Source organism: Anomaloglossus baeobatrachus, chromosome 3 (genome assembly GCF_048569485.1).
Source record: "Anomaloglossus baeobatrachus isolate aAnoBae1 chromosome 3, aAnoBae1.hap1, whole genome shotgun sequence".
In the NCBI taxonomy this organism is placed as follows: domain Eukaryota; kingdom Metazoa; phylum Chordata; class Amphibia; order Anura; family Aromobatidae; genus Anomaloglossus; species Anomaloglossus baeobatrachus.
In genome coordinates, this window is record NC_134355.1 from 31864859 (window position 1) to 31936947 (window position 72089).

Below are 72089 nucleotides of genomic sequence, written 5' to 3' on the forward strand. Positions count from 1 at the left end.
TCCATTGCCTTATATAGGGTTTGGTGTCCACGGTCAAGATCGGTCCCAAACAGAACATTTTTTTTAAATCCTATGTTGACCTACAGTATGTGTCTCCATAGTTATAGACCCCAAACAAACACTCTCAAGTCTGATCCTGCAGAGATAAACTCATTTACATTTGTCCCAGCACACTCGACAGCTTTCTAAGGACTATGACTGCAGGATCAGACTATGTAGGATAGACAAATAGTTTTGCATAGGAGCTGTATACACAAAACAGTAGGATTTTTTTTATCAAAGACATCTGCAAAGTTGCTTTAGACACATACTGTAGTTTAGTTGCAAAAGTCATCATACCCTCCCCTTAGGTAGACCGAATGTCCTACAACTATGTAGAATATCAAAGCGTTTGGCAAGATATTGTGAAATGAGATCTTGTAATTCACAGTGAATTCCCTCAGTGTCCCCAAAACAACAAGCACAGGATATGTTAAATTTTGTTTATAGGCAAATGTGATGGTTATTAGTTGACCGCAGCAGTACCCAATACGGCATCACCCTCCTCTCCTCTGCTCTAGGGAATGAGGAACAGATGTGCAGATGAGCCATCAATGCCGCTTGTGCCGGAGCAAACACTGAGCAAGAAGATGAGTAAGACTGAGAATAGATGGGAGCAACAAAAATTATATTTTTGGAAAATAAAAGAATAAATAAAGCCATGAATGTTTTTGGATCTCACTAGGTGTGAATTTTTTGGGTATAATTTGGAACAATGATGTTATTGGTATTGTGTGGCTTGTAGCACATGGCTGTGGAAGGGCACTTGGATAGATGGGGTCCGGCTCTGGTTGGCGCTTTCCACTATTTTTGTGGTAAAAACTCTCATCTCTTAAAAAATATGGCAAACAAGGGGCTAGAGAATTGGTCCAAGGGTCATGGAAAGGAGGGCAAAGGACGAGACGAGCAAACACTACTCTACCGTTCCATTATGTATCAAGAAATGGCAGGACCAACAGTTATCACACATTTTTGTCATCATATCATGTCGATACGTCATAAATGTGCCAGATGGGACAGCCCGTTTGAATCTGGTACCAATGGAGTTGGTTTTCTCCCTTCACCAACTTATATTCTTCGAATTGTTGCCATAGATATATTAACCAATATAGATGACATAAAGTAGAAATTTTTAGCAAAACCAGAGTATGACTACTTTAAAATTAAAAAACCCTGTTTTAACCTCTTATCAGGGTCCAGTTTTGACTATACAGATTCTTTAACTGAGTGAGACAGGCACTTGCATTAAGACAAGGTACTGTCTGCAGTATGTATGGTTGTGTTATCGCACATATATTTAGCAAACTGGCTTGGCCTTAACTGATAATGTATCTATCTACATAGGTGCACAAGCTATCCTGACTAGCCTCATGATTGACCAGCTGGGTAGACAGTGTATTATCTCCTTATACCCGCCTGAAGTGAACAATCTGTACCACTACTGGTTAGTATTGGTGTTCAGTCCCTACATAGGTTGCTGTATTTGATCATTGGACATTGTTACTAATATAGGTTCAATTTGTTGTGTTTGTCATAGAATTGTTCAAAAGTGGACACTTCGTTCAAGAATACGTTGGAAAGCCCCTGATGAGCCCCTGAACATTGACAAGGGCGAAACGCGTCGGGCATTTCTTGAACTTTCATATATCCAATATGAATCATGCCCTTATTGGGCATCCGTTGCACTAATCTGAACTGTGTCTATAATTGACAAAAGTATATTATGGTCATAATCTATGTGACTCTCATTTCTATCCTTTATACTGAGCACATGGACTCCTAATATATGACGATATCCCTAGACCCCACCCTCACTCACCCAAGTAGTGATACAGACAAATTAGCTACTGTGGACTGAGCACCTCTTCCTCACTGTGGTGTTACCAGTGTTGGGGTTGATTCCATCTATTAGGGGACACTTCTAACCCTTGAGGGAGGGACTAACTAGGGTTAAGCCGTCGAGGAACGGGGGCGTCTTCACTTTAGGACGCCGACCCCCGTCATTGAGGAAGGGTCAGGTTAGGGAAGTTTTTTCCTCCCTTTCTCAAAACACCCATTTTAATTATACGTGTTTGTAAGTGATTTTTGATAAATAAAACATTCTAATTTTAAAGTAGTCATACTCTGGTTTTGCCATAGATATATTAACAAGGTTATCCGACGCCATCCAGGGCTGTTCACACTTTCTCATCGTAAGTAAATGGTCCCGGTGAGGTTATGACCCTCACACCTTCCAAGATGGACATTGTGCATAAGTCCTATTCGAATGAACCTGGCATGTGCACAATACGCGTTGACCGAGCTCACTTCTCGGCAAGTGTGCGGGTCGTAACTTCATGGCACGGATCAGATGGGAGCAGTCGTGGACAGTGATGTATTAAGATTAGTGCTCAGTACTCATTAAGAGCAGTAGTAGGACGCTTTTATGGGCGTGTCTCGATTAACAAGTATAATGGAAGTCAATGAGGAACTAAAGCATTTTTCAGGGAAATCTTTTGGACAATGCTCAGGTTCCCCATTGACTTCCATTATAAATCGGTAAAAGAGTCATGCCCCTACAAGAATCCAACTGCTATTAAAGAGTACCGGGCACCCGACAGTGGTAGTGCTCTCTCATCATTAATTATGAGCACCAAGCCCCCAAGCATGGTAGTGCTCACTCATCACTAGTTATCCATACCGAGCATTGAGCATGGTAGTGCCCGCTCATCACTAGTTACCAGTACCGAACACCCAAGCATGGTAGTGCCCGCTCATCACTAGTTACAAGTACCAGAAACCCAAGCGTGGTAGTGCCCACTCATCAATAGTTATCCATACCGAGCATTGAGCATGGTAGTGCCCACTCATCACTAGTTACCAGTACTGAACACCCAAGCATGGTAGTGCTTGCTCATCTCTAGTTACAAGTACCGGAAACCCGAGTGTGGCAGTGCCCGCTCATCACTAGTTACAAGTACCAGACACCCGAGCATGGTAGTGCCCGCTCATCACTAGTTACAAGTACCAGACACCCGAGCATTGTAGTGCTCACTCATCACTAGTTACGAGAACCAAGCACCCGAACATGGTAGTGCTCGCTCATTACTAGTTATGAGTATTGAGCACATGAGCATGGTAGTGCCCACTCATCACTAGTTACTAGTAGCAAGCACCTGAGCATGGTAGTGCTCGCTCATCACTAGTTACGAGTACTGAGCGCCAGACTATGGTAGTGCCAGTTACTCACTAGTTACGAGTATAGAGCACCCGAGCATGGTAGTGCCCACTAATCACTAGTTATGAGTAGCAACCACCCGAGCATGGTAGTGCCCGCGCATCACTAGTTACGAGTACTGAGCACCTGAACATGATACTACTCGCTTATCACTAGTTACCAGTACCGATCACCCGAACATGGTAGTGCTTGCTTATCACTAGTTACGAGTACTCAGTACCCGAGCATGGTAGTGCCCGCTCATCACTAGTTACGAGTACTGAGCACCCGAGCATGGTAGTGCCCGCTCATTACTAGTTACGAGTACTGAACACCTGAGCATGGTAGTGCCCACTCATCACTAGTTACGAGTAACGAGCACCTGAGCATGGTAGTGCCCGCTCATCACTAGTTACCAGTACTGAGCACCCGAGCATGGTAGTGCCCACTCATCACTAGTTACGAGTACTGAGCACTTGAGCATGGTAGTGCCCACTCATCACTAGCTACGAGTACTGAGCACCCGAGCATGGTAGTGCCCACTCATCACTAGTTACGAGTACTGAGCACCTGAGCATGGTAGTGCCCACTCATCACTAGTTACGAGTACAGAGCACCTGAGCATGGTAGTGCCCGCTCATCACTAGTTACGAGTACTGAGCACCCGAGCATGGTAGTGCCCGCTCATCACTAGTTACGAGTACTGAGCACCCGAGCATGGTAGTGCCCGCTCATCACTAGTTACGAGTACTGAGCACCCGAGCATGGTAGTGCCTGCTCATCACTAGTTACTAGTACTGAGCACCCGAGCATTGTAGTGCCCGCTCATCACTAGTTACGAGTACAGAGCACCTGAGCATGGTAGTGCCCGCTCATCACTAGTTACCAGTACAGATCACCCGAGCATGGTAGTGCCCGCTCATCACTAGTTACTAGTACTGAGCACCCGAGCATGGTAATCACTAATTAAGACTTTGAATGAAAGAAAAGCAGTGATCTCTTCCATAAGAGAAAAAGGTCATGGCCAAGCGATGGTTTTTCTGGCTGAACATATGGCGGTGCACAGATTAAAATAAGTCATTTTTCATTTGCTACCGTAGATAACATTCTGGTGGGATTGCGAGTGGCAGGAATCCATCTTGAGTTGCTTTCCGTCTGCACGCAGGAGCTGTTAAATTGATTTGAGGGCAGCTGTCCAAAGATGAAGGTCAGATACTACTTAAGCATCTTGTTCAAGGATTTTTTAATGTTTTCCTTGGAGCGTGGACAACGACAAGGCAGACATGGGGGTGTCGAGAAATGTTCTAAACCTTTTTACAAGTGGACTCTATTTGGATTTTTTTAAAGACCTTCTCATGAAAGTTTTGAGTTTCATTCGCCCCCTTGACTTCTGCTGCTTGAGTCTTGCTAATACAACAAATTTTTGGTTTGGCAGAAACCCAAAGTATGGGATATTTTCATCTACAGTTTAAGCCTCTTGATATCTATTACGGCACCTCTCATTATTATTATTACTATTTGCTCATGACTTCAATCAAGTATGAAGTACATTGCGGCCATAAAGCGAAATGTAAAAAGGCTTTATAAATAGAGGGGCCGAATGTTTAGTGAGGGTCAAGCATAGCCCACAAATATAGTATCAGAAATAGAACTGTTATATACCTCCTTATTTTGGAGTGATTTAAATCATAATGAAATTGGACCTTGATTGTCTCAGATGGGAGATGGGACATGGACTATGTTTATGCCTCTGTAAGAGGATGATTGACGGTTTCCCCCTAAAGACTTTAATATAAACAATTTTTTATCTTGTGCAAAATATAAATTAATTGAATTTACCAATATTCCTTAATGATGAAATGGGCACAGACGTCCGGATTTCCGAACCCCTCTCGTGCTTCACTTCTGTGTCGGCAAGTGTCTTCAGACTCAGAGCATGGCCCCTTCTCTGTTTCTATATCAATGGAGAAGGAAACTGTCTTAGGCGGCTTTCACACTACGTCTTTTTAACATGCATCCTGAACGTTTTTTTAACGTAGAAACGGATCCAGTGCAAATGCGTTTTCATTTCAATGCATTTGCAATGGACTCGCGTTAACATGCGTTCACCTGCGTTTGCGTGCGTTATAGTGAGGATCCAGCGACTTGCAGTTTTTTAACATCGTTCAAAAACACTACTTGTAGCGTTTTTGAGCTGCGTCCAAATACTGCAAATTGCTGGATCCTGACTAAACAGCACGCAAACGCATGTGAACGCTGGCGTGCTGATAGGCAGGATCCTGCTTGCTCTACTGAGCATGCCCAGAAGCCTCCGTGATTAGTCTATCTCTCTCCCCCTCCCTCTCCCCCACCTGACAGCTGCGGACACTCGTAACCAAGGTAAATATCGGGTAACCACTTCTCTTAGTTACCCGATGTTTACGTTGGTAATGTGTGCAGGGAGCCTGGCTCCTAGCAGCTGCAGACGCTTGTAACCAAAGTAAATATCGGGTATCCAAGCAAGTATACCCGATGTTTACCTTGGTTACGAGCCTCGCAGCTGTCAGATGCCGGCTCCCAGTCTGGCACGTTTAGTTCCCCTCACTCCCGATCACATGACTCCAATGCCCGCCCCTAAACATCCAGTGACAGGATCCTGCAAAGTAACACATTTTTTGCTGTAAAAGCAGGATCCGCTTTTGCAGCAAAAAACCGTTCAGGACGCATGTTAAAAAGACGTAGTGTGAAAGCAGCCTTAGCTAATCACCAAATATAATAGTAAAATATATACTATATTTTTTTCTATTTCTAAAAGATCCAAATACATTTTACATCTCCAGACAACCCTTTTAAAGAAACGGTCAGAATCAAAAGTTTGCGAAGGCATAAGAACTCAACTTACCTATTTCCACACACAGTGACACAAGCTTGATGGTTACAGATGTTACGTAAGGATCGAGAGCTTGGTGGTTGCAGTTCACACCTCTTTTTTTCTTTTAATGGCCTTCAGCTCGATCTTGAGTCATGGAGGTTTGATGGATGAACGCTCTTAGGAAGATCAATCTTGTGCAAGCCTAGATAGGTCCACCAGGTTCTTCTCTGCCTAGAGAGGTCAACCAAGGTCTTCTCAACCTAGATAGGACGACCAGGGTCTTCTCCACCTAGATAGGACCACCAGGGTCTTCTCCACCTAGATAGGTCCACCAGGGTCTTCTCCACCTAGATAGGTCCACCAGGGTCTTCTCCACCTAGATAGGACCACCAGGATCTTCTCCGCCGTTATCTTGATAGTATGAAGCCATCCGATTGCTGGTCTTCCTTTTTGCCTTGTTCCGTCTATTCTTCCAACCATGATGTCCTTCTCCAGTGATTGCTCTCTTTGTATGATAAGTACAAAGTAGGCAAGTCGTAGCTTGGTAATCCTTACTCCAAGTGACATGTTTGGCTTTATTTGTTCTAAAATTTGTTTGTTCTTCTTGCCATCCATAGAATTGATAACATTCTTCACCAGCGCCACATTTCAAAGGTAATTATTCTTTTTCTGTCTTGTTTCTAGGTGACACTATTGCTTGAATGTTCCAGAACTAAAGAAAACAAGGCTTATAACACTGTCTTTCTCTTTAAAGAGGACAGTTTTGCTTCCCCCCGACCCATAGAAAGTCTTTGTCTACCACTGCTTTGTTTCTGTCAAGGGCTGCTGGCAGGGAATAACAGGGGACAGGGGCACTTACACTGGCCCTCAGGCTAGGGGTGGCCCTAGCTGTCCCTAATCCCAGAGATACGTTTGAAGGTGATGAAGTCTGGGCTGCTTTCCTACCCCTGTTCCTGACCAGTTTTGATCTAGTACCCCCTCTCTCCCTACACCAGGGAATGGCCGAGACAGGAGCGTTGTAAACACCAACAGTGATAGACAAACAGGGGAAACCAAAACTCTGTAACAGCACGCTCATACAGAGTAATCAGGCAAAAGGTGAAAAGGAGGAAAACTAAAGCAGGAAGGAAATAATCAGATGACAGCAGGAATTCCACTGTACACCAAACAACATGCAGTAAATCACCAGACTGGAAACCAACAGCACACAGACCGATGTAGCAGAAAGCTATAGTCGGCATAGGAAGACAAATTCCTCTATCTTAAAAAGGTGGGGAGTACCTGTGATAAGTCTCCCACAGCATATGATCAAAAAGCTAAGCAGCATGCTAGCAGAAATTAACTCCTGCTAGTATGATCACTAATGAGCACACAGCTGGTCGATGCACGAGCCTGCCTGTGCAATTCAGAAGCACCAGAGTATAATGAGGCGTGTCAGAGTCTGTTATCTGAACCACGTCTGATGCTGCCATGACAGTTTAGAGCAACACACCATGTGACCGTTTTTCAAACTTTAACACCAACTCTGAGTTCAACTTTACAATAGATCAGTTCATTTAGGCTGATGTTTCACACTCCCCAGGAATGCGTTTTGCCCCAACTACCCACTTTGGCTCACCCCCGGCTGACATCTCCCACTGGCCCAGAGTGGACCCCTTGCAAGTCTTACCAGGGCACACAGTTACAAAATATCAATGACAGTATGAGTGCTGCCATTTGCCCAGCCCATCCTACTCTTCTAAGTCAAGAATTATTCTCGTGGTCCGCCCACTGTAAGCTCTATGTGGCCTCAATTAACAATTGGCCCACGATATTACCAGAACATCTTCCAGTGTGCCAAGGTTCTGACCCAATGGATCCAAACAATGCACCAGAAGAAACCCTTATTTGTAGGGGACTTTGGATCCAACTATTTACCACTAGAGTATGTCTCACTTTTGGAACTGTCAGGAATAAATGACCGGTAGATGGTTTTTTAAAAAAAACTTAATGAAATTAGAATATAATTGTGAAATGAATCGCAGCTGACCTGAGTGTTTGTAGATCAGAACCTCCATCAGTGGAGACAATGGGGTCAGCAATAGTGATTTACCGTCCTGCCAGGATTTATACGAACATTCTCCGGCATTTATTAGTCAAGTAATGGTTTCCACTGCTGAATTTGCATCTTTCGAAGTCAAATGTAGCATAGATGATAAATATTTTAGGTAAGCCTCCTTTGCAGATTTTCCAGAAACCGTGCACAGATTTGGGCATTTATGGAGGAAGCTGTAGACCACAGCTGGCTGGGACGTGCTGTTCTGGGCACTCTCCGCACATCGACAGATATTCCATTTATTCTGTCCTGCACGTAGACGCTCTGCCTTTTTCATACGGTTTAGGCAATGGTCATCGGTTTTCATCTTCAAATGAGAAAGATTTTCTGGTAACCTGGATGGGAAAATTCCAAGTCTTGTCAGGTGCAAAGGTCTGGAGTAATACAAATTATATGCAAGAGGTGGTCCAGTCCCCATACTGGTATGCAATTTTCCTGACTGTAAAAAATATGCTGTAAACTATGTATATTGTTGATGAGTACTAAAGTGTAACTGTAGGCTCCAATGTAGCAGAGGCGGGACCATGTAGCAGCCGGCATTCTCTAGTGGTTAGGCAGGAGCAGCGGTAAGTTAGATAAGGTTGAGCTAAATGAGGGAGGAGTGAAAGATGGCCAGTGGGTTGGCTAGTGGTGTGGTCCTTTTGGAGTGCCACTTTTGGATAGTGTTCGAGTAAGAGTAGACATGGCTATGGTGTCAGGGTCAGTCATGGAATCCTGAGGTAACCTCGATAGGTCCGGAGCCTATGGCTCACCCCAGCGGGCTCAGGGAAGTCGTGCGACTACACAGCTGTTAGAGCCCAGAAGCGGATAATGGTGAAATGAAAAGGGGGAAAGGAGACACAGGCCTGGCAGCTTGAAGACGACATCCATGGTAGCGGGGATAAGTAGAGAAAGAGTACCCCACAATATCAGAAACAGAAGAACCGTGAGAAGTGAGGCCAAGTTTGATATAGCGGTATGAAGAATAAACTGCACAAGTTTGGTTTGCCAAAATAACTCTGGTGTTACATTTTACTACTTTGTCTATGATGGGCACCGGCAGCGGAATGATGGACACGAGCTTGAGCAAACCAGTAAGTGTCACACCCTTGCACTAAGTCATACACTCAAACAGGGGCTCCTTGGGGAAGGAGCAAGGAGCACATATGGCCCGGCTTCAATGCCTTCTTTCATATACACCATATCTCCCTACTACCACACTCTGGAAGGTGGTCAAACTGCACTCTCCATCTATGACCCAAATATTTCATTTTCACATTTGTTACCTTATTTTGTGTGTATATTCCAGAGCACAGTGCAGAGATTATCATCACTCATATCAGCGCCTATTCCAAATGGGGCATCAAATTTAATCTTATGTTGAACACTCCAAAAAACAAATAAATTAGATGTCAATAAGCCTATCAGGATGTTTTGATGAAACTCCAGCATGACTAAAGAATTCCATCAAGCAGAAAAGGTGTTTAATCTGATGCAAATTCGACCCCAAAGATCCTAATACTGGAAGCCAACAATGCCATACATCTACCAAACTGGATTGGGTCAAGAAGTCAAGAGTAGGACGTAGATTGATACAGCATGTCATGTATCTTATAATTCTCTTGCTCATTCGGACCATGTATTGACCAAACATAATCTAAATGGGAACTGCATAATGGGGAGATTCATCAACACCCATGCCAATGATGTACCGGTCTCTCCCCCCATGCAATACGCAACAGATGCAAAGAGAAAACGTGCCCTTGGGGGGTCATAGATGTGAAGGTTGAACCAAATGCCACCTTAGTAAATAGATGGGTCCACAATTAACAAGAATGGATTCATTTTGTCGAATTTCAAAGTTGAAGGCAGATTATTTTATTTCCAATATGCAAGTTTCTTTCATTGACAAATTTGTGATGACTTTTCAGCCTATCTAAAATGATGTCGCTCTTTGCCATGCCGGCATGGTCTGTGTTGAGTAGAGATGCAACTGATTTTTTTCTATTTTTGCGATTTTTCAAAAAATGTGTTTGAACCCTGTCCAGCACTCTTCATAAATGGTTCTTAATTCTTGCTAATGGATTAAACATACATGTCATGTGTGTGTATATGAGGACTAAAGGCCCCGTCACACGCTACGATATATCTAATGATATGTCATCGGGGTCACGGAATTTGTGACGCACATCCGGCATCGTTAGAGATGTCGTAGCGTGTGACACCTCCGAACGACTGTTAACGAGCAAAAATACTCACCTTATCGTTGCTCGTTGACATGTCGTTCATTTTCATAATATCGTTCCTCCTTCTGCGCGCTGGTTGTTCGTCGTTCCTGAGGCAGCACACATCGCTACGTGTGACACCCTGGGAACGACGAACACCACTTACCTGCATCCCACTGGCAATGAGGAAGGAAGTAGGTGGGCGGTATGTTACGGCCCACTCATCTCCGCCCCTCCGTTTCTATACGGCGGCCGCTGTGTGGCGTCGCTGTGATGCCGAATGTCCCTCCCCCTTCAGGAAAAGGATGTTTGCAGCTCCACAGCGAGGTCATTTGGGAGGTAAGTATGTGTGACGGGGTTAATGACTTTGTGCGCCACGGGCAACGAATTGCCCGTGACGCACAAACGATGGGGGGGGTTTCGATCGCTCATGCGATCGCACAATACATAGTACCGTGTGACGGGACCTTTACACTATTTCTGTTGGTTATATTATTTGCATCCTACATTTTTCACCAGTTTTCCTATCTACAGGTTTTAACTCTTATTGTTTTGTTCATTCAGTTGACTCTGAGCTAGTAGGTGGAGACCAGCTGCTATGATGTCTCTCATACACATCACACACACAGACATGAGGGATTTCTGCTCTCCGGGCTCTATGTATCACATGGTCAGAAGCAAGAGCAGCCGCATGGAGGACACTATACAGCAGCATGGAAGACATTATACAGCCGCATGGAGGACATTATACAGCAGCATGGGGGACAATAAACTGCAGCATGAAGGACATTATGAATAAAACGAATAAGGGCAGAATATAGGATCATTGCTTATAATTAAATGACTAAACCCAGATTGCAATCATAATGAAAAGGAGAAAAAGGCTGGGAATCATAGTCTGATTATATAATAATTCATCAAAACTAGTAACTTGCATCAATATAAAAAGTTTATTGTTACAAAAAGGTTTCCTTAGCAAGCATATAATTATACAATTTGTTGAATAATAAATAGTATATAAGTTAATACAGGAGGGGATCCTGACAGGTACACAAAGGTCCAATGACGAACATGGGAGGGTATCAAATGTCCAGTACAATGTACAATTAAATGCCTCACAGAGATTGTAGCTATTAATGGACATACAGTCCTCCATCAAATATATGAATACACTGTGGGCGCATGATGTTTAATCAAGGGTACAAACTCATGCTGCCGCTGAGACAGGAGATTTTCAACCAATCAAAAATAGAAGCATAATAATAGCAAGATTTTGCCCAAGTACAGCGTTCAGCAATGAGGTGGTTATATACAATTACCCATGTTAGGTGGATGCCAGAGTGAAAAAACGTGCCCCGACGCGTACGTTTCATTAGCTTCCTTGGGGCCCCTGTGTACTTGTCAGGATCCCCTCCTGTGTTAACTTATATACTATTTATTATTCAACAAATTATATAATTGTATGCTTGCTAAGGAAACCTTTTTGTAACAATAAACTTTTTATATTGATGCAAGTTACTAGTTTTGATGAATTATTATATAATCAGACTAGGATTCCCAGCTTTTTTCTCCTTTTCATTATGAAGGACATTATACAGCAGCATAAAGGACATTATACAGCAACATGGAGGACATTATACAGCAGCATGGAAGACATTATACAGCAGCATAGAGGACATTATACAGCAGCATGGAGGACACTATACAGTAGCATGGAGGACATTATACAGCAGCATAAAGCACATTATACAGCAACATGGAGGACATTATACAGCAGCATGGAGGACATTATACAGCAGCATAGAGAACATTATACAGCAGCTTGGAAAACATTATACAGCAGCATGGCAGACAATATACAGCAGTATGGAGGACATTATACAGCAGCATGGAGGACATTCTACATCAGCATGGAGGACATTATACAGCAGCATGGAGGACATTATACAGCAGCATGGATGACAATATACAGCAGCATGGAGAACATTATATACAGCAGCATGGATGACAATATACAGCAGCATGGAGGACATTATACAGCAGCATGGAGGACATAATACAGTAGATCTTTATGCAGTAAATGTTTAGTTGCAGCAGTATGGAGGACATTATACTGCAGTACTGAGCAGTGCAGCTGTGAATCCAGCAGCTCCTGTGTTTTCTCTCTCTCTCCCTTCTCTCTCTGGTCTACAGGTTGCAAGGGAAGAGTAGAAAGAGACTCATAAGTGGAGAAAGAAGCAGATTTCTCTCACATAGCACATCAGATTAGAAATTATTCTGGAGTAAAATGTGGGGGGAAAAAAGGCACAAATACCTTGTGAAACGTGGGCCATCTTTTTTTTTTCAATGTATTTCCAAAGCTGCAGTCATTAATGAATGTGCCTCAATCTCTGCATATATATATATATTCATTTAAATAGCGCTGTTAATTCCACAGCACTTTACATACATTGGCAACAATGGGGCTAACAATCTAGGTTCCCTAAGAGTATGGTTTTGGAGTGTGGGAGAACACAGAAGAAACCCACGCAAACACAGTTAGAACATACACACTCCTTGTAGATGGTGTCCTTGGTGGGATTTGAACTCAAGACCCCAGCAGTCTTGCAACACTAACCAGTGAGCCACAGTGCCGCCTAATATATATATATATATATATATATATATATAATTGCCTTATTCTGTCTGTCTGTCTGTCTGTCTGTCTGTCATGCTCCGAAATTGTGTCCTTACGGTGACACAAAGCTGATTGGCCGCTGGGCTCGCCATGGCCCCGCCCCCCCACACGGATTGGCCTCTCGCCCCGGCTCTCTGCAGGCCCCGCCCCCTCACGCAATCCACGCTCGCTCTGGCCCAACTGACACGGAGCCCCGATTCCCAGGTGAGTACACACACACATCAGATCACACTCACTCTCACACTCACTCTCACACACACCCTCACACACACCTCACACATCACAACATGCTGGGATATCGCTTGCTTCTACACCGGCTCCGTCAGGATCCCGGCAGCGCCACACATAACCTTGCGATGCTGGGATCTTCACGGAGGCCGTGAAAGCTGGTAACCATTATACACATCGGGTAACTAAGGTCCCTTAGTTACCCGATGTGTATCATAGTTACCAGTGTACACCGGCTCACACTCACTCTCACACACACCTCACACACACATCACATCGCATCCACACATCAAGGTCCTGCAGCTGCGGAAAATACAGACACATAACAGCACACACACACACACATACACACACACACAAATCAGATCACACTCACACACACCTCACACATCACATCGCATCCACATACTCACAACATCCTGGGATATCGCTTGCTTCTCGGCCTCGATACTGTGCTGTTGTGATCTTCCAGGACCTGCGGGAGGATCACATGGCCAGAAGCATGTGATATCCCCGGATGTTGTGAGTATAAGCGCGTATGTGCGATATCGTCAGTGTCTGTGTGTGTGAGTGTATGCGATCAGGTGTGTGTGAGTGTATGCGATCGGGTGTGTGTGAGTGTATGCGATCGGGTGTGTGTGAGTGTATGCGATCGGGTGTGTGTGAGTGGATGCGATCGGGTGTGTGTGAGTGGATGCGATCGGGTGTGTGTGAGTGGATGCGATCGGGTGTGTGTGAGTGGATGCGATCGGGTGTGTGTGAGTGGATGCGATCGGGTGTGTGAGTGTCGGCAGAGGAGCACGGCGTGCTGGAGGAGGCTGGGAGCAGAGAGGCTGATCATGGGGAAGGCTGGGAGGAGAGAGGCTGATGCTGGGGGAGGCTGGGAGGGGGAGGCTGGGACGAGGGAGGCTGATGCTGGTGGAGGCTGATGCTGGGGGAGGCTGATGCTGGGGGAGGCTGGAAGGAGAGAGGCTAATGCTGGTGGAGGCTGATGCTTGGGGAGGCTGATGCTGGGGGAGACTGGGAGGGGAAGGCTGATGCTGAGGGAGGCTGGGAGGAAGGAGGCTGGGAGGAGAGAGGCTGATCCTGGGGAAGGCTGGGAACGGGAGGCTGATGCTGAGGGAGGCTGGGAGGGGAAAGCTGATGCTGGGGAAGGCTGGGAGGACGGAGGCTGGGAGGAGAGAGGCTGATCCTGGGGAAGGCTGGGAACGGGAGGCTGATGCTGGGGAAGGCTGATGCTGAGGGAGGCTGGGAGGGGAAAGCTGATGCTGGGGAAGGCTGGGAGGACGGAGGCTGGGAGGAGAGAGGCTGATCCTGGGGAAGGCTGGGAGAGGGAGGCTGATGCTGGAGGAGGCTGGAAGGAGAGAGGCTAATGCTGGTGGAGGCTGATGCTTGGGGAGGCTGATGCTGGGGGAGACTGGGAGAGGAAGGCTGATGCTGAGGGAGGCTGGGAGGAAGGAGGCTGGGAGGAGAGAGGCTGATCCTGGGGAAGGCTGGGAACGGGAGGCTGATGCTGAGGGAGGCTGATGCTGAGGGAGGCTGGGAGGGGAAAGCTGATGCTGGGGAAGGCTGGGAGGAAGGAGGCTGGGAGGAGAGAGGCTGATCCTGGGGAAGGCTGGGAACGGGAGGCTGATGCTGAGGGAGGCTGATGCTGAGGGAGGCTGGGAGGGGAAAGCTGATGCTGGGGAAGGCTGGGAGGAAGGAGGCTGGGAGGAGAGAGGCTGATCCTGGGGAAGGCTGGGAACGGGAGGCTGATGCTGGGGAAGGCTGATGCTGAGGGAGGCTGGGAGGGGAAAGCTGATGGTGGGGAAGGCTGGGAGGATGGAGGCTGGGAGGAGAGAGGCTGATCCTGGGGAAGGCTGGGAGAGGGAGGCTGATGCTGGAGGAGGCTGGAAGGAGAGAGGCTGATGCTGGCGGAGGCTGATGCTGGGGAGGCTGGGAGAGGGAGGCTGATGCTGAAGGAGGCTGGGAGGAGGGAGGCTGGGAGAGGTAGGCTGAGAGAAGAGAGGCTGATGCGCACACACACACACACACACACACACACACACACGCGCGCGCGCACTGCACAACACACCACACACACACACACACATACTGGGAACCACAAACAACTGCCCTAAACAGACACCCACACACACAGACAACGCTGCACACACACAACACCCAACACACAAACACCGCGGCACACACAAATATACGCACATACCGCACAACACACACATTGCACAAAACATACCTCCCCCCAAAACACACCACACACACACAAACCGCGCAACACACACACAACGCTACAGACACACAGCGCTCCACAAACAACGCAACACACGCAACACACATACAACACCGCTCTCACCCCCGTCACACCCAGACAACACCCAGAACATGTACAGCGCCTACACAAACACTTGGTAACTACAGACAACAACATCTCTCTCTATATATATATATATATATATATATATATATAACAAAAATCATACATGAACTACACAATACGTAAATTCTAGAATACCCGATGCGTAGAATCGGGCCACCTTCTAGTATATACATATATATATATACATATATATACAGTATATCACAATTCTGGTAGTTTTTTTAAGAGGATGCCGACATCCATAGTTTGGCGGTGGTGGTGTTTGGTGGTGGTTGGGCATTCATAGTTTGGTGGTGTTTGGTGGTGGCAGTGCATCCATAGTTTGGTGGTGGTGGTGTTTGATGGGGGTTAGGCATCCATAGTTTGGCGGTGGTGGTGTTTGGTGGTGGCTGGGCATCCATAGTTTGGTGGTGGTGGTGTTTGGTGGTGGTTGGGCATTCATAGTTTGGTGGTGTTTGGTGGTGGTGGTGCATCCATAGTTTGGCGGTGTTGGTGTTTGGTGGTGGTTGGGCATCCATAGTTTGGTGGTGGTGGTGTTTGGTGGTGGTTGGGCATCCATAGTTTGGTGGTGGTGGTGTTTGGTGGTGGTTGGGCATCCATAGTTTGGCGGTGGTGGTGTTTGGTGGTTGGGCATCCATAGTTTGGTGGGGGTGGTGTTTGGTGGTGGTGAGGCATCCATAGTTTGGCGGTGGTGGTGTTTGGTGGTGGTTGGGCATCCATAGTTTGGTGGAGGTGGTGTTTGGTGGTGCTGGTGTTTGGTGGTGGTTGGGCATCCATAGTTTGGTGGGGTGGTGTTTGGTGGTGGTGGGCCATCCATAGTTTGGTGGTGGTGGTGTTTGGTGGTGGTTGGGCATTCATAGTTTGGTGGTGGCGGTGCATCCATAGTTTGGTGGTGGTGGTGTTTGATGGTTGTTAGGCATCCATAGTTTGGCGGTGGTGGTGTTTGATGGTGGCTGGGCATCCATAGTTTGGTGGTGGTGGTGTTTGGTGGTGGTTGGGCATTCATAATTTGGTGGTGTTTGGTGGTGGCGGTGCATTCATAGTTTGGTGGTGGTGGTGTTTGATGGGGGTTAGGCATCCATAGTTTGGCGGTGGTGGTGTTTGGTGGAGGCTGGGCATCCATAGTTTGGTGGAGGTGGTGTTTGGTGGTGGTGGTGCATCCATAGTTTGGTGGTGGGGGTGGTGTTTGGTGGTGGTGGTGCATCCATAGTTTGATGATGGGGGTGGTGTTTGGTGGTGGTGGTGCATGCATAGTTTGGTGGTGGTTGGGCATCCATAGTTTGGTGGTGGTGGTGGTGGTGTTTGGTGGTGGTTGGGCATCCATAGTTTGGTGGAGGTGGTGTTTGGTGGTGCTGGTGTTTGGTGGTGGTTGGGCATCCATAGTTTGGCGGTGGTGGTGTTTGGTGGTTGGGCATCCATAGTTTGGTGGGGGTGGTGTTTGGTGGTGGTGGGGCATCCATAGTTTGGTGGTGGTGGCGTTTGGTGGTGGTTGGGCATTCATAGTTTGGTGGTGTTTGGTGGTGGCGGTGCATCCATAGTTTGGTGGTGGTGGTGTTTGATGGGGGTTAGGCATCCATAGTTTGGCGGTGGTGGTGTTTGGTGGTGGCTGGGCATCCATAGTTTGGTGATGGGGTGGTGTTTGGTGGTGGTGGGGCACCCATAGTTTGGTGGTGGTGCATGCATAGTTTGGTGGTGGTGGGGAATCCATACTTTTGGTGGCGCCTCATTTGCCTTACACTCTGCCCCCAGCTATGCTGCTGGCTATAGAAGGACATTAGATTCAGTACTTTCCATTTTCTGGTTCAATTTATGGAAGACATTTGTGAATGCAGAGGGGGTTCGCTGCAGGGATTTCACATGAAGTGTTTGGAGATGGGGGGTGGAATAGTCTCATGGTGTTCATGTTGTATACATACTTTTAAGGTGGAGTTCCTCCTTAATTTTCCTGTGCAGGTCCTTCTAAGAAGAGGGATATACATACAGGAGGTATACATATACATTATATACATATATAGACACATCCATATGTTATGAGCATGACACCCCCAGGACCTTGGCTTCCTTTTTCTGAAATTAGTGAAAAATGTAATAAAAATGTACATCTCCCCGGGGCCTGCTTAAGAGAAGGACAACGTAGCAAAGGAAAATATAGAAGAAGGATGTAAGGGATGGATGGGACATAAATATGGCAAACAGATGCTGCTATTTTTGCCTTTCTGCCATTAATCACTCCCCGAAGACCAAATAGTTATGATTTCAAGGGAAAAAACCTGATATTAATTTGCCATGTATTTCCTTCAAATTAAACGTCTCATTGCCTGCGCCACATGCTGCACCGGTCAGAGGAACGAGGAACGCCATAACTCCTGCACAGAAGATGCGACTGGACGGCAGACAACCGGGGAAGATAACACACGTTGTTTACTGACAGAAAGCCGCGTGGATATATGTTCTCTGCCAAGGTATAGATGTATATCGAGGTTTCCTGACACACAGCTCCAAATCCCATGCATAGGTGAAGAATATGACGGAATTCTCATCTCATACCGTTTTATCAAAGGCAATTTAAAGGGTTATTTTTCCCAATTTGGAAAGTTCTCGCCTATTCTCCAGAGAGATGATAATATGCTGGTTGCTGCATGTCTGACCGCTGGGACCCCACCCAATCCTTTAATTGGACTTTAAAATGCCCCCCACCACATCACTGTGCATGGAAATCCAGGGCCCCCCAGCTGCCATTAAACTGCCACAAAATGTGTTGTAATAGACAACTCTCTCAATCAAACCCCTTTAGATGCCTTGTCCACTGATCACCACGGGGTCTAAGTGGTTAATCTGTTGCGGTTAGTTCTAACTCCAATATTTTTGCCTATTCTCCAGAGAGATGATAATATGCTGATTGCTGGATGTCTGAATGCTGGGAAACCACCCAATCCTTTAATTGGACTCTAAAAAAGCCCCCTGTGCTGGACCACTACAGCAGGGATGTGCTTGTGTGATGTCCTGGACCCCAGGGGTCACAGGTCACTAAACAACATCATACACCCCCCTTCCCTGGACAGGTCACACCAGTCACACATGAAACCCTTGTTGCCACCCTCCAGGGTTGATGTCCACACCAGGTGGGGCGGAGCCAGGCAGTTGGCCCCACCCACCGAGGAGTTCACAGTCCTGGAGGCGGGAAAACAGTAGTCAGTCAGTCAGAGAGTCCCATTGTGGGCAGTAGAGTGAGTGAGGAGTGAAAACTGTGGGTGTCTGGGTTGGAGCCCAGGCACGTCCAGCAAGGTTGGCAGACGGTGGTGGCCGTCTGCAGGAGTTGGTGAAGGTCAGCAGAACCGTAGGACCGGGGTCGGGTGGTGGCCCGCCGGTACCGAACCGGGGAGCCGATTGGAGCCAAGCACCAGGCAGGGTACTCAGACCCCGACTAGGCTTAAAGCCAACCTTTAGTCAAATTTTCTGATTGCGGTCTGGACCTCAGGGGTTCATTCCCACCCAAGTCCCGATTGAAGGCAACAGCCCAACCGTTCCAGATAAGTGCCACCGCCAAGGGCCAGAGATCCAAAGGGCCAGTGTCTGCGGGCAAAAGGGCTCCTCCGGCACGTATACGTCGGGGAGCGGACTCCCGGTGCCCAGGCATTGGAGTCAAGACACAAAACACAGGTGCAGGGAAACGACAGCCACCATCAACCCATCCAGGGAGAACACCGCAGCCAGCTGCGGGCCCCCGTCCATCCAGCCGTTTGGTTTACCAGAGACTCTGTCCATCTGTGTCTGAGTGAGTACACCAGTGCCATCCGGCACCGCGCTACGCTGCACCGCAACCCTGCACCCTGCGAACCCCATCCTACGGGAACCCAACCTCTTACCGGGCCCCGGGACCAACCGCACCTACCCACGGAGGCGTCAACACCTAGCTGCTCCCCGCCTTCGCTCCCGGGAACCCCATCACTGGCAGCGGTGGTGCCCACCATCACCACAACCCGTGGGTGGCGTCACGAACTCTGTATATATCCCAAATCCAAATTCCACCCCCTTTTCACTCGTGGGCGAGGAGCGGTCCGTCCCGCTCGAGCCACCGAGGAGAAGGCACCGGATCCGAGCACGATCTCCCCGAGCAGCCCCAATGATGGGGAAGCTGGCCCCCGCCCCGACACTTGGAAATCCAAAGCCCCCCGACTGCCATTAACCTGCCACCAAACATGTTCTAACATCTTTAGATGTCTTGTCCACTGATCATCACGGACTCTAAATGCCCCCCCCACTACACCACTGTGCCCCGACCACCATTAAACTGCCACCAAACGTGTTGTAATAGACTGCTCTCTCAGTCTAACACCTTTAGATGCCTTGTCCACTGATCACCATGGCATCTAAGGGGTTAAACTGTTGCGATTAGTTCTAGCTCCAATCGCAGCAGTTACCGGTGGATGACCACCTTGTAAAACACGAGCCCTCTCCATACGTGTCCTTCCCATTTCTACCATCTACATGATGAATGTTGGGAGAGGTGGGTAGACTACAGGTAGAGGATGGGGCCCAGCCCTTTAATTGGAATCTAAAATGCCCCACTACACCACTGTGCATGAAAATCCAGGCCCCCCTCTGGCTGCCATTAAACTGCCAAAAAACGTGTTGTAATAGACGTCTCTCTCAATCAAACCCCTTTAGATGCCTTGTCCGCTGATCACCATGGCATCTAAGGGGTTAAATTGTTGTAATTAGTTCTAGCTGCAATAGCAGCAGTTACCGGTGGATGGCCACCTTGTAAAACACATGAGCCCACCAGATACGTGTCGTTTCAATTTTTGCCACCTACATGGCGGATGTTAGGAGACTACAGGTAAAGGATGGGGCCTTTCTGCCTTTTACCCTGCTCACGGACCCAGTACTGGGGACGTAACCTGGTCTTTTAGGTGATACAGCACTAAACTAATAAGAGAAAATGATCAGCTCACCATTTCCAAGGCTATGAAGCTGTACGGTCCAATGAATGCAGCCTCAGCAGGGTCAACAATAGAGGGAATGTTATATGTGTGAACCAGCATTCAATAACCCTCCAAAAATCTTATTGTCACTTGACAAACATTGTGAAACGGAACCTGTCAGAAATTTTGCTCCCCTCGCCACCTCCCCCCAAATCAGCAAGAAATTGCAATTTGAAGTTCTGTATGTAAGTGCATTGGGTTGTGACGATGCACTTACAGCTCCTCAGCATCAGGCTGTATTTCCTGCCTAGCAGCACCCTCCCTTAGATGATTGACAGGTCAGTGGACATGTACAAGAGCAAACGACCTGTTATTCCACCAGGGCAGGGGGCTGCGAGGCAGGAAATCCAATGTGTTACTGAGAAGCTAGAAGTGCATCATCATGTCTCAATTCACTTACAGACACAACTTCAAAATGCGATTTCTCCTTCTGTAGACTTTCATCGTCAACTTTCATGGCAGCATCAGAATCTTTAGAATCTACAGGTTCTGGAACGCTGCCTGCTAACTTCTCTGATGTCTATAACCAGCACAGGTAGACGCGGGCATTGACCTACAGACAGGCTAGCAAGAGGTAATCTCTACCTACACTGCTTGTTAGTCTCTTTGATCACATGCTGTGTGGGAGCCAGTCACATTCGCTCCCCTCCTATATATGCTGGCTGGACTATTCCTTTAATGCCAGCTAATGTTTACCTATACTGGTCTGGTGATGAGGTGTTGTGATCCAGACTTACTGGCTGTTCCTGTGCATTATTGCTGTGAGCGGTTGTGGTGTTAACCCTTGTCTTTTTGTTGCTGCCTTCCTACTCTTGGTCTTCTCTTTATTCTCTTACTGTTTGTTCCTGTGAATTTGCAGTTTGAGTTTTGGTTTTCCCCTGTCTTAATCTGTGTTTCCATTACACCCCTATCCCTTCCTTTCCTAGGGGTATATGCATTATGCTATATGGAGGACTATGGGGAGTGTTTTATACTATATGAAGGACTATGGGGTGTGTATTATAAGATATGGAGTATGATGGGGTGTGCCTTATAATATATGAAGGACTTTAGGGTGTGAATTATAATATATGGCCTCTGGAGGCATGCATTATACAGTATATCACAAAACTGAGTACACCTCTCATACTTTTGTAAATATTTTATTATACTGTATCTTTTTCAACACTGAAGATCTGACACTTTGATATAGTGTACAGTAGTCAGTGTGGAGGACTATGGGGGATACGTTTTACTATATGAAGGGCTATGGGGTGTGCATCATAATATATTATTATTATATAAAGGACTATGGGGGATACTTTACACTATATGGAGGTTTTCAGGGGATTCATTATACTATATGGAAGGCAATGTGGGGCCTATTATACTATATGGAGGACTATGGGGGTGCATAATACTATATGGATGAATATGTGGGAACAATTATCGTACGTGGAAGGCTATGTGGGGGCCATTATAATATTTTGATAGCTATGTGGAGGCCATTATAATATTTGGAGGGCTATATAGGGGCCAATATAATATTTTGAGGGCTATGGGGGAGCCCTTATACTTTATGGAGGGTGTCACGGGGTCCTTCTCCCATATCACACAATCAACAGAGTGAGAGATGAGTGAACATGCCAAAGCATATTTATTCCATGCAGTACAAAATGATCATCAAATAATCCACCACAAAGAGGGTAAAATATTCCTGTAATGACATAAATGTCCCAGGGATGAGTCACAATCCTCCAGCAGTCCTTTTGCAGGTAAATGGGGGTTTCTCACAGTCTCTCTGGCATGCTGGCCACAGCCTCAGCTTTTCCCTCAAAGAGGATCAATCTTCTTCCTTCTCTCTTCAAGTTCTCAAACAGATTGTCCCATCCCCCAGGTAAGCAAAGAGGTTAGGTGGATTCCAGGCCCACCTCCCCCCAAACCTAGGGACAGAAGCGCTTCAAGAAGATATAACCCTGCAGATAGGATAAACAATACATCGAATAGGCAGACCACCACGACCAAAACATGAAACCACAAAAAATGGTACATGAGCCACAATATCCCACCATCACAGAGAGCTATTTGAGGACCCTTATACTGCATGTAAGCAATTATACAGTGTGAAGGTTTGTGTTTGGTCCATCATAATGTGCGGAGGGCTGTGTGGGGGCCATTATACTGTGGTGTACAGTAGGGTCATCATACTGTGTGTGAAGGGTACTGTGGAGGAATTCACTGTGGGGGATCATACAGTGTGTGTGGGGCACTTCTGTTGACATCATATTTTACGGGTGCAATGAAAGGGGAATCTAGGGAATTCAATAGGAGGAAAATTACTTTGTCAGGACTGTAAAGTTGTCAGTCATGTGCTTATGGGACCCAGCCGAATATTAATTAATGAATTAATGAATTAATGAATTAATTAATTAATTATGGGGGTCAGGGGAACCAATTAGAACTTTTGCTCTGGAGTCCCACCATGGTTTCTATGTTCAGAGTCCCTTTGTCTGGTAACTGGAGGAATCACCATTATCTTTTGTCAGCTCTGCTACTTAGTCAAATAATCCAATTTACTACACTAATAGATCGGAAAATGGAGCAAGAGTCAAGTGACCAAGATTTGGAGGGCAAAACATTGGAATATTGATATGACCGCCATTTTGATAAAATTTGTGCAACTTGCATCATTATTTAACCAACTCTTGTGGCTCGTTCAACACTCGCGCTGAATTTCCTCCATGAGAGACAGGTGTTTCCTAAGCAATGTGGATAATTGGCCCCAAGAACCTTTCCATCCTCCATTGGGGATCATGTGGCCCAGTGATAAAAAGTCTCGTCTGCTGTTTTCTCCTGAGAGCATCACTTAGCCCATTTGACACTTGAGACGCAGGTAAGAAATGTCTCCGCAGTGTGGAGTGACGGAATGAGCCCCATCTCGGGGAGGGAGGATGTTTGTTTCCTGCCAGGAAGAAAATAAGTCTCTGTTGTCCACTCCGAAGTCCCTCTGGACGACTCTTAGGGGAGTTTCCTTCAGGCGGTGATATTTACTTTAATCGTCCACGCTTCCTCTCCGCGGATCATCTTCATTTTGATGTGAAGAAACAGATTGTGGACATTTCCTCCAATTCTGTTGAACTTTAACCTTTTATTTTATTACTTCTTTCCTCAAAAGTAATAATGAAGGGATTGACCAGGAGAAGAGGAAATGTAGGAAATTCAGATCCTTGGGTCATCTTTTGAGATATTTACAAATCTACTTGAGAAGTGACTGTCACAAACCACCGGGGGGGTCACTCAGAAATCCCCCGCGCTGGCTACCAGTACGTCACAATCGGGGGGTAACAAGTGGGGGTCACCCCTCCTTTATACCTCCCGACCGACAGACAGAGCACGTGACGCGCTCTCTAGCGCCCCTCTTATAGTCAGGCCAATTATGGAATTGCCCGACAATAAGCAAGGAGGCCGCTATACTACTTATGCCGATTATTGAAGGGTCCCCGGTGAGAGTAAGGTATATATTCCCCCGACCTCCGCGGGCGGAATATATAAAATCTCCCCGAATCTCACTGGCCTCCCCACAATAATCCTTGGCACAATTCGCTGCCACCAACCGATTTACGGTAACTATTAGCCGAACACACAGACGTGGGATTCAAGATCGAGATAACAGAACAGCCCAAGATTAATTATATAATTTAATCAGCCTAAAGCACACTAGAAACTACAATATATACAATAGGGAATCTACAGAATATACATATGTCAGAGTACAGTTACAATCAAAGCATGGGTTACAAACAGGCATACACAGTTCCAGCAGTTACCTTGTTGCGTCTGGCCACAGGGGGGCGCTGTACCCAGGTTTCTAGGATCCTTCCCACAGATGTTTCCTACACGTGCCCCCAGCGAAAAGAACACTGGAAAATGGCCGAAGTAGGGTTATCAACCTGGGCAAATCCAGGTCCCCTCCTACCTTAGTGACCTCAGAGGGAGCACTGCTCCACCCCTGGCTGGAGTTATGGACAATCCACAACATGGAATATGGGCCATAACTTTGCCTGGGAGCGTCGTAGGCGGACGCCAATGCTCTCATTGTGACAGTTATGAATTTAGCTACAGAACGAGGGGACTCATGACCTGTCTGCCAGTTCCCCATTGGCTGATATCACGCCTGGGGCATTTCCCAATGTCCTGCTCCCATAAAAAGGGTGTGCCGGCATCGTCCGCATGCGGAGACACCATTTTTATGGTTGCCATATTTATCGGAAATATGGCTTGCGAGATATGAACCATTTTTTACTGGAGTCGTTCTGTCTGGCTACTTCCAGAGCCTTGCTAATTAGATAGCAGCTCCTACTACAGGGTGACGGCAGGGAGTCATCCTGTGTCCATTGTTCCCACACCACCTCATCTCCATATCACAGGACATGGCCATGGGATGGGTTGCTAAACAAGTTGTGTGAAGGAAAGGGGGGGTGACACCAGGAGAGGGCTTCCTGACATAACTTGAATATCATGATTTATCGTCATATCTCCGGATTTACCTCACACCTCCCCCCTTTTGAGGGCGCTAGGGGGCAGCACACTCCGGTGTTCCCCCGTGCGCCCGTCCGCGACCTCTCCTTGTCGGGACAGCCCGTCTGCGTTACCGTGGTCACGGCCCCTTTTGTGGCGAATGGTGAAGTTGTATTGCTGGAGCGCAAGGCTCCATCGCAACAATCGCCCATTCGTCCCAGAGACGGTGTGCAACCAGCTGAGGGGATTGTGGTCCGTCTCCACGATGAAGTGGCGCCCGTATAGATAGGGTTGCAGACGCTGCAGGGCCCACACTATGGCCAGGCACTCCTTCTCCATCGTGGAATAGGCAACTTCCCTTGGTAACAGCTTCCTGCTCAGGTACAAGACTGGGTGCTCTTGGCTCGCAGAGTCCACCTGGCTGAGCACCGCACCGAGGCCGAAGTCACTGGCGTCGGTCTGTACTACAAACGGCCGCGTGAAGTCGGCTGCCTGTAGCACGGGCGGGCTGGACAGGGCGTCCTTTAGGGCCCGGAAGGCTGTCTCGCAGTCCATTGTCCAATCGACTGCAGAGGGCAGCTTCTTCTTGGTGAGGTCCGTCAAGGGCTTTGCCAGGCTACTATAGCATGGAACAAACCTCCTATAGTACCCAGCGGTCCCCAAGAAGGACATCACCTGCTTCTTGGTCCTGGGGGTGGGCCAGGATGCGATGGCCTCCACTTTCTCAGGCTCGGGCTTCAGTGTTCCCCCGCCTACCCGGTGACCGAGGTACTGGACCTCGCTCATGGCCAGCTGACACTTGCCCGGCTTGATGGTCAAACCTGCCCGGTGGATCCGCCTGAGCACCTGTGCTAGATGCTCTAGGTGGTCCTCCCAGGTGGGACTGAAGACGGCAATGTCATCCAGGTACGCGGCCGCGTACCCTTCAAGTCCCTTGAGCAGGGTGTTGACCATCCGCTGGAAAGTGGCAGGGGCATTCCTCATCCCGAATGGCATCACCGTGGACTCGTATAGTCCAAATGGGGTAATAAAGGCAGAGCGTTCCCTGGCCTTGCGAGTCAGGGGGATCTGCCAATATCCCCGGCTTAGGTCCATGATGGTCAGGTACTGAGCCCCGGCCAACTGATCGAGCAGGTCATCGATGCGTGGCATTGGGTACGCATCGGCGACCGTGACAGCATTGAGCCCCCTGTAGTCCACGCAGAACCGAGTGGTTCGGTCCTTCTTAGGGACGAGGACTACAGGCGAGGCCCAAGCGCTGTTGGATGCCTGGATCACCCCCAGCTTCAGCATCTCGTCAATCTCCTGGCGCATGTGTTGCTGCACCTCCAGGGAGACCCGATATGCTGAACGCCGGATCGGGGGATGATCCCCAGTGTCCACGTGATGGACAGCCAAGTTAGTCCTTCCGGGCTGGTTGGTAAACAACCCCCGGAAGGGGTGTAGGGTGGCCCACAGCTGGGACCGTTGGTCCTCCAAGAGCTGGTGGCCAACCTCCACATCCTCAATGGATCCGCCTGCCCTAACCTGGGCTAGCATATCCAAGAGGGTTTCCGCTTCTCCCTCCTCGGGCAGGTTGCACACGGGGAGCGCACATGCCTCCCGCTCATGATGTGCCTTCATCATGTTCACATGGAAGGGCTTCCGCCTTCCACGGGCAGGGTCCAGGGTGACCAGGTACGTTACAGGGTTGAGCTGCTGGTACACGAGGTATGGGCCTTCCCAGGCTGCCTGAAGCTGGTCCTGTGGTACGGGGACCAGTACCCACACCTTTTGACCCACTTGGTAGGTCCTCTCACAAGCGTTCTGGTCGTACCAACGCTTCTGATCGGCCTGGGCTTGATCCATATTGTCGTGTACCAGTTGCGTCAAGGCCTGCATTTTGTCCCGGAAGCGCATGACATACTCGATAACCGACACTCCAGGGGTGGCCAAATCCCCTTCCCAAGCCTCTTTCACCAGAGCCAGGGGGCCCCGCACACGTCGCCCGTACAGGAGCTCAAACGGTGAGAATCCTGTTGAGGCCTGTGGAACCTCCCGGTAAGCAAATAACAGGTGTGGGAGATACCGCTCCCAGTCACGCCCATGGGAGTCGACCAACATCTTAAGCATCTGCTTTAAGGTGCCATTAAACCGCTCGCACAGGCCATTAGTCTGTGGATGGTACGGGCTGGCCACCAGATGTCGCACCTGGACTTGCTTACAGAGGGCCTCCATCAGCTGGGACATGAATTGGGTCCCCCGGTCAGTGAGCATTTCCTGGGGAAAACCCACTCGGGAGAAAATCTCCAGCAATGCGGTGGCCACCTTGTCAGCCCGAATGGACGACAAGGCCACTGCTTCTGGGTACCGGGTGGCATAGTCCACTACCGTCAGTATGAAGCGTTTCCCGGAGCTGCTGGGGATGGCCAGCGGGCCGACCAGATCCACAGCCACCCTCCTGAAAGGCTCATCGATGATTGGCAGAGATACTAGTGGGGCTTTGGGGCGTGGCCCCGCCTTCCCCACTCTCTGACAGGTTTCACACGAACGGCAGTAGGCAGCCACATCGGCCCCCATTTTTGGCCAGTAGAAATGCTGGTTTAACCTGGCCTTGGTCTTAGCGATCCCTAGGTGTCCGGCCATCGGAATCTCATGTGCGATCCGCAACAACTCCGTCCGGAACGGATAGGGTACCACCGACTGTCGGTCCCTGGGCCACGCCTCCGGTGAACCCTGCTGGACCGTGGCCCGGTACAGCCGTCCTTGGTCCCAGACCACTCGCTCCGGGTCCGAGTCCGAGGGAGGCTGTGCCGCCTGCTCCTTAAGAGCTTTCAGGCTGTCGTCAGCTTCTAACGCTGCCTGAAACCCCTGACTAGATGTGGCCAGAATCGACGAGACTGTCACATCTTCAGTCAGTACCCCGGGACCTGTGTCCTGGCCTCCACCTGACTCGGCTGCCACTTGGTCAGAAGGGGAAGAGCTATCGGACCTCCGGGAGGCCCCTTGGCTTCCAGCACTCCCACTGCGGGTGACAGCGGCCACAGCCGCTGCGACCGTGGGTCGTGCCTGCTCCTCCTCCGTTCCTGACCAAGTCGCCGGTTCAGGCAGACCTACCTGGCTTCCTGACACCCCGGTTGTGGGGGAACCATGCACCGAGATCTTACCTGGGAGCACTTCCGCTCCTGGACCGGCCCCAATCTCACCTGCCTGTTCCCCTCCTGCAGCAACAGAACCCCGCTGTGAAATCTCTGGGGACCCCACATTTGCTGTGGTAGCCCCCACCCCACACACTGGTCCTCCCCCTGCAGCACCCTGCTCTCTGCTTATCCCTGCAGAGGGCAACAGATCCCAGCTCACAGGCTGATTACTTGTAGAGGCATTGTCACACCTTTCTCTGACCCCCTCCCCTGTCACAGCTGCAGCTGAGTGTGTGTCTATGGTGTCTATGCAAGCAGAAATATCAGAGTTCACTCCCTCCTCCCTTACATCATTCATAGATAACACATTAACATTGTTAGGAGTCATGTCAGTACGGGCTGAAGGTTCAGCCCTTGGTGGGGGCCCAAACTGGGAGGTTATCTGCCCCAAATCTGTCCCAAGTAGCACGTTTGCAGGGATCCGATCAGTTACCCCCACCTCCCTCACCCCTCGCCCTGCGCCCCAGTCCACATAAATGTCAGCAACAGGCAGCGCCGGGTCAGTGCCTCCAATCCCGGAGACAGCGAGGGTTTTTCCAGGGATCAAGTCTTGGGGGGACACCATCTCAGGCCGCACCAGAGTCACCTCCGAGGCGCTGTCTCGCAGTCCTATGGTCACAGACCGGCCGACGGTGACAGGTTGGAAGCTGTCCAGGGACCTACCACCACCCCCACCCACACAATACACCTTGGGCGGCCCTTGGGACGGGGACGGAGCCGGGGCCTTGGGACGCTGAGGGCACATGGCCTTGAAGTGTCCAGGTAGGTTGCACTGGTGGCACCGTCTTGGTTCCGCCACGGGCCTGGAGAGGGGAGTTGAGGGGGACACCCCCTGCAGTCTAGGGGCAGGTGGGGCAGTCGCAGAATTCATCTTACCCCCTCTCCAGGTGCTGCTGGTGGCCGCTCTCCTGGCCTCAGGGGCCCGGTTGTTGGTGTAGTCATCGGCAAGGGCAGCTGTAGCCGTGGACCCCTTTGGCTTCTGGTCTCGGATGAACTGGCGGAGATCCTCAGGGCAGTTCCACAAGAGTTGCTCCGTGATGAACAAGTCCAGGATCTCCGGTCCGGTGGCAAGCTGCAGGCCTTGGGTCCAGTGGTCGGCAGCTCGGGCAAGTGCCCGCCGGTGGTCAGCCCAGGAGTCCTTTGGTCCCTTCTGTAGGCTCCGGAACTTCTTGCGGTAGGACTCTGGAGTGAGGTTGTACTGTTGGATCAGGGCCCGCTTGATGGTGTCGTAGCCCTGATCTGCCTCAGCAGGCAAGTCCCCAAGGATATCCAGGGCCTTACCCCTTAAACGGGGGGTCAGGTATTTGGCCCACTGGTCCTTGTCCAGATGGTGCTGCAAGCAAGTCCGTTCAAAAGCAGTCAAGAAAGAGTCCAAGTCTCCATCCTTCTCCAGCACTGGGAAGTCCTCAACACGGACCTTTGGAAGTTTGGTGTCTCGAAGGTCACATGTGGCTGATGAGGGCCGGAGCTGAGCTAGCTGCAGCTGGTAGTCACGGTCTGCCTGTCGCTCTCGCTCTTCACGCGCTGCCTGCCGCTCTCGCTCCGCAGCCTCACGCTCTGCGTGCCGCTCCGCAGCCTCAGCGTCACGCGCTGCCTGCCGCTCTGCCCTGCGCTCTGCCAGGAGTTCCTTGTAGCCCTTCTGGTCTCCAGCCTGGAGAAGGGCCATAGCCATTTGAAGAAGGCTATCCGAGCCTCCCAGGCTCGGTGGAATGGCACGTGGTGATCTGCGGCACGCTGCAGAGCTAGGCGATTCACTGTCCCTTTCAGAGCGGAGGGCTGGCATCTGGCTCGTTGAGGAACCTTGGGTGAGCTCCTCCTCATCTTGTCCAGCAGTGCCAGGTTGCGCAATGTCCTCGGCAGAACGGTTTTCTGGCGTCGAGCTCCTGGAGGACTCGTGGGCAACCTCCTCATTACTGCCCACAGCACCGTCCTCCCTCTCTTCGGCTCCTGCTTTAGCATTGGCCAGTTGCATAGCTCTGCTCCTGGTGCCATCAGCCATTCTTGCAGACTTTTGGTCACTGACACAGAACTGACACCTGATGCCTCCACACACCTTACAGTATCTGCACTCTGACACTCTAGTGTTGAGCTAGTCTGAAGACCCCAGCAGCCACAGCTGCTGCAGGCAGTCTTTAGTGTCTGGGAGTATGGGTCTCACACTCACACACACTATTATCTCGATCCCACCGCTATGCCACCAATATGTCACAAACCACCGGGGGGGTCACTCAGAAATCCCCCGCGCTGGCTACCAGTACGTCACAATCGGGGGGTAACAAGTGGGGGTCACCCCTCCTTTATACCTCCCGACCGACAGACAGAGCACGTGACGCGCTCTCTAGCGCCCCTCTTATAGTCAGGCCAATTATGGAATTGCCCGACAATAAGCAAGGAGGCCGCTATACTACTTATGCCGATTATTGAAGGGTCCCCGGTGAGAGTAAGGTATATATTCCCCCGACCTCCGCGGGCGGAATATATAAAATCTCCCCGAATCTCACTGGCCTCCCCACAATAATCCTTGGCACAATTCGCTGCCACCAACCGATTTACGGTAACTATTAGCCGAACACACAGACGTGGGATTCAAGATCGAGATAACAGAACAGCCCAAGATTAATTATATAATTTAATCAGCCTAAAGCACACTAGAAACTACAATATATACAATAGGGAATCTACAGAATATACATATGTCAGAGTACAGTTACAATCAAAGCATGGGTTACAAACAGGCATACACAGTTCCAGCAGTTACCTTGTTGCGTCTGGCCACAGGGGGGCGCTGTACCCAGGTTTCTAGGATCCTTCCCACAGATGTTTCCTACACGTGCCCCCAGCGAAAAGAACACTGGAAAATGGCCGAAGTAGGGTTATCAACCTGGGCAAATCCAGGTCCCCTCCTACCTTAGTGACCTCAGAGGGAGCACTGCTCCACCCCTGGCTGGAGTTATGGACAATCCACAACATGGAATATGGGCCATAACTTTGCCTGGGAGCGTCGTAGGCGGACGCCAATGCTCTCATTGTGACAGTTATGAATTTAGCTACAGAACGAGGGGACTCATGACCTGTCTGCCAGTTCCCCATTGGCTGATATCACGCCTGGGGCATTTCCCAATGTCCTGCTCCCATAAAAAGGGTGTGCCGGCATCGTCCGCATGCGGAGACACCATTTTTATGGTTGCCATATTTATCGGAAATATGGCTTGCGAGATATGAACCATTTTTTACTGGAGTCGTTCTGTCTGGCTACTTCCAGAGCCTTGCTAATTAGATAGCAGCTCCTACTACAGGGTGACGGCAGGGAGTCATCCTGTGTCCATTGTTCCCACACCACCTCATCTCCATATCACAGGACATGGCCATGGGATGGGTTGCTAAACAAGTTGTGTGAAGGAAAGGGGGGGTGACACCAGGAGAGGGCTTCCTGACATAACTTGAATATCATGATTTATCGTCATATCTCCGGATTTACCTCACAGTGACCATGCAGCATTTTGCTGGATCCATTGACCCCGTCTTCCATGGAGTTGTCCAGTTCTTCCCACATTGATGTCAATGCAGTTACGTGGGGGTCAACGAACATCACTGACGTCAATGCCCAATATTGCACCGTTTTCCACATGTGACCACATGGACCACAGTGCCCGAAGAACCAAAGACCCGCCCTTGTTCTAAGGAGCTGTGGTGATGGAGGAAACGTAAGGAGTCGGGTAAGGGCCTAGGACATGTGAGTATAGTGTATTTTGATATTTTTAACCTCTTCAATCCCAATTTTTTACTTCTGAGCTTGATAATCGCCAATCCGAGCACATTCTACTCACCGGGAATCAAATCATCTTCACCAAATTGAGCAAATCTGCCCAAAATGAGCTTTGGAAAATTCGCTCATCTCTAGTATCAACCGCTCGTAACGTTCATCAGAGTACATATAAATGACTAACAGTCAACTTTCCTAGACTAATGAATGATTTCCGTGGTTCATATTGGTTGATGCCATGTTAAAGGGGTTTTCAACTTTTGGGGAAATTTTTTTTTTATACTTACATGCAAATATTTTGGGATGGAAAAAATATATTTTTCCAATTGGGTTTCGTTAAAAATTCAGCACCATTTGCCTTCCAAAGCCTCTGTGTTGCATTGTCAACCACTGGTTGCAGAATGAGTTAACTTAGAATCTGTCAGTGAGCCCCCCATGACGGTCTAATGGGGAATTTTTTACTCTTATCTGTCTTTATTCTAAACTCCTTTCCGCTGATTTCTGACAACCGACCAAATCAAAGTTGAATCCTTGGCCTGTAAAAGCCAAACGGTGAAACATTTTTAATGAAACCCAAGATTTTGGGTACTCATCGTAAAATCTCTTTCTCTGAGCCTTCATTTAGGGACACAGCATAAACATGGTATCCTGTGTTCCCCAATGAGGCGATAGAGAAATGAAGATTTTGGGTACTCACTGTAAAATCTCTTTTTTGGAGCCTTCATTGGAGGACACAGCATAAACATGGTATCCTGTGTTCCCCAATGAAGCGATAGAGAAAAGAAGATTTTGGGTACTCACTGTAAAATCTCTTTCTTGGAGCCTTCATTGGGGGACACAGCATAAACATGGTATCCTGTGTCCGCCAATGAAGCGATATACAAAAGATGAATTTGGGTACTCACTGTAAAATCTCTTTCTCGGAGTCTTCATTGGGGGACGCAGGAAACCATGTTTATGCTGTGTCCCCCAATGAAGGTTCCAAGAAAGAGATATTACGGTGAGTACCCAAAATCTTCTTTTATTAATATATTTAATATTTAATATTTGTAACCCCAATTACATGTATTTGAGTAAAAAAGTATCCACAAAAGTGGACAGCCCCTTTAATAGTGAATTCAGCACCACTACAATTGCCGTGAACAGAAATCTCAACTTTCTTGCTAAGTTTCCAACTGCACAAAACTTACTTGGACTTTCCCAATTTGCTAAAGGCAATCATTTTGGCGCCTGATAAGGTGTTAATTTGGGAGTGTTCATTTTTGAGAGCTTTCTGGGATCTAAATTTTTAGGGGTTGGCTCTATGGTTTGAATATTGGGGTCTGAATTTTGGGCACTAACCTTATTAGGCCCCTGATAACAAGCATTGGCCTTCAGTCTTTGTTCATACTATGTCTGGGCGAGAGGTTTCAGGTATATGTGCATCTGAGTGATGGCCATTTTTCCTTCTGGTCACTGTTGTAAAAAAATAATGTCCATGGTACTTTTTTGAGGTCAGCACATGCCCAGCACTATCCAACACCTCAGGCAAATGGGTGATGAATTTGTCAATCTTCTATGTAAAGTAAAAGACTAAAGCGGGGTTTACGCGCTACGATATCGTTAATGAATTATCGTCGGGGTCACGGCGTTTGTGACGCACATCCGGCTTCATTAACGATATTGCAGCGCGTGACACTTATGTGCGACCTAAAACGATCGCAAAAGTGGCCAAAATCGTTTGCCGCGGAGAGGTCGTCCTGAAACAAAAAATCGTTTTTTTTTTTTAGCGATGTTGTTCCTCGTTCCTGCGGCACCACACATCGCTACGTGTGACAACGCAGGAGCAACGAACATCTCCTTACCTGCGTCCACCAGCAATGCGGAAGGAAGGAAGTGGGCGGGATGTTACGTCCCACTCATCTCCACCCCTCCTCTTTTATTGGCCGCCTGCCGTGTGACTTCGCTGTGACGCGGCACGAACCGCCCCCTTAGAAAGGAGGCGGTTCGCTGGCCAGAGCAACGTCGCAGAGCAGGTATGTGCGTGTGATGCTGCCGTACCGATAATGTTCGCTACGGCAGCAATCACACAATATCGCACGTACGACAGGGGCAGGTGCTATCGCGCTCGACATCGCTAGCCGATGCTAGCGATGTCGCAGCGTGTAAACCCCGCTTAAGGATTTTGGCAACATAAAATAAAGAACTGCGCAAGCGTCGTCTGAAATAAGAGTGGTGCATGCTAGGAGTAGTGGTGATGCCATGCAGCTAACACAATCTCCACTGTTACTCAAGCAGACAAAAGGTGGAGCTGAGTGGAGAAAAGTGAAGAAGAGCCATGAACTGCAAGTGCACCCATACAGCTCTTCCCTCCCCCACCTGTGCACTTGCAATCTAATTTGCATAGAGATAAAATGATGAGTTTTAATACACAACAGAGCAACAAATGAAGACAAAATAGGTATAGTAATAATTGTTGCATACTGCCATATCCTGCATGACCTTTGGGTCCCTGAAGAAAACACTGCTGACAGGTTCCCTTTATAGCTGGAGATACACACGTTGGCAAGTTCATCCAATAGATTTCTCTCCAAGTGTCAGAAGGAGATTTTTGCATCGCCAACTGTCATGGCAGCATCAAGATCTGTGGAAACTACAGATTATGGCACTCTTCCTGCCATCTTCTCTGAGGTCTGTGATCAGTGCAGGCAGACTCGGGCGTCGACCCACAGACTAAGCAGGCTAGCAAGAGTTAATCTCTGCTGGGAACCTTCTTAGTCTCTTTGTGGGAGAACCAGTCACGTTCACTCCCCTTCTTTATATGCTGGCTGGACTATTTTAATAATGCCAGCTATAGTTTACCTATACTGGTCTGGTGAGGTGTTGTGATGCCGACTCACTGGTGGTTACAGTACTTGGTTGCTGTAAGCGGTTGTGGTGTTAACCCTTGTTGCTTTTTGGTTGCTAACTTTCTGCTCTTGCTTGTCTCCTTAGTCTCTTACTGTTTCTTCCTTTAAGTTTGCAGTGTGTCTGAGTTTTGATTTTCTCCTGTCTGTTTTAATCTGTTATCATCACACTCTGGCCCCTAGCTTCCCTGGGTGGGGTGTAACAGATTAGATCTGGTCAGGAGAATAGCCAGGCATGGGACTCAGGCATCTTCACCATTAGGGGTAACCCTGCGGTTAGGGATAAGCTTGGCTCGCCTAGCATGGGAGACAACATAGGAGCCCCAAGCCCCTCACTATTCTACAGTTACATTGTGATACCAAGTTCCTCTTCTTCATCAAACACGTATGTGGTCTTTAAGGCCAACCCTAAATCCCCCTTACACATCAGATAAAATTATCTTTCAACTCACAGATATCTTTTCCAAGTCACCTATATACTGGAATATTTGGTTCAGCCATCTGCTCTTGTGTTTTCTATGAGAGGCCTACTGTCAGACTTCTCGGAACAAAAGTATCCATCACTGGAAATCTATCTACTCGGGAGCCCACATATACATTAATCTGTTGGGTAATCCCAGCAAAATCACCAAGTTTGCCTGACTTCAGTCTAATGTCTATGGCGGCATTTAGGCTAAGAATTATGTAAAGACAATTTTTGTGCAACTTTTTGGAAGGTAATAAAACTTTTGCACTATGATGTGACAGTTTCAATTTCTTAGGAAAGCAGAAATTGCACAATAATGGTGGATGCTGTTATAGTTGTGGGCACATTGTGCAACTTAATGTGAACCTATGAGTCCTTTCCATCTCTCTTTGGGTCCAGTCACATTGTGGAAAATAAGTATTTGATCCTCTGCCGATTTCGCAAGTTTTCCACCTACAAAGAATGGAGGGGGCTGCAATTTGTATCGTAGGTAACTTCAACTGTGACAGAATTAAAAAAATCCAGAAAATCCCATTGTATGATTTCTAAATAATTAATTTGCATTTTATTACATTAAATAAGTATTTGATCACCTGTCAACCAGTAAGAATTCTGTCACTCACAGATCTGTTATTTTCTCTCCTACTCTGCACTCATTACCTGTATTAATTGCATCTTTTTGAACTCGTTACCTGTATAAAAGACTCCTGTCCACACACTCAATCACACTCCAACCTCTCCACCATGGTCAAGACCAAAGAACTGTATAGGAATAACAGGGACAAAATTGTAGACCTGCACAAGGCTATGATGGGGCTACAGGACAATAGGCAAGCAGCTTGGTGAGAAGGCAACAACTGTTGGCCCAATTATTAGAAAATGGAAGAAACACAAGATGACTGTCAATCTTACTCGGTCTGGGGCTGCATGCAAAATTTCGCCTCTTGAGGTAAGGATGATTCTAAGAAAGGTCAGGAATCAGCACAGGACTACATGGGAGGACCTGTCAATGACTTGAAGAGAGATGGGACCACACTATCAAAGATTACACTGTTATGGATTAGAAACCTGCAGGGCACATAAGGTCCTCCTGCTCACTCCAGCACATATCTAAACCCATTTGAAGTTTTCCAATGACCATCTGGATGATACAGAGGAGGCATGGGAGAAGGTCTTGTGGTCAGATGAGACCAAAATAAAACTTTTTGGTATCAAGTTCACTCACCATGTTTGGAGGAAGAAGAAGGATAAGTACAACCTCAAGAACACTGTCCCAACCATTGAGCATGGGGGTGGAAACACCATACTTTGGGGGTGCTTTCCTGCAAAGGGGACAGGACCAATTGCATTCTATTGAAGGGAGGAAGGATGGGGTCATGAATCATGAGATTTTAGCCAAAAACCTTCTTCAATCAGTAAGAGCATTTAAGATGGGTCGAGGCTGGGTCTTCCAACATGACAATGGCCCAAAACATACAGTCAGGGCAACTAAGAAGTGGCTCCATAAGACTCCATTTTATTTTTGCCTCCATAAGAGCACTTACCTTGTAGCCATCTTCCACTTCTCTGTGGTGCAAGTATGATGTCAGGAAGGTACAATTGAATACAGGGAGCCAGCATTTCCCATGTTCTCCAAGCCAGCTGTCAGTTTAACAATTGGCTTGGAGAACAGCCCAACTCCATTCCGGGGCAAGCAAAATGCCCGTTCTAGGGAGACACCTCCGACTGCCACATGAGGCAACCCGATAGTGGACCCCAGGTGGCTGTGACCAGGGCAAATACCCAGACTGTTTTCCTCTAGTTTCACTCCTGGCACTAGTTGCCTATCCCCTTTCTCCAGTGGTCAGTTTATATTTTATCGCCTTTAGATGTTGCAGTAATTGTTGCCACAACATCTATAGTTTTTGCCCGCCACTATTAGCAGCTGTTGATTGGCTGCAGTGTTTCAGTATACTTTCAGCGACCACTCATTGGTTGTAGATCTTATGCAAAATAATAACGTAGAATGACCGATTTGGGGAATAAAGCTGACAACGCAGGAGTGGAACCAGTCTCGGAAGTAAATCCTATTTAATAAAATCTATTAAAAAAGTGTGGGCCAGTAGTGGACATCCCCTTTTAGCACCCCTAAAAGAAAAAAAAGTTTTAGCAGACCTAAAGGACCTTTTTAGAAATAGGAAAGAGTGTTTTTAGATTATTGACCCCATTATTGGCCGGCAATCCTCTATAAATTAGTAACATGCTCCTTCATTGGGTTCAATAATTTTTAAGCAAATCTAAAAATAATCGTTCTTGGCAAAATGGAATGTACAAAGATAGTTTATGAGATCGTATTAGGTCGATCATTCTACGTGCAGAGGTGTGGTGGGGGTTGAGTCTTAGAAAACATCCATTTATTGCTGTAAAAGTGACATGAAACTCGTTAACAAGATGAATCTCATTTCCCCGGCCCCCTTCTCATCAATGTCCATGTCCTTACTTAAGCCCCGTTAGCACTCTAGAGGCAACTTTATTTGTTTAAACAGCCCAACAACCAAAAAGTATGTGATGTCTGTTTGTGTATAGGGCCCTAGTGAAACAAATTAAAGTCACAGCCATCTCATAAAAACCGTGGGATGATGCCTGGCTGTACCTCCTCCCTACTGACATTGAGTAATAAAGTCCCATTGTTTATTTAGGCTTGTAAACATTGGTTGGGGGTTTAACCCTGTAAACCTGTTGCTGATAAGGCGACTTGCATCTGATAAGTGTCAATAATAGATTGCTGTAATTACTGATGGTGCTCATGGTGGTCTAGGCCGCAATGACAAACAGCAGACAGATTTAGCACTTCAATAAATTTAAGAACCAAATCCAATTACCCGAGATTCAGCATCCAGAGAAGCATCTTCAATTACTCAGCCACATTCGAGGTCTGCACAACACTTTTCCTTGTGAACGCTTCTGGCCACCCACATTCTCCGTCTTCAGAACACATTCCAGCATCCTACATTTTATGACCGACCATTACATTATTGTAACCATACGGCCGTTATACGGCTACTTGTACTGTAATTGGCAAAGTATGACGCACCACCCAACCCAGACCTCCGATTCTAACTGGTTTTCAAATATTTCTCCTCATATTATGCTGGAGGGCATCAAAAATGGTTTTCGATCACCCAAAAAATGAATATTTTTTTTCTTATGATTCAAACTATAGCAGTGTATATTGCTTTGGTAACACTAATTGTATTTTGGTCCAGATAATAAAGTATATTTGAATTTGAATTTAAATTTGAATTAGAAGTGTATATGTAGCACCCAGGGATATGGGGTACTCGGTTCCGGGCAGTGTCTCTATTGGGAATGTCACGGTGGTGGCCGCTGCCCGGTTCCATGCCCTGGGTTCTTTTTGTAATGGGGGATATCTACAGGGGATTTGTGAATAAAGTTATTTGTGACGCCACTTGCGGTGTTACGGCTAAGTGTAGGGAGCCGCCGCAGCAGGCTTTGCTGGGGTTGATGGAATGTGCAGCTCTGATGACTTCGGCCCTCCGCAAGTAGGGTATTACCCCAGTAGGTGTATGGTGCGGTGGACGTCGGAAGAAGGAGTCCACACAGGTTTTCAGTGAAACTGGTTTACTCACTTTTTGGCTGTTAACTGGTTGCCCGAGGCCTGCTGGTTTCATCTCCTGGTCCCTGTCGTCCCAGTGCCAGTTTGGTTCTCTGGTACCTTGTTCCCCTGCACCCATCACTGGTAAATGGGTCCCTGTGGTATGGAACACTGGGGGTCCCCGGTCTGTGATTTGTCCACCTCTGTCCACCTGATGGTAGCGTGAATCCTGTGGGGATGGTGTCTCTGGTCCTGTCCCCGGTTCTCCCTTTGCTACTGAGTCTTCGGATTCTGTAGGGTCAGCAAGGTCCTTGATGGTCCCCTTTGCTGTGCAGGTTTTAACAGGTTGGCTTGAAGCTCTTTCCTGTCCTAGGGTCCTGTTCCCCGTTGGTGCGTAGTTCCGGGAGTACTTCACCGGCAGCCACCTCTCCTGGGTACCAGGTCACCGTCAACTCGAGTCAGGATGCTCCTCAGTCACACCCTCTATCTTCACCTCTGCCGTCCACTCAGGACTGACTTCAACTGACTACTCTCCACAGTCTGCCCCTCCCACCTGGTCAACTAGTGGACTGGAGTGGCTCCACCTCTAGGCGGCCATCCATGGTCCCACCCTAGCTAGGTACCATTATATGGGGGATTGTTGGGGAAAACTGGGATTACCTGGGTTTTTGTTGGCACCGGCACTGGGGTTCTGGGTCCCTAATGGGGTAGGCCCTGCATCCTGGTGGGGATGCAGAGCCTTGTAGCACCCTGATGGTCTCAGGGGTGCTACATATAAAATATGTCAGGATTCACATACAGAGGGAACACACGGTCCATGTAAAAACACACACATGTGAGCAACCCCTTAGGTTAATAATGGGTACATACGGTATCCTATCCATGACAAAAATGAACACCAGACGTACTGGACACATGAACGTGTGAGCAGCCCAATAGGTTATAATAGGTATGTATGGTATCCATGACAAAAATGGACACCAGACATACTGTAAACATGAACGTGTGAAGGGGGCGCCCATGGCACATTTCAACAGATTAGTCCTGGGAGCCTATCAGGATGACTCTAAAATGAGATATGTTGTCATTCTAGTAACCTGTTATACATGAGAGAAGACACCAGAACTCGTCTGCACCATATATACCCATATTATGCCCTTGTGTGACCTCATATTCTGACCTGTAACTTAAGGGTACTTTACAGGCTGCAATATCACTAACGATATATCATCGGGGTCACGGTGTTTGTGACGCACATCCGGCGTCGTTAGCGACATTGCAGCGTGTGACACGTATGAGCGAGCTTAAACGATCGCAAAACAGACAAAAATCGTTGGTTTTGGAGAGGTCGTCCAAACACCAAATATCGTTCTTTGCTTAGTTGCGATGTTGTTCGTCGCTCCTGCGTCATCACACATCGCTACGTGTGACACCGCAGGAGCGACGAACATCTCCTTACCTGCCTCCACCCACAATGAGGAAGGAAGGAGGTGGGCGGCATTTTCCAGCCGCTAATCTTCGCCCCTCCTCTGCTATTGGACGGCTGCCGTGTGACATCGCTATGACGCTGCAGGAACCGCCCCCTTAGAAACGAGGCGGTTCGCCGGCTAGAGCGACGTCGCAGGGAAGGTAAGTCCGTGTGACGGGGCCTAGCGATGTTGTGTTCCACGGGCAGCGATTTGCCCATGTCGCACAACCGACGGGGGTGGGTACGCTCGGTAGCAATATCGGTAACGATATCGCAGCGTGTAAAGTACCCTTTACACTTCCAGCCATCGAACAGACAACAAGGCACATTTAGTTGCCAGCAATTCAAAATTTATGGAAAATGTCCCATCAAATTTGGCCACATCCTAGACTCAAAAAACCTTGCCAAAAAATGGAAGTATCTACCCAATTTTGCCTATTCCCAGGGAGGTCTTGGGTGTGGGTATTAATGTCCCCAATGATAGTAAATATAGGCACCACATCCAGTACTACATTGTGGTGATGACCATATCGCAAATTGAAGGAACCCCATTAGGGCCACACCTGTCACCAAACATCTTTTTTTCTGAAATTGATCTGACGGTTCTGACTAGTCCCACTGCTAATATATATATATATATATATATATATATATATATATATATATATACAGTTAGGTCCAGAAATATTTGGACAGTGACACAAGTTTTGTTATTTTAGCTGTTTACAAAAACATGTTCAGAAATACAATTATATATATATATAATATGGGCTGAAAGTGCACACTCCCAGCTGCAATATGAGAGTTTTCACATCCAAATCGGAGAAAGAGTTTAGGAATCATAGCTCTGTAATGCATAGCCTCCTCTTTTTCAAGGGACCAGAAGTAATTGGACAAGGGACTCTAAGGGCTGCAATTAACTCTGAAGGCGTCTCCCTCGTTAACCTGTAATCAATGAAGTAGTTAAAAGGTCTGGGGTTGATTACAGGTGTGTGGTTTTGCATTTGGAAGCTGTTGCTGTGACCAGACAACATGCGGTCTAAGGAACTCTCAATTGAGGTGAAGCAGAACATCCTGAGGCTGAAAAAAAAGAAAAAATCCATCAGAGAGATAGTAGACATGCTTGGAGTAGCAAAATCAACAGTCGGGTACATTCTGAGAAAAAAGGAATTGACTGGTGAGCTTGGGAACTCAAAAAGGCCTGGGCGTCCACGGATGACAACAGTGGTGGATGATCGCCGCATACTTTCTTTAGTGAAGAAGAACCCGTTCACAACATCAACTGAAGTCCAGAACACTCTCAGTGAAGTAGGTGTATCTGTCTCTAAGTCAACAGTAAAGAGAAGACTCCATGAAAGTAAATACAAAGGGTTCACATCTAGATGCAAACCATTCATCAATTCCAAAAATAGACAGGCCAGAGTTAAATTTGCTGAAAAACACCTCATGAAACCATTCCTGTTTACAAAACAATTCCAGTTCAGTTAAGTTTGATGGTCGCCGAGCATGGACAGCCGCTTCACATCATCCCACAGATTTTCAATGATATTCAGGTCTAGCGACTGGGATGGTCATTCCAGAACATTGTAATTGTTCCTCTGCATGAATGCCTGAGTAGATTTGGAGCGGTGTTTTAGATCATTGTCTTGCTGAAATATCCATCCCCTGCATAACTTCAACTTCGTCACTGATTCTTGCACATTATTGTCAAGAATCTGCTGATACTGAGTTGAATCCATGCGACCCTCAACTTTAACAAGATTCCCGGTGCCGGCATTAGCCACACAGCCCCAAAGCATGATGGAACCTTCACCAAATTTTACTGTGGGTAGCAAGTGCTTTTCTTGGAATGCCGTGTTTTTTTGCCTCCATGCATAACGCCTTTTTGTATGACCAAACAACTCAATCTTTGTTTCATCAGTCCACAGGACCTTCTTCCAAAATGTAACTGGCTTGTCCAAATGTGCTTTTCTTACCTCAGGCGACTCTGTTTGTGGCGTGCTTGCAGAAACGGCTTTTTTCGCATCACTCTCCCATACAGCGTCTCCTTGTGCAACGTGCGCTGTATTGTTGACCGATGCACATTGACACCATCTGCAGCAAGATGAAGCTGCAGGTCTTTGGAGGTGGTCTATGGATTGTCCTTGACTGTTCTCACCATTCTTCTTCTCTGCCTTTCTGATATTTTTCTTGGCCTGCCACTTCTGGGCTTAACAAGAACTGTACCTGTGTTCTTCCATTTCCTTACTATGTTCCTCACAGTGGAAACTGACAGTTTAAATCTCTTTGACAACTTTTTGTCTCCTTCCCCTGAACAACTATGTTGAATAATCTTTGTTTTCAGATCATTTGAGAGTTGTTTTGAGGAGCCCATGATGCCACTCTTCATAGGAGATTCAAATAGGAGAACAACTTGCATGTGGCCACCTTAAATACCTTTTCTCATGATTGGATACACCTGCCTATGAAGATCAAAGCTCAATGAGGTTACAAAACCAATTTAGTGCTTTAGTAAGTCAGTAAAAAGTAGTTAAGAGTGTTCAAATCAAGAAATTGATAAGGGTGCCCATACTTTTGCACCTGTCAAATTTTGTTTAAATGCGGATTGCACATTTTCTGTTAGTACAATAAACCTCATTTCAATCCAGAAATATTACTCAGTCCATCAGTTATTAGCTATATGAAACTGAAATAGCTGCTGCAAAAACCCAAATTGTTATAAAGATAAAAGGTTAACATTAATAGGGGTGCCCAAACTTTTTCATATGACTGTATTTATGTGTGTGGTCTATTAAATAATGGTATATTTATGTGTGAGCCTTTTTCACTGCTGGTATATATTTATGTGTGTGGTTTATTCACTGCTGGTATATATTTATGTATGCGGTTTATTCACTGCTTATATATATTTTTGTGTTAGTCTTATTCGCTGCTAGTATATATTTATGTGTGATGTTTATGCCCTGCTGGTATATTTAGGCATACTGTTTATTTGCTGCTGGTATTTATATCTGTTCGATTAATTCATTGTTGTTACATTATCGGTCTAAAGACTTCTACAGGTTCTGTATTACATTTTTGTACTGTACAGATCTTTTATTTCGCCCCGTGTTTGTATTACATCCTCAATTTTATGTTCCTTTATCCCTTTCTATTACATTTTTCTCTTATGTCATAAAAAAAATGTCCAAAAGAGCCAAAGAAGTCACTGAGCAAACCTGAACTTTTGTATTAGTTTCGATCTTTAATCCTGCTGGTTTTAGTCTCCAGTTTCACGTTGTCCTCCCTGAACTTTTTGTGAGAGTGGATTAACTGACACAGAATAAAACATCTGAAATCCCTCGGCAAACCACAAAGAGATATTCAGAATTATCATCCTCGATAGAAGAAATATCCCTAATCCATAAACAGCACTTGTTACCGCCGCATGATAGGAGAATGGTTTACGGCTGCTGCGGTCGTTCGCTCGGTTCGCCGTTTATTTGTTTGGCAAAGGTGTTGCACTGGAATGTGCATATTTTTTGGAAAATTGTGAAATAAAACAAAGCAAAATCCAAGACTTATGTTTACAATATGGTGGGAAATGAAATATAAGACTTAGCAGCAATAGAATTTCATTCTGTATTTTATTTGGCTGCGTTGCCCCTTTATCTATCGACGGACATTCTTTGGCTACAAGAATAAGTTTAGCGCTGGAATTCCCTCTATAGTTGGAAGTTTAATTTCTTCTCTATTTTGTTTATTGTCACTCTTTTTCTGGGTAATTGCTACGTCAAATGATTTAGGCTAGAAATGGAGGTGATGACTAGCCTATTTTTAGACTGTTATTTTTAGGCTGGGGGGCCCAATAAGCATGGGTCTCCCCAGCCTGAGAATACCAGCCACCAGCTGTCAGGTTTTATCATGGCTGGGTATTGAGGAGGACCGCATGTCGTTTATTTAAATAATAATAAAAAAGCCGCATACGGTTCCTATTATTTTGATGCACAGCCAAAATAGGTGCACTGCTGGAGGCCGCAGCCTGTAGCTGTATGCTTTATCTGGGTTTGGTGTCATAATACAGGGGACCCTATGCCAATTTATTTATTTATTTTTATACCACGATACTGACCCGCAGACAGCTCCTGTGATCGCAAGCAGTAAGACACTGTCGCACAGGTTGAGGGCACGTCTGACTGCAACCAATCACATGCGCCAGGACTGCCAGTGAGCGGGGGAAGCAATGAATATGGATGAGCAATAATGGGCGGCCCCGTAAGAAGAGTGAGTGGCCCGAAAGCAGTTACAGTGTGCTTGCTTTATTTTTATTTTTCCTTTATTTTTTTTTTTTATTCTCCGAGTTGCTGGACCCCGATCATTAGCCGGAGTTTCCTGAGAACTCCAGGACCTTCACCTGGATACTTTTGAAACCGTGCAGATCCGGACTTTTACAGTCTGGGTCCACCCATGACTAGTCATCAATATTAGACTGGTGTGGGTCTGATACCCCAAACTCAAAATATGTAGCTGTTAACTGGAGCCTGAACTACTGGAATTTTCCAGGAACAACGCATCTCTATACCCTGTGTATGGCAGCTCAGCTCCCAAGTGAAGTGAATGGGGTCTGAGTTTCAGTACTTGAGAAAGGTCACTAAACAGTGTATGGGACTGTGATGTTCGAGCTCCATATAAAGTGAACTTCAGGCGGCTGCAGCATCTGGTATGAGTGGATCAGTGGGGTGTTGTACCCCCACCATTTTTATATCGAAGACCTCCTAAATATAGATCATTAATATCTTCGTCCAGGAGAACCCCTTTACTAAAGAATGGAAATCATAAGATATAAAAATAGACAATGGTACCACCGTCCTTATTCTCTAACGAAAATGAGGTGAATCTGCTAATTCTGTCCAAGTCTATACAATAAAGCTGACAAGTGAGCTACAGAAAAGAGGAAGCATCAGCATATTAAAACTATTAGTTATAAGAAGTGAGTTGATACAGAGCACTTCTGGGGTGGTGGATGAGTAGGGTCCAAAACCGTCTCAAGTAGATGTAGAAACTTGGCACTCAAGATCAATGTGAACAGTGTTTTTTATTATAAAGAACTTATAGGACCAGCACAAGCATAGACGTTGGCAGTAAGTCATACCCAGCTACGGCGCTTGCTATGCTACTGTACTTTCTGAGAACCCTCTGCACGCACACTGATGAAAGTCTTTTGGTCGAAACGTCTGTGCTTGTGCTGGTCCTAGAAGTTCTTTACAATAAAAATCAATGATCAATGTGAACAGTGGTTTTTATTGTAAAGAACTTGTAGGACCAGCACAAGCACAGACATTTCGACCAAAAGACTTTCATCAGTGTGCGTGCAGAGGGTCCTCAGAAAGTATAGTAGCGTGGCAAGCGGCGTAGCTGGGTATGACATGGTGTCCACCGCTGTCTATGTGGTACTGCCAACGTCTGTGCTTGTGCTGGTCCTATAAGTTCTTCACAATAAAAAACACTATTCACATTGATCTTGAGTGCCAAGTTTCTACATCTAATTGAGATGGTTTTGGACCCTACTCGTGCACCACCCCAGAAGTGTCGTGTGTATCAACTCACTTCTCTATTAGTGATGAGACTGCTGAAATTTGAATTTTGGCAAGTTTGACCACAAAAATCAATTTGTGGTGATTAGATGTGTCTTATAACACTATGGCGTCTCACCAAACCGCATTTTAAAGATGGAGTGAAAAAAATGAATACCCACCTACCAAGAGCCACATCTTGCCTACGAGGTTCCCAACATGATGATTCCAGATTGGTCTTTCACAGCTAGCTTGTTTTAATCATGTCTCTGGTCCAGTTGGGTTTTCAGCACTACGGCGCCCACTAGACTTCTTGAGTACATAATTTGAGGCTTGTCGCAAATCATGATGTCACATGAAATTTAGTCAGTCTAGGCCCCACACAATATCATGACGTGCATTGGTTGGCAACTTTATAAAAAGTCGCAAGTCCAAGTCGTTGCCAGTGTTATCAAGACCCAATGGGACTCATGGCTTGAAAAAGACGGGCAGTCAGTGAATGAAGACCGGAGGAGAACAACGAAGCTGGGAGCTGCGTGGAAGAGGTGAAGGACAGCGAGAGGCATTGATTTATTTATTTTCAACCCTTTCTGGCCATGATGAATCCATCCAGTTGCCGCTTTACTTTAATTGTGAGAAACAAACCTAAAAAAAAATAGACTTTGGCAAATCGGAATTTTTTGGGAAATTCAAGACAGATTCGATTGAACTCAAAGCAATTTGCTCATCTCTAGTAAGCTTTGTTGGTGGTATCATAAAAAAAGCCAAACATTTTTTTTTTTATCTAAATAATATGTCATCATGAGGAGTGGCGCAACTTGAAGCTCATGGGCCTCAATGTAAAAGCTCTAATGAGGCCCCCAATTGTTGCAGGTCTTCGATTGCATTAGTCTTTTTACATAGGCAAAAGGGACTTGTGGGGCCTCCTAGGTTTCGGGGTGCGGGTGCAATTGCAGGCTTTCCATCTTTTTTGGTAACGCCCCTGATTATGAATATTTTAAAGTTCATAAATCCTTTGAGTATATAGTACCAGGTTCTGAGGTTGCAGGAGGTGAACCATTCATTAAAAAAATTTCCAGAACTACAATAGTGATGATCCATATTTAAAACAGGATTAGCGTTTGCCCCTTAGCTGATCAGTTGATTGTAAAGGCTGTGGCTCCTTAGTTTTTGGTAGTGTCTGTGTCTGGGATTGCAATTTAGGTGTAATACTACTAAATACTAACCTTACTACCGAGTCATACCTGAAAATAATCAGCATTGACCAGAGGAGATGGCAGGTTTATATATCCCTCTCCTGGGTCAGCTGACACTGCTGAGGTAAATGTGATGCCCTGGCAAAACCAGGTAGTCACAGATAGGCCCCTGCATAACACCATCCCTCACCTAGGTGACACACAGCCGACCTGAAACCCTAGTCACCCCCCCTTAGGGAAAGATGGGTATACCAGTGGGCGGGACCAGGCGGTTGGACACGCCCACCCCGGGGTCTAGACAGCCCGGGGCGAGACAACAAGCAGACAAGTTTGTAGTTCAAGTTGAGAGTAGTGTGGGCTAGGTGTAGCTCCAGCAGAGGAAGTTCAAGTTGAATGGTGCTAGGGTCGGAGCCCCGGTGCCTTTGGCTAGGTGGCAGGCGGTGGTCTCCGTCAGCAGGAGACGGGAAGATGGCTCGGCAGATCCGAGGAGGACTGGGATAGGGTTGTAGCCCGCCGGTACCGACACGGAGAACTGACCTGGAAACCGTAGCACAGAGGGGGTACTCGGACCCTGAAGCCAAGACCGAAACCAGCGGCCTAGCTAATTAACCGATTGAGGGCAGGATTATAGGTCCTGTCCCACCCAATGTCCCTAAAAGAAGACAACAGCCCACCGATAGGGATAAGGCCACTGCCAACGCCCATAGATCCCACGGGCCAGTGTCTGCGGGCACGGCTCCTTAGGCCACAGCCAGCCGGGAGCGGACTCCTGAGTTCCAGACCAGGCAGTCCACCATACAAAAAACAAGTGCAGAGGAAAAGGACAGTGACCACCAGCTCTGGTGGGGGACCTGAACGCGGCGGCCGGCCACCAACACCTTGGGTTACCAAAAGACTCGTGTGATTCATTTACTGTGAGTAACCAAACGTCCCCCAGCTTGCTCGGGCGCACCGGCGCTTGCCGTCGCTATACCCTGCACAAAGACACTGGGTCCCGGGGCAACCATCCCTACCCATGGAGAGGTTAACATCCAGCTGCCACTACAATTCTCTCCCGGGTGCCCCATAGCAGCAGCGGTGGTGTCCCACCTCACCACACACTGTGGGTGGCGTCACGAACTTAATACGGCCTAGCCCGTACATAAACGTCCCCCCCTTTTTATTCAGCGTGTCTGCGAGACCCCCGGGTCCGGAGGATCCCTCGAGCCACAGACACACACAGCGGGTCCGGACCCGAGCAGCGGCGGCTGCTGGCACGGGGCGGCACATAACACTCGGTCTCCACCTTCAATCCAGAGTGGCAAGGGAGGGGGTGAGGAAGATTGACTGGAAGGAACCTCCTACCACCCTACTGAACCAGAAGATATGGCGTCCCATATACTCTGTCAACAGCTGACACTAGAGGACCCAGCGTCCCAGAACCCCTGCACCGCATAATAGCTGGGAGCAATGGCACCTCATCTCCCAGCAATAACATAACCTGAAATGAGTCTCTTAAAGCACAAAACACGGCCAGAATGATCAGCTGCACTAGGTCTTCCCCCTGGAGGCGACACCCTACCCCTCATGGCCACTAAGAGGCAATAGGTGACCCTACGGAGAGCTGGAGTATGCCCAGGAGTGCGAGGAACTCCCTTGGGTGCAGAGGTATGAGAAGGATTAACCCCCCTAACCCACGGAGACCTGCCATGATACCCACATGCAAACCGCCAGACCTGACTACCCCATTCTCTTGTATAGCACTGGGATGTAGCAACGACCACGATAAAACTTTGGTCTCGTAACAGCTTTCACGGCCAAGTAGCCATGTAGCCCCAGCCCTGAAACAACAGGATGTTCCCCTCGCTAGATCTCTATAGATCCTTTACTCAGTTGTTTTACCAAGATGCTGAAAGTCAGGCCTCAACAAATCTGATACTGATAACCATCAATATTCTATTCCTGGAAGACCCCGATAACATATTGGTTTTTATGCACATAGCGCCCTCAGATGCCCTCGTTCTCCACACTTAGACATAGGCTCTTTACTAAGGAATTGCGCAAATTAATTTCACCGCTGACGTCCAGTGGCATAAATATCATCACATATTATGGGCTTATATGAATTCGGCGCCACCCATCACCGCGTTGCACAGATCATATTTAAGGAGAGGGCCCTGTTGGCCGCTCCACCGGTGCGTTGGCAGAAATATTTGTGTCTTCTGTATATCCCTGCCTAATTGGTCAGATGAACATTTGTGACTTTCTAACAAAACCGGCTTTTACCTATGATTTAATAATCCTAATATGGGTTTCAGGGGGAAATTGCTTTTCTAAAACCTCAGATGACGAGAGATGTTGTGCAATATGGTGATTTATGAAAACTCCACAGAGTCAATTTGCCAGAAGTTCTCGTAAACGAGGCCTCGGTATAAATCTTTCTGCTTCCTCTCCATCCAGGATTTCTTTCATAAAACATATTTCTTTTCATTCACCGAAGTAGAATTAAGGGCGAACAGACACAGATCTATTAAGCAGCTCCGGAGATTAAGCTTTTCTTCATGCATAGTTTGAGAATTGTTTGGGGACTATATACTAACATGATGTGGTCTAAATATACGGCCGACAGCTCCAACAATTTCCAAAGCAGCTGCAGCCTTTGCCACGGATCAACATTCGGTAAATAAGAGAGTTACTCAGGCTCAATTCATTCACTTCAGGGTTTTTTTTTTTCTTATTTTTATATTTAATGTACCTATTTAATCTTTATTTTTTAATCTCCTTCTATTATTATTATCATTATTATTATATTATTATTATTTTATTATATTTTATGTACTTATTTTTTATGTTTGCATTTTCTCCTTTTTATTATTAATATATTTTATGTGCTTGTTTTTTATTTATTTTTGCATTTTCTTCTTTTTATTATTATATTTTATGTACTTTTTTTTACTATTTTCACATTTTCTTCTTTCTATTATTATTAGTATTATTATTATTATATTTTATGTATTAATTTTTGCATTTTTTCTTTTTTAGAATTATACCTTATGTACTTATTTTTTATTTATTTTTGCATTTCCTTCTTTTTATTATTTATTTATTTTTGCATTATTATTATTATTATTATTTGATGTACTTACTTTTTTGCCTTTTATTTTTTATTATATTTTATGTACTTATTTTATATTTAGTTTTGCATTTTCAACTTTTTATTATTATTTTATTTTACGTACTTATTTTTTATTTGGACATTTTCTCCTTTTTATTATTATTTTATTTTATGCACTTTTTTAATTTATTTTTGCATTTTCACTTTATATTATTATCATTATTATTATATTTTACATACTTATTTTTTCTTTATTTTGGCATTTTCTTCTTTTTATTATTTTCTGTACTTATTTTTTATTTTTTGCATTTTCAACTTTTTATTATTATATTTTATGTATTTATTTTTCTTTTTCACTTTTTTCTTTTTTTTTATTATTATTATTATTATTATTATTAGATTTTTCTTTATTTTTGCATTTTTTTGTTTTTTTTTCTTCTAACATAGCACGCTGACGGTGCGGCATTCCAATATTGCATTTGTTTGGGCAAATTAGAATCTGTTTGCAAATTACATTATTATGTTTTACAGCTTTATACTCCATGTGCAGAAATATCTATAGGAATTATAATTAGGCTTCAATATCCGAATATTTAAAGAGTAACAGTCATTTTAATTTTTATTTTAATTTTTTTTCTCTGAATAGTAAAGCTCTGCAGAATATGTTGACACCATAGAAATAAAGATTATTATTATTTCACAAATCAATAGTACAAAGAAAAATAAGCAATTTTTGTAATATATTTTATGAAAGAAATCTGCTTTTTTCTGGTCCCAGATTGATTTTTTTATGCTTAATTTAGAGGTAAAGTCTCTAAAATGTGTATTCAGTGAAGACAAATGTTCCCATTTCTAAGATAAGAGATGGCAGTTGGTGCTTTTAACATTCTTTGGAGCTATGGAGGGAGGAGCTAGAGTCATTCTGCTGCAAGTTCTCCTGGAAAGACAGACTATGTGCCCACGCTGTGTTTTTTCATGCATCTTTTTTCTTGCAGATTTTAATCAATACTGCAAGTGAAACACATCCCAGCAAACTCCATGAGAATCCTGACCTGCTGTGCACATATTGGAGTTTTTTTCCTTGCAGATTTTGATGCTGAAAAAGTCTGCAGCATGTCAATTCTTTCAGTGTTTTTTCCTGCAAATATAATCCACTGCAATGCTTGAGTTCAATCACTGCAGTGGATTATATGTCAGTGCTGCACTGGCAGCACTGTCACTTCGCCTCACACACCATGCATCTGGCATGGTCTGTGAGGTGATCCGTAGCTCAGTAACCCATCATGATGACGACCCAGGGATGCCATGGCAGCGATCTCTTCCCTGTGATCGCATTACAGGAAGGAAGAGGTAAGTGATTCTTCTCCTTTGTCTCCTGAATGCTGTGATCGCAGTGAGAGCCATGTCCTGGGCAGTGGAAGCCGGGCAGTGAGAGCTGGGTCTCAGGCAATGAGAGCTGGGCAGTGAGAGCTGGGTCCAGGGAATTGAGTGTGGCGCCCTGGACTAGCCAGGGGCCACAGGTAACAACACACACACCCCCCCACCCCCAGCAGGTCACAGCAGTCATCTCCAGTGAGACCTGATTTCCTCCCTCGGGTTCAGACAGACACACCAGGTGGGCGGAGTCAGGCAGATGGACACGCCCACCGAGGAGTCTAGCTGGTCTGAGGCAGAAAACAACAGAGACAAGTCCAGGCAGAGGAAGGGAGAGGAGGTGTGCAGAGTGGCAGAAGCAGATAGGGGCCTAGGTTGGAGCCTAGGGCCCTCTTGTAGTCAGTCGGGCAGACAGTAGTGGCCGTCTGCAGGGCCGGGAAGACAGTCCTGGTGGAACCGTAGGTAGCCGGGACAGGGTGGTAGCCCGTCCGGTACCGAACCGGGGAGCCGGCTGGAAACCGGAGCGCAGGAGAAGCATATAAAGAAAGTGCAGGGAAGGACGCACACTATTAGCCTGGAGTCAGGGGAGAAACTACAGCAGCCAGCTGCGGGACCCGTCCATCCAGCCGTTTGTTTTACCAGAGACTCCGTATACGTTATTGGCTGAGTGAGTACCACCGTGCCGTCTGGCACCGCGCTGCCCCCGCGACCCTGCACCACACCAAATCCCGCCATCCACCTTTCAGTCACCATCACCGGGCCCCGGGACCACCAAAACCCCCTACCCACGGAGGGGAGAGAAACATCTCGGCTGCTCCCTGTCATCGCTCCCGGGATCCCCATCCAGAGCAGCGGTGGTGTCCCCAACCTCACCACAAACCGTGGGTGGCGTCACGGACCGACTTCCCAAACCCCAAGAACTATTCCCGTTTCACTCACGAGCGAGGAGCGCCGATCGAGTCCCCGGATCTGGCCCACCGCTCGAGCCATCGAGCAGCAGTAGCAGCAGTGCCGGACCCGAGCGTGGTGAGCGCAGCATCCCCTCCCCGCCCGCGACATGAGAGCCGGGCAGTGAGAGCTGGGTCCCGAGCAGTGAGAGCTGGGTAGTGAGAGCTGGGTCTCAGGCAGTGAGAGCCAGGTGTTGTGGGCGGGGGCCGCTGCCGCTTCTCTGGGCCCGCTCAGATCCAGGGTTCGTGCTGCGGCTCGAGTGGTGACCGGACCCGGCTCGCCCGGCCGTCCGTCCTTACAACCGTCATAAAGGGGGATATTTACAGGGGATTTGTTGTGTCGGTGATGCCACCCATGGGTTGCGGTGAGGGATGGTGACACCGCCGCTGCCTGGTGATGGGGCGCCCGGGGCTGATGGAGCGGGGCAGCAAGATGGGATCCCCTCTACAGGTTGAGGAGGTGTAGTCCCGGGGCCCGAACACGGGAGTGATGGCTGCTGGAGGTGGCGCGCCGGGTTGGACCGGGGGTCAATGGTGTACTCCAGTTCAGTAATTTCACACAAGTCCAGTGGTAAACCAAGTTGCCAATGACCGGCTGCCATTGGAGTGTGTATTCGGGTCCCACACCCGGGTTAGTGAACAGGTGTCCCTTCCTCCTGCACGTTGTGTTTGTCTCTCTTGTTGGACGACATTGCATGGAACGGAAACGTCCACTCCCGGTTCTGTGTGTATTTGGGAGCTATGGCCCGTGAAATCTGACCCTTGGGATCTCTGTGGGTTCTGACGGACACCCTATCCCCCCGCGTTGGGCTTCCATTTCGCTCTCTGGGCTTCCAGAGAACCAAGCCTGAAACCTCGTCCTCTGCTGCTAATTAACAAGGGGGCATGCAACCTTCCTCGTCCTAGGGTCCAGGCACCCTCTCTTTGCACGGCCTCTGCACCGGATTCCCGCTGTCGGCACCGGTGGGTTATGACCCTGCCCTGGTCCACTTAAGGTCTCCCGCGACTGGATCTCCATCGCCTGTGGCCCTGTTCACCGTATGCCTCCTAGCCAGGTAGTCCCTGACTACACTGCACAGTCTGCACTTGGCTTCCACTCACTACTACTCCACACTTCAATTTGCACTAACTCTACTCAACTCCCAACTCAAACTGATGCGTTCCCACCCCTGACACCTCAGGACCCCTAAGTGTGCGTTCTCATCTGCCTGATCCCGCCCACTGGTGTGTCCTTATTAACATGAGGGGGTGGCTAGGCTTTAATGGCTGTTTGTTGTACCTGGGTGTGGGTTTTTGGTGGTAACAAGGAGGGTGGACAACTTTTGTGACTACCTGGTTTTGCCAGGGCGTCCCACAGGCAGTGAGAGCTGGGTCCAGGGAAGTGAGAGCTGGGCAGTGAGAACTGGGTCTCGGGCAGTGAGAGCCGGGCAGTAAGAGCTGGGTCCCGGGCAGTGAGATCCGGGCAGTGAGACCTGAGTCTCGGGCAGTGAGATCCGGGCAGTAAGACCTGAGTCTCGGTCAGTGAGATCCGGGCAGTGAGGGCTGAATCCCAGGCAGTGAGAGCCGGGCAGTGAGAGCTGGGTCCCGGGCAGTGAGAGCCGGGCAGTGAGAGTTGGGTCCCGGGCAATGAGAGTCGGGCAGTGAGAATTGGGTCCCGGGCAGTGAGAGCTGGGAAGTGAAACCTGGGTCCCGGCTGTACCATCAGCCGGAGACCCAACTACGATCGCAGGGCTAGAGCATAGGAATCCCCACGATTGCCATGTCTAAAAAAACGAATGAAAAAACACATGAAAAAAACGCTTAAGAATAACGCAAAAATGCGATAAAAGATGAATGTTTTTTTCTGCTGCGTTTTTCATACCAAAGCATGCAGTTTTGTGTGCAGAAAATCTGCACGCAAATCTCTTACATGGGCACATACCCTTACTGTTGTCCCAAGAACTTTATGAGCACCAATTGTCATCTATCTAAGTAATAGGAAAGTCTATTCACTGAGGATGAGAATTTGGAGGATGAAAGAGGAGAAGAAAGATACAGAAATATTTTACTATTGATTTATGAAAAAAATCAGACTTCTCTATGAGGCCTAGCTGAAAGCGCTCTGCTCAAATCTGCCCCTTTAAAGGGGTTCTCCACTTTTGACAGTCCTTAGTAGACTCTTTATCAATCAGCTGCATCCTGTGGGGAAACCTGGAAGTAAATGCTCAATTTACCAACAGCACCTCCAGAGGGGAATGTAAGTATTACACAATGTCATCCACATGAATGGGTTGTTTGTGTGATGATGGACAGGGTGGGTCCTCCAGAAAGAGAGACGCTCTTAGTAACTCCTCACATATGTGATGAAGAACCCCAATGTCCCCTGTGTAGTAACTTAGAGGGCAAAAATGTAAAAAAATGGCATCAAACTCTTTGTATAATAGTCAGATGAGCGCCATTATTCCTTCCAGACATTGTGTTATGGACACATGGACATGATGGAGGGTGTGTATGTTCTTACAAGTCTAACAATCGGACATTAAAAATAGGAGAGACTGAAAATCCGAGTAATTATTTACAGAAGAGGAGAACTACACCCATCGGAGTCACAAATCTGGTGTAACAAAATCTAAATATTTAATAGGCTCGTCCTATGTGTAGACTTTTCCATTATTGGGTTGCCGTCGTACGTCTTCTTTGGTCCTGCCTGTCATAACAGCGCATGGCCTACGTGGATCTAAGGGACGGCAGCTTGTACATTAATTATAGGGATGCAAAACCTAAAACTGATACTCTCTATTTACACAACAAGAGGATACAAGCTATTGCTTTCTTTCATCAGCCACGAAAAAACCAACATGAATGCTGGACCAGGGTGTGAATCTTTTTCCTCAACTCTAAGATTAGTACATGACAGAGAGGAGTAAAATGATTCTACTCAAACAAGATTCCCATAATCAATATTTGCATAGTTTAGCTTTTACTTTTGTAATTATATTGCATTTTTCCAGCTTGCGCTTGTTCACACTAATTAAATGTCCAATTTAGTCTTTTATATTTGTACTAGCTGTAGCACCCGGCGTTACCCGGGATAGTAACTGTATCTCTGTTTCTCTCCAAGTCTCTGTATGTCTTTCTGTCTGTCTCTCTCTCTGTGTCTGTCTGTCTGTCCCTCTCTATCTCTGTGTCTGTCTGTCTCTTTCCCCGTCGGGCTCTCTTTCTCTTTCCCTGTATGCCTCTCTGTCTCTTTCCCTGTGTCTCTCTATGTCTTTCCCTGTCTGTCTCTGTCTGTCTCTTTCCCTGTCTGTCTCTTTCCTTGTCTTTCCATGTCTGTCTCTTCCCCTGTCTGTCTCTTTCACTGTCTGTCTCTTTCACTGTCTGTCTCTTTCACTGTCTGTCTCTTTCCCTGTCTTTCCCTGTCTGTCTCTTTCCTTGTCTTTCCCTTTTTGTCTCTTTCCCTATGTCTGTCTCTTTGTCTGTCTGTATCTTTATCTGTCTGTCTCTGTCTGTCTGTCTCTTTTCCTGCCTGTCTGTCTCTTTCCCTTTCTCTGTGTCTGTCTCTTTCCCTGTCTCTGTGTCTGTCTCTGTTTCTGTCTCTGTGACTGTCTCTCTATCTGGCCGCATATATTGTTTTCTAGTTATTCCTCTGGGCGTTATACCAGTTAGTGTGGGGGGTCCATCTCTTTTTGAGCTTGTCACCGACACCTTTGATGTATATGTGCCTTATGAATCTTGAATTGATTGTCACTGAATTTGTTGATAGGCTGACTCTTATCAAAATGAACAAGCCCTGGTTTGTCCCCGACTTCTCAACCCCACCAGATGAGAGCAGCAAAACATAAAGTCAAATAAAAGGCTCCTTATATTTTAATTGTCTCTCCAGTAAAGGAGACAAACTCTAGCACAGCGCCACCTATTGGAAGTAGCGATCCTAAAAGTCACAAGTGGATTTTCAACAATCCTTTGCAATATGACTCAGGATATATAAGCCAGATCAGAATCCCAATTTGCAGACACGGTGTTTCGGGGTGCTTGCCCCTCGTCAGTGCAAACTATGGGGGGTGTCTGATCTGGCTCATGAGAAAGCTATGTGGGGACCACGGGGGAACACTATTCTCCTTAAGGAGACTTTGCAAGCCAGTCTGGCTGCCAGGTAAGGGGACTTATAGCTGCAATGCCCCTCTGGGAAATATTCAAATTGTCTCTCCAGTAAAGGAGACAAACTCTAGCACAGCGCCACCTATTGGAAGTAGCGATCCTAAAAGTCACAAGTGGATTTTCAACAATCCTTTGCAATATGACTCAGGATATATAAGCCAGATCAGAATCCCAATTTGCAGACACGGTGTTTCGGGGTGCTTGCCCCTCGTCAGTGCAAACTATGGGGGGTGTCTGATCTGGCTCATGAGAAAGCTATGTGGGGACCACGGGGGAACACTATTCTCCTTAAGGAGACTTTGCAAGCCAGTCTGGCTGCCAGGTAAGGGGACTTATAGCTGCAATGCCCCTCTGGGAAATATTCAAATTGTCTTTCCAGTAAAGGAGACAAACTCTAGCACAGCGCCACCTATTGGAAGTAGCGATCCTAAAAGTCACAAGTGGATTTTCAACAATCCTTTGCAATATGACTCAGGATATATAAGCCAGATCAGAATCCCAATTTGCAGACACGGTGTTTCGGGGTGCTTGCCCCTCGTCAGTGCAAACTATGGGGGGTGTCTGATCTGGCTCATGAGAAAGCTATGTGGGGACCACGGGGGAACACTATTCTCCTTAAGGAGACTTTGCAAGCCAGTCTGGCTGCCAGGTAAGGGGACTTATAGCTGCAATGCCCCTCTGGGAAATATTCAAATTGTCTCTCCAGTAAAGGAGACAAACTCTAGCGCAGCGCCACCTATTGGAAGTAGCGATCCTAAAAGTCACAAGTGGATTTTCAACAATCCTTTGCAATATGCCTCAGGATATATAAGCCAGATCAGAATCCCAATTTGCAGACACGGTGTTTCGGGGTGCTTGCCCCTCGTCAGTGCAAACTATGGGGGGTGTCTGATCTGGCTCATGAGAAAGCTATGTGGGGACCACGGGGGAACACTATTCTCCTTAAGGAGACTTTGCAAGCCAGTCTGGCTGCCAGGTAAGGGGACTTATAGCTGCAATGCCCCTCTGGGAAATATTCAAATTGTCTCTCCAGTAAAGGAGACAAACTCTAGCACAGCGCCACCTATTGGAAGTAGCGATCCTAAAAGTCACAAGTGGATTTTCAACAATCCTTTGCAATATGACTCAGGATATATAAGCCAGATCAGAATCCCAATTTGCAGACACGGTGTTTCGGGGTGCTTGCCCCTCGTCAGTGCAAACTATGGGGGGTGTCTGATCTGGCTCATGAGAAAGCTATGTGGGGACCACGGGGGAACACTATTCTCCTTAAGGAGACTTTGCAAGCCAGTCTGGCTGCCAGGTAAGGGGACTTATAGCTGCAATGCCCCTCTGGGAAATATTCAAATTGTCTCTCCAGTAAAGGAGACAAACTCTAGCACAGCGCCACCTATTGGAAGTAGCGATCCTAAAAGTCACAAGTGGATTTTCAACAATCCTTTGCAATATGACTCAGGATATATAAGCCAGATCAGAATCCGAATTTGCAGACACGGTGTTTCGGGGTGCTTGCCCCTCGTCAGTGCAAACTATGGGGGGTGTCTGATCTGGCTCATGAGAAAGCTATGTGGGGACCACGGGGGAACACTATTCTCCTTAAGGAGACTTTGCAAGCCAGTCTGGCTGCCAGGTAAGGGGACTTATAGCTGCAATGCCCCTCTGGGAAATATTCAAATTGTCTCTCCAGTAAAGGAGACAAACTCTAGCACAGCGCCACCTATTGGAAGTAGCGATCCTAAAAGTCACAAGTGGATTTTCAACAATCCTTTGCAATATGACTCAGGATATATAAGCCAGATCAGGATCCCAATTTGCAGACACGGTGTTTCGGGGTGCTTGCCCCTCGTCAGTGCAAACTATGGGGGGTGTCTGATCTGGCTCATGAGAAAGCTATGTGGGGACCACGGGGGAACACTATTCTCCTTAAGGAGACTTTGCAAGCCAGTCTGGCTGCCAGGTAAGGGGACTTATAGCTGCAATGCCCCTCTGGGAAATATTCAAATTGTCTCTCCAGTAAAGGAGACAAACTCTAGCACAGCTCCACCTATTGGAAGTAGCGATCCTAAAAGTCACAAGTGGATTTTCAACAATCCTTTGCAATATGACTCAGGATATATAAGCCAGATCAGAATCCCAATTTGCAGACACGGTGTTTCGGGGTGCTTGCCCCTCGTCAGTGCAAACTATGGGGGGTGTCTGATCTGGCTCATGAGAAAGCTATGTGGGGACCACGGGGGAACACTATTCTCCTTAAGGAGACTTTGCAAGCCAGTCTGGCTGCCAGGTAAGGGGACTTATAGCTGCAATGCCCCTCTGGGAAATATTCAAATTGTCTCTCCAGTAAAGGAGACAAACTCTAGCACAGCGCCACCTATTGGAAGTAGCGATCCTAAAAGTCACAAGTGGATTTTCAACAATCCTTTGCAATATGACTCAGGATATATAAGCCAGATCAGAATCCCAATTTGCAGACACGGTGTTTCGGGGTGCTTGCCCCTCGTCAGTGCAAACTCCCCTTATATTTTAGTGTATTACCTTGCACCCCTTTCCACCCAAACAAGGGTAAACAGTTATTTTTCTAATTTGTAGTGTGCTCCTCCACCTCCACCATCTACAGGGTCATGATCCGAACCTCGCTCCTAATTTTTCAAGGGTATAGGATATGAATAATGCCTTACTATATGATTTTTGAGGCCTTCCTCTAAACTTTTCCTACATGTATGTATCTATACAGGGGCGTCACGATCGCTATTGTAGTGATTGCACCTGTGACCAGGCCTGGGGTACAGGGGGCCCATGGCCCTAGTGCCTATTTCATTTAGATGTTTGTCCGAGTGCGCGCATCCAGCTGAAACACGTTGCAGCACAGAGAACCATTGGGACCCTGCACTGCAATGTGCCAGCCGACAATCAAGGCTATGAATATTCACTGCTTTCCATGCCCATAATCCTGGGCATGAGGAGCAGAGAATGTGCTGGCACCGAGCAGCTGCCCGCGCTGTAAGTGAGCGCGCTGCACATGACAGTGACGTCATGCACTATGCCGCTTACATGCTGGTCAGTTGCTGCATGCCATCATTGGATTAGGACACTTGGTGAGCGGGGGGAAGGTGAGTATAATCAAGTTGGTTTTGTGCAACACCCGGGGGTATTATATGTTCCAAGATGGGGACATAAACCAGGCTGGGGCCATTATGAGGACATTTATACAAGGATGGGGCCATTATTAGGACATGAATAACAGGATGTGGCCATTATGGGGACATACTGTATATACCAGAATGGGGCCATTATGAGGACATGTATGCAAGGATGGGGCCATTATGGGGACATATATACCAGGATGGGCTCATGATGGGGACATATATACTAGGATGAGGCTATTATGGGGACATGTATAGCAGGATGGGGCCATTATAGGGACATATATACCAGGATATGGCAATTATGGGGACATCGATAACTGTATGCAACCATGTTGGGACACATATGCCAGGATGGGGATATATATACCAAAATGGGCCATAATGGGGACATATATACCAGGGTGGGGTCATTATGGAGGCATATATATCAGGATGGGGCCATTATGTGGACATTTACCAGGATGGGGCCAGGATGTGAACATATACCAGGATGGGCCATGATGGGGACATATATAAAAGGATATAGCCATGATTGGGTCAACAGCAGGATGTGGTCATGATGGGGATATAGATGAGGATGGGGCCATGATAGAGACATATACAAGAATAAGGCCATATATACCAGTATGCACCATGAAGGGGACATATGTAACAGGATGAGGCCATATATACCATGATTAGGCCATATATTCCAGGATATAGCCATGATGAGGTCATACACCAGATATCCAGTACAGACCAAATGTTTGGACACACCTCATTCAAAGAGTTATCACATTCACATTAAAGGCATCAAAACTATGAATTAACACATGTGGAATGAAATACTTAACAAAAATGTGTGAATCATCTGAAAATATGTCTTATATTCTAGGTTCTTCAAAGTAGCCACTTTGATTACTTGCTTTGATTACTGCTTTGCACATCTTGGCATTCTTTTGATGAGCTTCAAGAGATCGTCACTGGAAATGGTTTTCACTTCACAGGTGTGCCCTGTCAGGTTTAATAAGTGGGATTTCTTGCCTTATAAATGGGATTGGTACCATCAGTTGTGTTGTGCAGATGTCTGGTGGATACACGGCTGATAGTCCTACTGAATAGACTGTAAGAATTTGTATTATGGCAAGAAAAAAGCAGCTAAGTAAAGAAAAACAAGTGGCCATGATTACTTTAGGAAATGAAGGTTAGTCAGTCTGAAAAATTGGGAAAACTTTGAAAGTCTCCCCAAGTGCAGTGGCAAAAACCATCAAATGCTACAAAGAAACTGGCTCACATGAGGACCGCCCCAGGAAAGGAAGACCAAGAGTCACCTCTGCTGTGGAGGATAAGTTTATCCGAGTCACCAGCCTCAGAAATCGCAGGTTAACAGCAGCTCAGATTAGAAACCATGTCAATGCCACACACAGTTCTAGCAGCAGACACATTTGTAGAACAACTGTTAAGAGGAGACTTTGTGCAGCAGGCCTTCATGGTAAAATAGCTGCAAGCAGAAGAGACTTGTTTGGGCTAAAGAACACAAGGAATGGACATTAGACCAGTGGAAATCTGTGCTTTGGTCTGATGAGTCCAAATTTGAGATCTTTGGATCCAACCACCATGTCTTTGTGCGACGCAGAAAAGGAGAATGGATGGACTCATGCCTGGTTCCCACCATGAAGCATGGAGGAGGAGGTATGATGAGTGGGGGGGCTTTCCTGGTGACACTGTTGGGGATTTATTCAAAAGTGAAGGCATACTGAACAAGCATGGCTACCACAGCATCTTGCAGCGGCATGCTATTCCATCCGGTTTGCATTTAGTTGGACCATCATTTATTTTTCAACAGGACAATGACCCCAAACACACCTCCAGGCTGTGTAAGGGCTATCTGACTAAGAAGGAGAGTGATGGGGTGCTACGCCAGATGACCTGGCCTCCACAGTCACCAGACCTGAACCCAATCGAGATGGTTTGGGGTGAGCTGGACCGCAGAGTGAAGGCAAAAGGGCCAACAAGTGCTAAGCATCTCTGGGAACTCCTTCAAGACTGTTGGAAGACCATTTCCGGTAACTACCTCTTGAAGCTCATCAAGAGAATGCCAAGAGTGTGCAAAGCAGTAATCAAACCAAAAAGTGGCTACTTTGAAGAACCTAGAATATAAGACATATTGTCAGTTGTTTCACACTTTTTTGTTAAGTATTTCATTCCACATGTGTTCATTCATAGTTTTGATGCCTTCAATGTGAATCTACAATTTTCAGAGTCATGAAAATAAAGAAAACTCTTTGAATGAGAATGTATGTCCAAACTTTTGGCCTGTACTGTATATATATATATATATATATATATATATATATATACACATACATATATATATATATATATGTATATATATATATATATATATGTGTATTATATATATATACATACATATATATGTATATATGCACTACATATACATATATATATATACATACATATATATATACACACATATCTATATATATAATTGCCTTATTCTGTCTGTCTGTCTGTCTTCCTCCAAAATTGTGTCACCGAGACAGTGTCGTTACAGTGACAACTTTCGGATTGGCTGCTGGGCTCGGCCTGGCCCCGCCCCCTCACGGATTGGCCGCTCGCCTCGGCCTGGCCACACCCCCCGCATGGATTAGCGGCTTGCCCCGGCCCTCCGCACGCATCGCCCGCTCCAGCGTACACCGGCTCCCGGTACACATGTGCAGGGAGCCGGCATACGCTGACGCCTCACCCGCTCGCCCCCGCCACACGTTGGCACACTCGGCCCCGCCCCCGGCGGACATAACCTTGCGATGCTGGGATCGTGACGGAGCCGGTGTACGCAGGTAACCATGATACACATCGCGTAACTATAGGAAGCGCTTCCCTTAGTTACCCGATGTGTATCATGGTTACCAGAATACACCGGCTCCCGGTTCACATGTGCAGGGAGCCGGCATACGGTGACGCCTCGCCCGCTCAGCCCCACCCCCGGCACACGTTGCCACGGTCGGCCCCAGCATGGGGGATGGAGCACGATGGGGGGGTGCAGCATGGAGGATAGAGCACAATGGGGGGTGTGCAGCATGGAGGATGGAGCACGATGGGGGGTGCGCAGCATGGGAGATGGAGCATGATGGGGGGGTGCGCAGCATGTGGGATGGAGCACGATGGGGGGTGTGCAGCATGGGAGATGGAGCATGATGGGGGGTGCGCAGCATGGGGGATGGAGCACGATGGGGGGTGCGCAGCATGGAGGATGGAGCACAATGGGGGGTATGCAGCATGGAGGATGGAGCACGATGGGGGGTGTGCAGCATGGGGGATGGAGCATGATGGGGGGTGCGCAGCATGGGGGATGGAGCACGATGGGGGGTGCGCAGCATGGAGGATGGAGCACAATGGGGGGTATGCAGCATGGAGGATGGAGCACGATGGGGGGTGTGCAGCATGGGGGATGGAGCATGATGGGGGGTGCGCAGCATGGGGGATGGAGCACGATGGGGGGTGCGCAGCATGGGGAATGGAGCACAATGAGGGGTGCGCAGCATGAGAGATGGAGCACGATGAGGGGTGCGCAGCATGGGAGATGGAGCACGATGGGGGGTGCGCAGCATGGAGGATGGAGCACGATGGGGGGTGCGCAGCATGGGGGATGGAGGATGGAGCACGATGGGGGGTGCACAGTATGGGGGATGGAGCACGATGAGGGGTGCACAGCATGGGGGATGGAGCATGATGGTGGGTGCGCAGCATGGGAGATGGAGCATGATGGGGGGTGCGCAGCATGTGTGATGGAGCACGATGGGGTGTGTGCAGCATGGGAGATGGAGCATGATGGGGGGTGCGCAGCATGGGGGATGGAGCACGATGAGGGGTGCGCAGCATGGGGGATGGAGCACGATGGGGGGTGCGCAGCATGGAGGATGGAGCACAATGGGGGGTATGCAGCATGGAGGATGGAGCACGATGAGGGGTGCGCAGCATGGGGGATGGAGCACAATGGGGGGTGCGCAGCATGGAGGATGGAGCACGATGGGGGGTGCGCAGCATGGGGGATGGAGCATGGAGCACGATGGGGGGTGCACAGTATGGGGGATGGAGCACGATGAGGGGTGCACAGCATGGGGGATGGAGCACGATGAGGGGTGCACACCTCCCCCCAAAACACACACCGTCACACACGCACCGCACAACACACCATACACACACTGGGAACCACAAACACCGCCCTACACAGACACCCACACACACACACAGACAACGCCGCACACACACAACACCCAACACATACATATACGCACATACCGCGCAACACACACACTGCACAAAACATACCTCCCCCCAAAACACACACACGCACTCCACACCCACACAAACTGCACAACACACACAGCACCACACACACAGAACGCTGCAGACACACAGCGCTCCACAAACAACGCAACACACACAACGCAACACACTTACAACACCACTCTCACACCCCCCACCCAGACAACACCCAGAACATTTACAGCGCCCTACACAAACACTGGCAACTACACACAACAACATATATATATATATATATATATATATATACACATATACAGTGCCTACAAGTAGTATTCAACCCCCTGCAGATTTAGCAGGTTTACACATTCGGAATTAACTTGGCATTGTGACATTTGGACTGTAGATCAGCCTGGAAGTGTGAAATGCACTGCAGCAAAAAAGAATGTTATTTCTTTTTTTTTTTTTTTTTTTTTTTTTAAATTGTGAAAAGTTTATTCAGAGGGTCATTTATTAATCAACCCCTCAAACCACCAGAATTCTGTTTGGTTTTCCTAAAGTATTAAGAAGTATTTCAGGCACAAAGAACAATGAGCTTCACATGTTTGGATTAATTATCTCTTTTTCCAGCCTTTTCTGACTAATTAAGACCCTCCCCAAACTTGTGAACAGCACTCATACCTGGTCAACATGGGAAAGAAAAAGGAGCATTCCAAGGCCATCAGAGACAAGATCGTGGAGGGTCACAAGGCTGGCAAGGGGTACAAAACCCTTTCCAAGGAGTTGGGCCTACCTGTCTCCACTGTTGGGAGCATCATCCGGAAGTGGAAGGCTTATGGAACTACTGTTAGCCTTCCACGGCCTGGACAGCCTTTGAAAGTTTCCACCCGTGCCGAGGCCAGGCTTGTCCGAAGAGTCAAGGCTAACCCAAGGACAACAAGGAAGGAGATCCGGGAAGATCTCATGACAGTGGGGAGATTGGTTTCAGTCAATACCATAAGTAACGTACTCCACCGCAATGGTCTCCATTCCAGACGAGCCCGTAAGGTACCTTTACTTTCAAAGCGTCATGTCAAGGCTCGTCTACAGTTTGCTCATGATCACTTGGATGACTCTGAGACAGACTGGTTCAAGGTTCTCTGGTCTGATGAGACCAAGATCGAGATCTTTGGTGCCAACCACACACGTGACGTTTGGAGACTGGATGGCATTGCATACGACCCCAAGAATACCATCCCTACAGTCAAGCATGGTGGTGGCAGCATCATGCTGTGGGGCTGTTTCTCAGCCAAGGGGCCTGGCCATCTGGTCCGCATCCATGGGAAGATGGATAGCACGGCCTACCTGGAGATTTTGGCCAAGAACCTCCGCTCCTCCATCAAGGATCTTAAGATGGGTCGTCATTTCATCTTTCAACAAGACAACGACCCAAAACACACAGCCAAGAAAACCAAGGCCTGGTTCAAGAGGGAAAAAATCAAGGTGTTGCAGTGGCCTAGTCAGTCTCCTGACCTTAACCCAATTGAAAACTTGTGGAAGGAGCTCAAGATTAAAGTCCACATGAGACACCCAAAGAACCTAGATAACTTGGAGAAGATCTGCATGGAGGAGTGGGCCAAGATAACTCCAGAGACCTGTGCCGGCCTGATCAGGTCTTATAAAAGACGATTATTAGCTGTAATTGCAAACAAGGGTTAATCCACAAAATATTAAACCTAGGGGTTGAATAATAATTGACCCACACTTTTATGTTGAAAATGTATTAAAATTTAACTGAGCAACATAACTTGTTGGTTTGTAAGATTTATGCATCTGTTAATAAATCCTGCTCTTGTTTGAAGTTTGCAGGCTCTAACTTATTTGCATCTTATCAAACCTGCTAAATCTGCAGGGGGTTGAATACTACTTGTAGGCACTGTATAACAAAAATCATACATTAACTACACAATACATAAATTCTAGAATATCCGATGCGTTAGAATCGGGCCACCTTCTAGTATATATATATATATACACATACATACATACATACATATATATATATACATATATATATATATACATATATATATATATACATATATATATATATATATATATATATATATACATACTGTGTATATACAATACATGATTACCCACCATAGATAAATATTTTTCAGCCCTTGCACTTAGTGCATAGGCTTTATCAGTTTAGGCATCCCACTCCTTCCAAATGGTAAAAAAAAAAATTCTGTGGCCACTGTGTGTCGTAGTGCCTCCTTCTCATCTTTGGCAGACCTTGCACATAGTACATACACTTTAGCAGTGTTGGAGTCCCGCCGGTTTTAAAATTCTCTGGACACCAGACTCTGAGAAAACGGCAATGGATTCACAATGCACTTCCTGCGGGAGAAGGTCCGCCTCTTCCATAGGTCGATGCTGCCGGTCACTACCTTTAACTGAACAGCTGTGACCTTCTACTCTTCACTGGTTAAAGTGAATGCAACCTTGTTTCTTCAATTTTTAATACAGAAATGGTGGTATGAGCTTTACTATTTCCATAGTCTTAACTAGCCACCCCAACAGCTTTATCTTCATTCAAGTAATTTTCTTGATTTTTGCCATCTTCTTATGTTTCTCATTATCTTGTATGAGTATCATCTGATGAATATGAGCGTTCTTTCTGGTCACATAAATCTCTTCCACAGTCCACAAAATGATGGCTTCTTTCCATGCATTCAGGGACAGATTATGTCTCTTTGTACAATATATTTACAATTTAAAACTCACAATCTTTTAACAATCGTAAAATAATATATTATGAGGCCCTCCCCTACATGTCTTCCAGGGGCTATTGCAGTCCCTCCTTTTAATTTTTTGCAGCCCCTGCACTTATTTCATTGGCTTTATGAGTTTCGGAGTCCCACTACCTAACAATTTTAACAGAATATATATGAGGCCGTCCTTTATGTAGAACACAGGGTGTATCAGAGTCTCTGTTCCTTCTAATTTGTGGCAGTTCTTGCATTGCCCGCATAGGCTTTGTGAGGTTCAAAGTTCAGATTTCAGCCATTTTCCAGCCCCCCAGCCCTCTTGTTAGGGTCTTCCAGAAAAATGCTTGAGTTTCCTATTGACTTTCATTATACTCGAGCATTTTACTACTCGCTCATCACTATTTTCCAAACTTCATTATAAAACAAGCATTCTTTAAAACAAAAAAAATGGTTTATTACAATTTGAATTTATTTTCCAGAAGAAATCCAAACCCATAAAATGAAGTCTGAATAAAACGGAAATGGAACAGAGGAAGAGTGCAGATTTTATTGTCCATAATTTTATTATTTTATATACTATGAATAGGTGTCTATGATTTCTCACTGTCTATAAAACCTCCAAGTCCGACTCTACGCTCAGTCACCAGTGTCTCATTGTGAGGGCGATACATGATGCAGAGTGTAACTGAGGGGAGAATGGGTGCAGCTGTTATCACCATTGGGAGACACTTTTTACAAATAATCAATAAATATACATTTATTTTTGTCAAATTCTCAGCAATTAAATTTAACTGTTATTCAATTCTTATAGATTATATTTGTCTATTTAAGTTATATACTTTTACCCTTGTACAATATCAGAACATTTCTGGGCAGATCTGCTTTTAAGAAAAAGTCTTGAAGAGCTGGGTCATGATGTAAATTAACCAGTATTATACTGCTCCCTATTTACAATAATATTGTTGCTATATTACTGCCCCTTATGTACAAGAATATAACTACTATAATACTGCTCCTATGTACAAGAATATAACTACTATAATACTGTCCCCTGTGTACAAGAATATAACTACTATAATACTGCTCCTATGTACAAGACTATAACTACTATAATTCTGTCCCCTATGTACAAGAATATAACTACTATAATACTGCCCCTATGTACAAGACTATAATTACTATAATACTGCTCCTGTGTACAAGAATATAACTACTATAATACTGCCCCTATGTACAAGAATATAACTACTACAATACTGCCCCCTATGTACAAGAATATAACTACTATAATATTGCCCCCTATGTACAAGAATATAACTACTATAATTCTGCTGCTATGTACAGGAATATAACTACTATAATACTGCCCCCTATGTACAAGAATATAACTACTATAATATTGCTCCCTATGTACAAGAATATAACTACTATACTACTGCCCCTATGTACACGAATATAGCTACTATAATACTGCTCCCTATGTACAAGAATATAACTACTAAACTACTGCCCCTATGTATAAGAATATAACTACCACACTACTGCCCCAATGTACAAGAATATAACTACTATAATACTGCCTCCTATATACAAGAATATAACTACTATAATACTGCCTCCTATATACAAGAACATAACTACTATAATACTGCCCCCTATGTACAAGAATATAACTACTATAATACTGCCCTCTATGTACAAAAATATAACTACTATAATACTGCCCCTATGTACAAGAATATAGCTACTATAATACTGCCCCTATGTACAAGAATATAACTACTATAATGCTGCTCCTATGTACAAAAATATAACTACTATAATACTGCCCCTATGTACAATAATATAACTACTATAATACTGCCCCCTATGTAAAAGAATATAAATACTATAATACTGCCCTATATGTACAAGAATATAACTACTATAATACTGCCCCTACGTACAAGAATATAACTACTATAATACTGCTCCTATCTACAAGAATATAACTACTATAATACTGCCCTTATGTACAAGAATATAACTACTATAATACTGCCCTTATGTACAAGAATATAACTACTATAATACTGTCCCTATGTACAAGAATATAACTACTATAATACTGCCCCTATGTACAAGAATATAACTACTATAATACTGTCCCTATGTACCAGAATATAAATACTATAATACTGTTCCCTTTATACAAGAGTATACTATAATACTGCCCCATTTATAGAGGAATATAACTACAGTACTATAGTACAAATAATTAATCCATGTTATTAGATAATCCCTACAGGTCAGTATCATTACTTTTGTGCATTGTTTGCCTTGGTCATATGTTCTCTTCTTGGCAGTAGGTTTATGGTTGCCACCACTTTTGCCTGTCCCATCAATATGACAGTGAAGTGATAAAAGGCAGGCGGCGATTGCTTTTGTGAAGTATGAAATGAGTGAGATTTCCTTCCCACTGGAAGGTCCATATCCCATTGTGTCTTTGAGATCTATTTCCTCCCCGTGTAGACATTGTCTTTCAATCCTTAAGGAAACCTAACACCTGCAGAAGATAAGTCTTTGGATACTTGGCTATAGGAGTTGACACAAGTCCTCAGTTTGACCTCCTGTGCCTGACACAAGAGTTTTTTGCCCTGTCAATGACTGCAATACAATTTTTGAAAATGTACCGCAGTACAGTATTTCATTTGTGTGGTATACTCAATAAACCTCGGGAATGTGGCATTAGTCAAAGTCAGTGTCTTCCAAGGGTAGCAATGGAGGGGTTTGTCCCTAAGAGCTAACGCCCGGCCCACAGTTGAGGCATTCCTTTTCATAATAAGATGTGGGGCGTTTGTGAGCTTTAATTTTTTTTCTTCTGGTCACTCAGGATCTTTGGAGCACCTGCAGCACTCTTGCGGAAGTTACCTCTGTCAGCATAAGGCACTGGTGGAGGAGAGGATACCGGTACAGTTAAGAAAGAAAGGATAGGGCATGCATCCTTGATGCCATGTCTTAGCAATGACACTGATAAAGAAGTCTTGGCACTCAAAACCTGAATTAAGAAAGAAGCGGAATTTTATTCCGAGACACTAACCAACACAAACATTTCGGTCCATAATGTACCTTCCTCAATGTGCAGTGGTGGATAAGTGGAGGAGTATCCTGGGAGAAGTGGACACTCCAGTAAGACTTGCGGTGTTCACCACTAAAGGGAGAATGCGGTGGACTTACTTTAGTGGTGGACACCGCAAGTTCTACTGGAGAGCTGACTTCTCCCAAGATACGCCTCCAATTACCAACACTGCACACTGAGGTAGGTCCGCTATGAACTGAAAAGTTTATGCTGGTTAGTGCCTGGTAATAAAATTCACCTTCTTTCATACTTCAAGTTTTGAGTGCCAAGGCTTCTTTATCATTACCTACGGCATTGAATCCTACTTGTGCACCACCTACATAAGTGCCGTGTTCTGTTCTGGTTAGTGATGACACTGACCCATTAGCTGCAGAACTTTGGTAAGCATGGTTGTTGGGGGTGCAGAGGTAACAATCACACCCAAGTACTGGAATGAGTGGAATCTTGACATACAAAGCCATCCACAACCTGTCTCCTTCTTACATCTGTGACCTAGTCTCCCGATACCTACCTGCACGCAACCTCAGATCCTCACAAGATCTCCTTCTCTACTCCCCTCTTATCTCCTCTTCCCACAATCGCATACAAGATTTCTCCCATGCCTCCTCCATACTCTGGAATGCTCTACCTCAGCATTTCAGACTCTCCCCTACCGTGGAAAGCTTCAAGAGGAACCTGAAGACCCATCTCTTCCAGCAAGCCTACAACCTACAATAACCCTCAGTCCAGTAGACCACTGCGCAACCAGCTCTGTCCTCATCTATTGTACCATCACCCATTCCCTGTAGACTGTGGGCCCTCACGGGCAGGGTCCTCTCTCCTCCTGTACCAGTCTGTTTTGTACTGTTAATGATTGTTGTACGTATACCCTCTTTCACTTGTAAAGTGCCATGGAATAAATGGCGCTATAACAATAAATAATAATAATAATCTGCTCCAGTATTATGGGAATAAGGGGTCTGGTTACAGTTTTTGCTTTCTAGCCCCAAAACTTCAATTTATGTCTTCGATTGGACAAAAATATATTATGACCAGGTGAACCTCAGCCATGTTTAGTTGAGCCAAATGTGCATCTAAACCAAGTCATTGGCATTTGTGGGAATTGAAACTTTTGCCACAGTCATTAGAGGAACTCATTATGTCTCCATATGTGGAGCAAATTTCACACTCCACATTAGCAACAACTGACACATGGGCCCAAATAACATAGCGCTGCCTCCTATTATACGTGTAGAGGTCTGTAGACATCTGCTGATTTTTTTCCCCTTTTTTCTTCCCACAAAGTTTAACAGATGAACTCATTAGATGCAGATCTTAGGATATAACTTTGTGTGTGTGTATAAACATAGGATTATAGATATATGGGGAGTAACCCTAAACAGACCTATAGGATCAGTGTACAGAAATCCTCCAGAATACCAGAAATGCAGATAAAAATTCCAGGACCTCAGACATTGAGATTGTGAGTCTGTGTTATAGTTTAGGTAATGGGATTCTATAAACTAGTGTTACAAATCACTTGAAAACTGTCCTGAAAAATACAAACAAATCGTCAATGAATCGGTTGCTGTTGCCAAGCTAATTTTTTGTTTAGCGGACATCAAGCAATCTGGCTTACCACTGCATATGGAAAAAATATTCCACCATTGTTCTGTAGATAAACACCCTAACCAAGGCAATTTCCCCTAAAAAAGGACACATTTTTCATAAACTTCATATAAAATGTATTGTTTAGTAGCTTGATAGGAGGGACCGATTCCTTGATGATATTTTTCGTTTTCAGGATTATTTTCAATTGTGTTTTTAGTTTTTCAAAATACCATTGCATAATATATTTGGGCAAACCCCCCGTCACACCCAAGACTTGTTCAATAGTTTAACAAATAATGGGGTAATTGACCCTAACACTCCAACGATCATTATTTTGCCACTTTATGTTGGAATCCTTTTATATAACATTTTAATAAGTCAAAATAAGATAATATATATTAGATT